A 72,089-nucleotide genomic window follows, 5' to 3' on the forward strand; every position below is an offset into this window, starting at 1 on the left:
GTTTTCGTTTTTACAGATTTTCCTTAAACCATAGTAAAGTTACGACTTCCTACGCTATTTCCTTTTCCTCCAATTCCTAATTACTTGTATAACATGCAGTACAAGTGGATAAGAAGAAAACATAAACACTTAAAGTGTGAAAATTAAAAGATGTACAACGCTGGAATTTCGGACGTCAGTCTTTCGTCGGAGTAATAGAATGTTTAAGTTTGAACTCTTCCTTATTCGCTTGTTGTATTCAACATCATCATTAGCATCATTAACGCCATCACCATCATCATCATCACAATTATCAACATCATTGTCGTCAATAACAACATCACCATCAACATCAACATCACCATCACCATCACCATTATCATCAACTTCACCATCATCATCAACATCAAAATCAACATCATCAACATCGACATCGATTTCTCCGAGGACGTTCAACTGTTACGCAATTGTTGAGCTTCTATCACAAAGTTGGACAGCACCTTGACAATGGTTTGCAGTCTGAAAGCATCTATCTTGACTTGGTAAAGGCGTTTGATAGTGTCTCTCATCAAAGGTTGCTCTTCAAACTCTCTCGGTACGGTGTCAATGGTAAGTTGCTGCAGTGGTTTGCTAGTTATGTCATGTGACGAGTTCAACGTTGCTTGGTCCAAGGATTTTCCTCGAGCCGTTCTCCTGTCCCATCAGGAGTCCCACAAGGTAGCATCCTTGGTCCGCTTTTGTTCCTGGTTTACGTCAACGACCTTCCATCAATAACTCAGAACCACCTGGCACTCTTCGCAGACGATTCCAAATGCTCCAGTGTCATCAGCAGTGAAAAGGACTGTGGATCTCTACAAGACGTCCTAGACAATCCAGCACTGGAGCACTGACTGGCGTCTGAAATTTAATACCTCTAAATGCGAATTACTTACTATTACACGGAAGCGCCAACCATTACATCGCGAGTATAGTTTAAATGGCCAGCCACTTAAGAGGCAGTCCGTGTAAGGATCGAGCAAAGTGGGAAATGGCCCAAAAATCGACCCACCTCAAACTTTGTCTGTAGAAACCCTACTATCTGACTAATACACTGGAGCAATTATTTCTCGAAAAAAAAATTTTTGAATTTTTTTATAAGCGTATAACGAATTTCGTCATTTTAGAGGGCACGAAAGCGAAAACTTAGCGAACTTCAAGATTCGCTCAAAGAAAAACCAAAAGATTGTTTCTGATGAAACTTTGAAGGAATATTTTCATGCCATTGGGCCGCAAGATAAAGTATAATGTTTTATATGTTGACTAAATTTACTGAGCGAAAATTATCTTATTGCTTCGGCTTTTTTTATTCCCTGAAGTACTCATTGCATCTAAATTGTCTGCTTCCCTCAAGGCAACATGAACATGAATTGCAGTTTTAAACACTAATATTCTGTATCTCCATGAATAACGGGATCACTTATGTATTATATTGTCAAAACAGTTCTTCTCAGCATTTCGTTTTGATTTCTGGTACGTTGACTGTGGAATTCAATGTGGTGTATAGAAAAGCAAGAAGATCCACGATTTAAAAAATGCTCATATTTAATGCAAATAGGATTTCCATCAATCCTCGATCTCAATTCTCTCAGTAATGTTTAGAAATAGTGATGTCGGTTTTCCATTCAAACAAGAGCCCAGTTGTTGAGAGTGAGACTGAAGCCTATCACAGATCACAATAACTGGTCTGCTGTGTTTGGTTGGCCTTGTAGCAGTCATTTAATCCCATGGTTGTCAGCTGGTGAGCTTGTTGTCCTTGATTCCTGCTCAAATTGTAACTGAACTTGGTTCTGTAACTCAAAATTGGGCCAAAAGTTGGAAACAACATCATATTTTTGACTATTATTTTGATTCTCGATATTTTATTAAAAATATTCCAAAAATCTGAAACCCCATTTGACCCTTTTTTTCCTTTTCATCCCTCTCCCTGCTCCACCTGCCTCCCCTCCCACCACCAACACCACCATGCATCATTACACTTCGACGATTTCTTTTAAATATCTATATGAATGGCTCGATATTACATATAAAAAATCTACAGCTCATACATAAGAACTTTCTTATGTGTGAATATCCCTCACTTGTAAACATACTCATGAAATGAAATTTGATATATATTTATTGTTACTTCTTACTGTAAACATATATTTAATATATTTCTTGTAATAATCTCTTAATAATGCTTTTTCTATTGAAAAGCTGTAAATCTATTTTTGTTTATACGTCATTGTGTAGATATTCGTGTAATTTGTTCAAACTAATGACAGGAATGCAAAGTCATTCCGATGGTCATGTCATGATTGCGTGACATGACAGTACTTTTTTTAATAAACATAGCAGCTCACTAAAGATAAATTCAAAAAAATATCAAAAAATTATGATAATATAGTGTGCTATAATGAAAAAAATGTTTTATTTTAATATTAATAACATAACATATATTGAGTAAAAATTGTATTTTTCAATAAATACATTTGTATTTGAACTTATGGCATATTTTACACTGAAACTAGTTTTTTTTCTATTTCATTTTTGGGGGGGGGGGGTAGGCATTTAAGAAAACAATAAATAGATGCGAACTTTTTGCAAAAAAGGCGATTGTGTTTGTTTTTTACACACAATTTATACACTGTTTTAATTACTTCCCCTTTACTTGAATGGTGCACGTGATGTCAACAATATTGAAAAAGTAGTATAGCTGTCTTTAATGCATATATATATAGATTACAATTGAAAAAAAAATTCCTATATTTGTATTTATAAATATGTCAATATAATACCATGACAATATTGAGAATTAGCATAACAAAACTATCGAGAACTGGTTTTGTTAGTGTAGGTATGTCAAAGCGTCATCATGCTTGAGGTCTTTTGTGAGAAGTCTTTTTAGAAAGAAAATGCAGTTTACTGAACGATGCATATGGGTATGACAACTCAAGGACTCAGATATCAAGTCAATGAAAACTCTAGACAGCAATTTGAATTGTAGTCAGAATTCCTGAAGAAGGCACGACGTGTAACTGTCGACGGGAAACATGCACTTAAAGACTGACGTCACAGATTGGTGCAAAGAGCCACTGAATAAATAGTTGCTTAGCTTTGCTTGGTAGGTATGTAAGGCTGAGGGCAAGAGGCCAGTTACAAAAGCGTCTGGTTGTAAAATTAAAGATTATATTACAACAACAGGTACGAAATATTTGCCAAATGTGTTCATAGTATCACTACTGCAGCTGACCGCCATGGGAAGAAAGGCACTTTGTTTGCAGTTTCTTTTGTTTTGGATAACCTTGCACACTGGTAAGTCTTTTTTTCTTCTTCTATTCTTAGTGTCTTATATAAGTCTTATCTTGAAAGAAAATCTTCTGAATTCGTTTTCCGTGAGAACAAAGGATTTTGGTGTTTACTTTAAGTAATCTTCCTTGCTTTAATCATACGATCGTAAGGAAAATAATCATTATAACTTATTATAACGCTCAAAAAAGTATCAAGCGGCAAAATTCAGTCTGGAAAGACGCAGCCCAAACTACTAGTTATCACTAAATATTTTATATACTTAAATGTTCTCAGATAATTGTACATCACTTCATGACTAACGTCCGAAATCCAAATGTCGAAAAAACATTCAGTTGCAGTCTCTTCATTTAGCAATAGCTGTATACTGTAGTGAATGGGCGGTGAATAGATTTGTCCAATGGTAATATAGAAAAGGTCTGATAATGCTAGCGAAACAGCACCTCACTATTGCTTCTAAAGGTGCACTTCAGGGGGGGGGGGGGGGGAGGAACAATCTTCATGTCACTCATATTACTCAAAATCTGCAAAAACCAGTCAAATTATTAGGAGAAAAATATACCTGAAGTACTTTGATGTCACCATGGTACAGTATACACAATATGCTACGAATGTTTTGTAAGAAAGAGTTGGAGTAAGGTATATGGAATTCAGATAACAATGCTGTAGCTCGCCTTCATCGTGCCAATTGTCATGTATTCTGGGACTACGTAAAATTCATAATTCAAATTCCTGGCAAGTAAATCGGCTAGGAATGCGTCGCTCTCGTTGTGCTATTATCCCGTTTCCTGAAAGACAAAAAACAAAAAACAAACAAACAAACAAACAAACATAAACAAAAAATCCTTTGTATCGCGAAAACTAGAAAACTACTAGTAATAAAACACCACGGGAAATATAAAACAAGATGAAGTACTTTGATATCACCCCCAAAACAGTGTCCAAACTAATTTTCTAAAGCTCTAGAGTACCAAAGAGCTAATGTCAAAGTTCAGATAACAATGCCGTAAAAAAAGAGACTAAATTAGTATTAGTCGTCTGAAATTTTGATTTGGCTATTCAAAGCATGTATTCTTTGCTGTAAGAGACGAAGGTTAGTAGTGCTAACCAATGGAAAATAGTGCTTCGATTATATTTAGTTCGTCAGAGACTATAGATATAGAGTGGACGACCTTGAATTCGCTGTATGTGCGAGACTTCAAGGAATCTATTCATTTCTACTTGCGTCATTTCAGTCGTGAATATTAATTAGCACGATAGGGAACAGAAATAAGTTTATATCGGGGAAGAATGTTTGAGTTTATATTATCTTTATTGTTTTGTCGTTATTATGTTTTTAGTAACATTCGAATGAAAATAATATTCTGCAAGGGCAATCGATGCCTCGTTTAGCATTGCTTCATGAAACAATCAATTATTCAATGATCAGAATAAAGACAAGCCGACTGATATTTCTAAGCGAATTTGTAGAAAAAGCTCGGCTTGGTTGCGCGAGTAAATGTATTCCTTTCTGAGTGAAATAATTTCCCTTCTTCAGCCGAGTTTGCCTAACATTGCAAACTTCTTCAGCTGTACTAAGTCCTTGCGCGATACAGCAACCCAGTGCACGTGAACACCTACAAGGCGTCTTGCTATTACTATTTTTTTTTTTTTAATAGCGGCCTGAACATCTGCATTGAAGCCGAGAAATATTGTTATGGATGGGACTTCAATACTAGCTTACCGGAATACATTTATTATTCTCTCAGCAAGTATATCAGTTATAAAATGTGCTAAATTTTGAAAATGAATTCAACTTCTTTTGCATGTGTCCAAAAGGTACTGCGTCCGTTACAGTACGTCTTAATGGTACCAACTCCTCATCTGAGGGGCGGGTGGAGGTGCAGTACCTTGGCGTATGGGGTACTATCTGTGATGACAACTGGTCTATAGACAACGCTCATGTAGTATGTAGGATGCTTGGTTTTGCAAGAGCATTTATAACCAAGAGATTTGGACCAGGAACCGGGCAGATTTGGCTGGATGACGTATCGTGTAAAGGAACAGAGACGTCTATTGACAAATGCCGTCATAGTGGATGGGGAAACCATGACTGCCATCACACAGAAGACGTTGGTGTTGTGTGCACTAACGGTGAGTAAGATATTGAAACTGAAACATTGGAAGTGTGAGAGAGAATGAAGATAAGACTTGAACTGAAAAATGGAGTTATTTTTAGACTTTTTTATGCAATTTGATGCACCACTAAGTCGTTTTTGGTAAAAAAGATTTAAAAAATAATTTATATACATTTGTAACTTATCATTTGTGTCACTTTATTTATTGGTTAGAGCATCGCAGCTGGGTTTCACTGACAAACGTACAAACGGAACGTTAACCATAGACTATTTCTATAGCTAGTACTTTAATTGTTTTAACCAATCGTTTTTACAGCCGCTTCGAAAGCCAAGACGCCCGAATGCCCCACGCTCGCATAGCTCTGTTCTAAGTACGCCGCAACCTCTCCCTTGGGATCTACACGGGTTCTAAGACAGACAACTCTAAATGGATTTTCGAAAAGAACGTTTATTAACCGGACTTTTAATAAAATGTATACTTTTATGCAAGATATTGTAAAGTCCGGGGAAAATTTGAGGTAGCGCGTATAGAGTCTATAGGAGACCAAATCCCCTTCCGATAGCAGTCAGTGCATGACCTTCCTTACGTCATTTCGTAGGCACCCCTAACATCACTGTTCGAATGGCTAATAGCAGTCTTCCACATGCTGCTCAAATAGAAATACGTTATCATGGAGTATGGAAACCGTTATGTGATGATTATTGGTCTTTACAAGATGCTCATGTCGTGTGTAGAATGTTCAATTACACCGATGGTGCTGCTTTTGCTGTTCGAGGATACCAGGGTACAACTGGTGATGCATGGGATACACAGATCAGCTGCAGTGGAACCGAAACGTCTATTGACAAGTGTAAAATTCAACATTGGGGTGAGAGTGGTTGTTCAAGTGATCACAGAGCTGGTGTTGTCTGCCTTAGTAAAGGTATAGCTTTCAAGCGTGCTATGAAAAATTAGTTTTAAGAACAAAAAATAAAATAGATAACGAAAACTGAAACAAACTGAAACAAATGTAAATATACGTTATTATTAATATAGTATATAACTACCATTATCGTCGAAGAAGTGCGACCCGCAAAGTTTGATGTGTCGCTTGCCGACCAGCATTCTGACAACCATAATCAAAGAACCGAAATAAAAAAATATGTTGAGGGACATATTTAACTGAATTAAAGATTTTAATCCTTTAAAATCTTTACATTTAATCCAGTCCTATACTTCCATACATTTTTTTCGTTTTAGCATGCAGTTATTCGATCGATGTTTGTTGAAATGCTAGTCGACGGCGAACGAGACATCAAATTTGGAAAGTCGCACTTGACGATAATGGTAGTAAGAAAAAAGGACGTTTTTTTAAGAAAGAGAGAAAGAAAGAGAGAAAAAAAAAAAAAGAAAGAAAGAAAGAAAGAAAGAAAGAAAGAAAGAAAGAATGAATGAATGAATGAATGAATGAATGAATGAATGAATGAATGAATGAGTCACTTTTATTTAAACACGGTAGTTCTATAAGTTAAAAAACCTTTTTAAATGAAAGCCGTATATAATATGAAAGTTACTTACATTGGAATAATTAAAATAACATCGAGATTTATAAGGGTTATTTTCCGAACATTTTGAGAAAAGATCGCTAATGTATGTAGGTACAACATGGTTAACTGAATTATGCATTAATAAACACAAGTGATTATCTCTTCGAGATGCCAAATCATCCCAATTTAGGAAATTCAATACATCCTTGGATTTAACATCATAACCTTGAAAAGTTATTATTCGGCCAGCACGGTTCTGCATTTTTTGTAATTCAATGACGAGACCTTTGTTTAAATTGCCCCACAACTCCCCACAACGCGTCACAGCAGTCAAAAACAGGCTGTATAAGAGTGTTATATAGCAATTTAAGAACGAGAATTAACTTAAGAATTAATGAAGGAAGGAAGGAAGGAAAGAAGGAAGAGATAGAAACGCTATATTTAGGATAAAATAGTTGCATTGCTATATTTAGAACAGTACAACGTGGCATATTGCATCGAAAGAAAGAAAGAAAAGAAGGAAGGAAGGAAGGAAGGAAGGAAGGAACAGAGAAAGAAAGTAAGAGGTAAAAACGTTATATTTAGGATAAAATAGTTGCATTGATATATTTAGAACAGTACAGCTTGGCATATTGCATCGTCAGTTCTCGCAACTAAAATACAATGTAAGCTCAAAAACACTACTGATCAAGAAACTTCTTCAAAGGACTTTGAGATCTATAGAAGAGACAATAAGGCCGTTGTCGATATAAATCAAAACCATCTGAAACAAGATAATACAAAGTAAATTAGATTCCTTACCATATAGCCCATTTGTTCAAAGCCAAATAATATATAAATAAATAATACCTGAAGAGTTGATCTTTGGCTTAGCACTAATAGGGCTTTGATGCCTGAGCAACTGGTCCCAGAGGCAGATAGGAACGTGGCTTGCCATAGCGAAAGCCTATTTTTTTAGTCAACATTTAACAACCTTTCAATGTTATTATTAGGAACATTTTCTGATGTAGCTGTTCGCCTCGCTAATGGAAGCACCCCAAACCAAGGCCGAGTAGAGGTTCGATATTACGGAGTCTGGGGCACAGTATGCGATGATTACTGGGGAATAAGTAATGCTCACGTGATCTGTCACATGCTGAATTACAGCAAAGCTTTGACAACAGGCACAGCAAGTAAACCATGGAGTGGTCCTATATTACTGGATAATGTCTTATGTAGTGGGTTTGAAGATTCAATTGAGAACTGCTGGAAACGAAGTGTAGGTCAACATGACTGTTACCATGGTGAAGATGTTGTAGTGGCATGTGAATACGGACCAAGAGGTAAGCATATCAGTCAGCAATGTTATAATCTATCAGCAATTGATTTGCAACTCTTCGGCCCTCGGTCTTGAAAAAAAAAGATAAATATATGCGATTTTCTCGCAAAAACATTTTCTTGTTGAAAACGAGACGCCCTCAAGAACAGATATGAGGTTTTACTTAAGTTTAAAAGCAAACTGAAGCCGCTGCAAAGGACCACAGAGCAGCGGAAGATATGTAGCTCGTAGTTAAATCCTATCAAGAAATCGAGGAAGTTTTTTTCCCCCAGCTCCTTCAAGAGCGATTAAGCGATATAATAAGTAAATAAATGAATAAAGAAAGAAAGAAAGATAGAAAGAAACAAAGAAAGAAAGAAACCAATAAACAAAGAAAGAAAGAAAGAATACATCCATCCATCCATCCACTCATCCATCCATTTATCCATTTATCCATTTATCCATCCATCCATCCATCCATCCATCCATCCATCCATCCATCCATCCATCCATCCATCCATCCGTCCGTCCGTCCGTCCATCCGTCCGTCCGTCCGTCCGTCCGTCCGTCCGTCCGTCCGTCCATCCATCCATCCATTTATATATATTAGTACATTTATTCATTTCTTTTTATTGGCATAGCCATATTATGTGGGGCTTGATGCTTAAACATTATAATTGCGTTACCTCAATTGCCCCTAATATCGATCGCCATAATCAAAGATTTGCAGTCATGACCTACATATTAAGAAAATTAAGAGGTAAACATGATTTGCTAAGTTTTAAAAGACCACGTTTTTTATTTATTTTGATTACCATTGTATCACATGACTTCAATTAAGATAGACTATAAGTTTTAGAGTATGTATTAATAATGCGATTGTACGTATAGCATGCAAATCTCAAATATTCCAAAAAGGCACAAAACAATTTCCCTGATTGCAATATCAATCTTGTATGACAAACATGTGATACTTTTACTGTTTTTCCCCAGCTTATCCAGATATCAATGTTCGATTGGTTAACGACAGCAGTTTTGCCCACGCTGGTCAGATACAAATGCGGTATTATGGCGTATGGAAGCCTGTTTGTGATGGGTATTGGACTAAAAGAGAAGCTAATGTTGCATGTAGAATGCTGGGATACAGTCAAGGTACTGCGCTTCCTGTTCGAGGATACCAAAATACAACTGGCGATGCATGGGGTACATTTATGATTTGCAATGGCACCGAGATGTCTATTGATAAATGTACACATATATATTGGGAACAGAATAACTGTCACAATGACCACAGAGCTGGTGTTGTTTGCCACACTTCAGGTACAAATACACGCCTGTAAACCCAAGATAGTCTAATTAGATTAATCTTAATAATAATAACCAATTATGTTTACTTTCCAAGGCCAAGATCCAAACGTAGCTGTTCGTCTGGTGGATGGAAACGCACCAAATCAAGGCCGAGTAGAGGTTCGATATTATGGATTCTGGGGCACAGTTTGCGATGATTTCTGGGGCATGAGTAATGCCCACGTGGTCTGTCGTATGTTGAACTACAGCAAAGCATTATGGACAGGAGGTGCTAAAGTCAAAGGGAGTGGTCCTATTTTACTGGACAACGTCTATTGTAGTGGATATGAAAATTCTCTTAAGAGCTGCTGGAATGTAGGTTGGGGTGAACACAACTGTGGTCATTATGAAGATGTCGGTGTTACTTGTGCAAACGAGACAAAAGGTAAGAAACAACTTTTCAACTTAACAACAAAGACTATCAAGGGAATGTGATTCGTATACAATACTTACCTCATTGTTTATTACAATTTATACTTACTTTGATAAAGTAAGCTAACTAAAAAACTAGAATGCAAAGACCGACAAAGCTACTAGATTATGGGTAAATAATTTCGACAAGTTTCGGTCGCTTGATTATGATGCACTTGGGATCATTTACCAGCCACAGTTGCATTTTTTCTGAGTATTATTAAACTGAATTGTATCAATAGCCTTTACTGGTTGGATATGAGATCGGTTATGTCGGAAATGCTTATCAAATTGTTGGCGACTAGCTTTATTGACCTATGTCATAGTGATTCGTGCAAAATATCACGCCACCAGCTTTTTTCACGTTCTGATCACGTGCACTGATTTATATTCCATTCTTGTCACATGCGACCTGTATTCTGAACGTGAAATAAATTACAAATTTTTCCTGTCAGAGTACCTTTATATTTAGCTACTGTCAGGCGAGAGAGTTCGTTATATCGGCAAAATCCGTAGATATAGAACAATATACTTTTAGACTTTAATATAGAGTTTCTCGCACGCTGTGATTGGTCGAGCGACCAGTCATTCTGAGACGATAATCACTGCTCGAGTGGCGATAATGACGTTTGCCAAAGTTTGCCAGAGCGGAAGTCTTTTCTCTGATATACAAGTCTAAAATTGTACTAAAACAATTATTCACCTCATGCTCAGTATATGGCCTTGGTAAATATTCCCCGAGAATCAACTTGGCAAATGATCATTTAACAAATAATTCATGTGTATTTACTACGCGATATCTCGGAATCAAACCGTCCTTTGACAAACTCGTGGATACTAATGGCAGTTTTCAGAGATTGGGTTTCCTGTGCTTTTCTTATTCTTGTTGACATTCCAAGGAATGAAAGTAGTTCTTTCGAAAGGTACTTATATTTGTCTATTAATTTCTACTTTGTTTAGTTCTTTTTGTTTTGTTGAGTTTTGATTCAAATCCTGTAACAAATTCAATTTTTGAGCAAGAGCCAGCCGAAGCGTTTACGAAGACTACAAAAGACGACTTGGATATTGATTGCTTTGCTTGTAGTTCTTTTAAGGAGAATCAGGCTTTTTGTAATGTTCCTGAAAAGCACTTTTTGCGATGAATCTTAAGATAAGATAAAATACAGTATATTTACTTATAAAATTCGCCTACTTCAAATGATCATTTTACTTATTGAAAGTCTTTTTTTCAAATTACGAGAAAAAAAAGTATTTCTTATTAAAGTCTTTCTTAATCATTTTTACTTCTTTTCGGTGAAATAATACACTGAATAAATTGATTACTCACAGTGGATAGAAATAGCTCTGTAGAAGCTAACTTTACCTGAATTTGAAACAAAAAGTTTAAGCTTAGTACATATATTATGATTTTAAATGAAATCTACCTTTATATACTGTTAAACTAAAAAGTGCCGTGTTTGTTATATGAAAATATATATTTTTATATTGACATTCAAGCCCAAGGTCCAAACATTGCTGTTCGCCTGGTAAATGGAAGCAGCACACACGAAGGGCGAGTAGAAATTCGATATTATGGAATTTGGGGTACAGTCTGTGATGATCGTTGGGGAAGAGCAGATGCTCACGTGGTCTGTCGTATGCTGAACTACAGCAAAGCATTATTGGCAGGAACAGCTAAGATCAGGGGGAGTGGTCCTATTGCACTAGACGAAGTACAGTGTCGAGGAAGTGAGAAGTCAATAGAACATTGCCCCAAAGATAAATGGGGATGGCACAATTGCCTTCATTCTGAAGATGCAGGAGTAAAGTGTGGAACGTTATCGAAAGGTTTGTTCCATAATCATAATCATAGTATTGCACAAACTCAAATTCAAGTAAAAGTGTTGATACCAGTTTCATGACATTTAATTGAAAGATATGCACAGTTGTTCCTAATTTCTCTAAAATCTAGACGATTAATTCCGAGTTTGAAATCGTCAGAATCCTGTGCAATCGATAAAAATCGATATCCGAACTAGTTTCAGCAATTAACATTACCGTTTACATCGATTGTAAAGATTAAACGATTATTTTTTAATTAAAAATTATTTTTTCGCTACAGAATAATATCGATTTCCGATAATCGATAACAGTCGGTAATAACTAACTAATTGTATCGATTTCCGATACAATTAGTTAGTTATTACCGACTGTTATCGATTGCTCTCGATTAACGGATTTATCAATTGCACAAACCGGGCAGTTTAGTAAGTTAATGGAAACGAATCTATTTTGTAGAGGAAAAAGAAGTTACTGCTCGTCTTATTGGAACCGACTATATGCACATGGGAATCGTAGAAGTAAACTACAACGGGACCTGGAGACCAGTATGTGATGATACCTGGGATATATTAGACGCTCACGTGGTCTGTAGAATGCTTGGTTACAAAGCTGCGCTTTTGGGAATTAAAGGATATCGTGTACGGAAGGAAACTGGACTATGGATGGGAAATGTGGAATGTAGTGGCGACGAAAAACTGATCAGCGAATGTTATCATCGCGGATGGAACAACACCTGGTGCCCAGGGGAACACTATGCTGGTGTGATGTGTAATGTTACAAATAGTAAGCATCTTGTCTTGTTTTAAAGAGAAAATACTGTCTCATTTCAGATTAACAGATATACACAAACGCCTATATTTTCAATGCATTTATTTATTTTACAGAGTTCTCTCCAGTACAAGTTCATTTGGAAGAAGGAAGCTCGCCCAACTCTGGTCGTGTTGCTGTTCGTTACGGCAACGTATGGGGTACCATGTGTATAGACGAAATAGATATCAACGCTGCTAGAGTTTTGTGCCGTATGCTCGGTTACCCCGGATCACATTATACATATAACTTTAAACCTGGTAGTGGTGCTATTTGGCTGATGAACCTGGAGTGTGATGGAACAGAAAAGTCTATTGCTGACTGTCGTCATGGTTGGGGGAATGCAACCACATGCAGTCATGACCGTGATGTAGCCATCATGTGTAAAAAAGGTAGTCTATATTGGTCATGTCTAGTATCGGCATCATGTGTAAAAAAGGCAGTATAGAGGCTTTGCACCATCACGTGATGGCAGTCATGACAGGAGGTATAACAATAGAGTCTTTTCCCCCTGAGAAACTGAAGCCTTTCTAATGTAAATCAGATTAGACCAGAATCAATTGTTCCTGCCCCCTGTCATGGCTACCATCAAGTGATGATGCAAAGCCTCTATTGTCTATATTAGTTAGGCCTACCGTCACTCCCTTCCCCCCTTCCCCTGCTCCAAGAGCTATCATGGGTAAAGAAAGCTAATCTTGCCTATATTGGTCAGGTCTACAAACATCTCCTTTCCACCTGCACTAAGAGCCAACATATGTAAAAAAGGTAGTTGCAGACCTGACCAGTACAAAGAAGCGTTGCTTGTCTTGATGACTAGTTGTGTATTCATATTCTTATATTCATATCAGATGAGTTACTCAAGATGCCTTTATATTAGCCTTTATTTACGGGGAAAAAAAATTGCAAAGATATAAGAAGGAAAAAAAAAAGGCTTACAAATATGGCCTCATATTGTGTGACCATGACGTCGATTTACCCTACATTTGAATAATAGTTTCTAGAACTCTAGTTACTTTTACCTTCAGCTGACACTCCTAGATTCCAGATCAATGGAACCAACGCCATCTCAGAATCAACGGTGGTGATCTTGCTTAAAGAAAACCCGCCATTGATTGGAACACAACTGAAAAGGTAAGCTAATGCAAGATAAAGTCATATTAATATACGGATAACGACTATAACTGTTCCATTATTACTAATACTAATAATTGATCATAACGGACAGCTGCAACAGTCAGCATGTCAATTAGGCGTCCTTATCACTCACTACCATAGATCAATTATATTTCTCTTTGCCCTATACATTTTGCCAATCACAGGTAAATATCATTTTTTCTGGAAGCTGAGTATTTGGTATTTTTGGTTTTTCCTCGATAATCAATAGCTTTAACCGTCTGCAGAATGACATTCATAAATTGAAGTGCATTCTCTTAAGAACTATCTTCTCATAAATTATTGGTACACAAATACTAGAACTTAAGAGTAGAATTCAATGGTGTTCAAAGGTCCTTGTCTAGTGCTTCTCTTAGATCAGCGGTTCTTGCGGCTCCATCGCGCGAACTGACAGGGGAGATTTTAGGATTTATTCGAATTTTTAGGATAACAACTTTTCAAGGTATATTTACATACAAGTGCAATGAGCAATGTATCCAAGATTATTTCAGCAAAGTTCCAGCTCGAATGAAAGAGTTTTAATTTTGGAGCGATTTTCGTCCAAGTGCCCCTTTAAAGCTTAAAAGTTTTGAATTTGTTGGTGTTATTTTTAGTGTTTATCAAGTTGCTGTTGAAAAAAGAAACGTGGAGATGAACTTCCAATCCGATGGTCAGACAGAACCGTCTGCCTTTATTGATGACGTAAACGTAACCATGGAGACTAGTAAATTGAATAATAGTTACATCGCAGCGGAAATACTTGGTAATAGCTCAAGCTTAACGATTGGTGACTGTCAGTATTACCATGGTTACTACAACGCACCGTTAGAACCCGGATGTCAGTATAGAGTCTACGTAAGAGCTGTGACCAAGGCGATGGAAAGGGTACTACATATCTGATATATTATCATAAAACAGTCACATAATCTAACGGCACTCTAGAGCGATCATTTTTTTCTACTTTTTGTTCACAGAAACCGATTTATAGCGGCACAGCTTTCGTGGCTTTTACGACCAAGCGGAAAGCTATCCCTAGCAAAGGTAACGTAAGCAATATTGTAACATTTTCGATGAATCTATTACAAGAGATTATGAAATTCAGTTCTCAGTATACTAGAAAGAAAATTCAAGCAACCATAATGCATTTATTATGGACCATGATTTTCTCACTCAATCCTGAAGTCCAAAGCCACACAAAAAAATGTACCTCTTTTCACGAAACAGGCACGTCTGGCAGTACCAGCCTTGAAGCTGTTGTGATTGTTTTATCAGTCATCGTATGCATTCTTATTCTTATCGGTATTGGGCATTATGGTTGGTGTTACCTGAGGAAGAAGAAAGCTTCTCAGAAAAATAGCAGAACAGCACTGTCAGGTATATATAGACTTTGGTTATTGTTCACACTGAGGAAAAAAAAGAAGGAATTGAATGTCAACTATTAAGAAAAGCCGGGGGATGGGGGGGGGGGGGGGGGGGGTAGGAAGTAACTAATGCATTTAAAAAATGGTGAACAAACAGATATTTTATTCACTGGAAAAATTACCAACAGGAAATGACCCTTCCCCCCCACATTATCAGCGTTTGTCTTACCCAGCAACACGAACAGAGAACAATCCTTCTACACCACATTATCAGACCGTGTCTCACTCAGCAACAAGAGGTATCACAGATGGAGTCCAAAGTCAAACTAACAGACTTCCTGACACAGAGAACAATCCTTCTACTTCGCATTATCAGCCCTTGTCTTACCCAGCAACACGAAGAGAGAACAATCCTTCTACACCAAATTATCAGACCGTGTCTCACTCAGCAACACGAGGTAACACAGATGGAGTCCAAAGTCCTGACACAGAGAACAACCCTTCTACACCAAATTATCAGCCCTTGTCTCACCCAACAACACAAGGAGAGAACAACCCTTCTGCACCACATTATCATGCATTGTCTCACTCAGCAACACGAGGAGAGAACAACCCTTCTGCACCACATTATCATGCATTGTCTCACTCAGCAACACGAGGAGAGAACAACCCTTCTGCACCACATTATCATGCATTGTCTCACCCAGCAACACAAGGAGAGAACAACCCTTCTGCACCACATTATCAGCCCTTGTCTCACTCAGCAACACAAGGAGAGAACAACCCTTCTGCACCACATTATCATGCATTGTCTCATCCAGCAACACAAGGAGAGAACAACCCTTCTGCACCACATTATCAGCCATTGTCTCACTCAGCAACACAAGGAGAGAACAACCCTTCTGCACCACATTATCAGCCATTGTCTCATCCAGCAACACAAGGAGAGAACAACCCTTCTACACCACATTATCAGCCTTTGTCTCACTCAGCAACACAAGGAGAGAACAACCCTTCTGCACCATATTATCAGCCCTTGTCTCACTCAGCAACACAAGGAGAGAACAACCCTTCTGCACCACATTATCAGCCATTGTCTCACTCAGCAACACAAGGAGAGAACAACCCTTCTGTACCACACATTCAGCCTCTGTCACACTCTGTGGATCAGAAACAACCTGGTGAAATATTGAAGAAGATGTACAGAAAAAAATTGCCAGGTATGAAAGAAATCAAAAATTCAATAAAGAATTTGGGAAGAGAGAGAGGAAATAATTAAATATAACAGGAGGAAAGGGGCGTCTCTAGGCAAATATCCGGAACAGTGTTGTTTCCATTTGTGACGTCACGTTCCAGCCTTCTGATTATCAAAATAATGCCAATTTTGAAGGCAGATATGACGTATAGAAAACTCAAAATATTCTTATTACGACGACTTTCTGTCTTGATTTAACAAGTGTGATAAATGGACTATGATATTAAACTTTACAGGGCATCGTGGCGCGCTTATTTTGCTAGCTGAAAAAGAAATGCTGGTAAAATTATATTTTAGCTCACTGGCATCAGCCAATCCGAAACAAGGAAAATAAAATATATCCAGTCAATAAGGTGAGAGAAACCACTCAAATGTTAATTAACTTGACAATGTTTTTCGCTGGATTGCGTTTTTGCATCTCTCTCGGGCGTTGCTCACCAAATTACTGAATCAAAATGACAGCAGAATCAATAGAAGAGCGTCTAGAAGAGCAAAATTTGCAGTTATCAGAGCTAGGGGAAGAAAGTCTTAAGAAACTCGAAGAGGAATCGGTTGATAGTAATAACAGAGAGTGATAGATAATAGTGGAAGCAACACAGTTCTCAGCCGTGCTATTTTTTCCCCAACCATCGTATGTTGCAATATTGTTTTTAATGCACCCAAACCTAGCATCCTATCCCCCCCCCTCCCCCCTTAAGTTCATACAAAATGATAGACTATACATAGGCTTTATTTAGCACGCGTACGGGCTCGACAAAATATTCGGCGGACTCGTAAAAGCATCCGGCCGTATTACATCGCTTTTTCCAATAATCTATGCTCTTAAAAAATGTATTGTGTTGTGTTTTGATAAATTATTTTATTAACTTTGCCCTCTCATTTGTAATTACATTCAAATGATAAGCGTTATTCAAAGTGATCTAATCAGAAGGCTTGGGATACATAAAAAACTAGGACTGCGCCAGACCAAAATGTTTACCAAGGCAAAAAAGCGGCGAAGGCCGAGCAACTAGAACTACTAACTAGGGGGGGGGGGGGGGGAATGCTACGTCACTTTTATTCAAAGTGATCTAATCAGAAGGCTTGGGATGCATAAAAAACTAGGACTGCGCCAGACCAAAATGTTTACCAAGGCAAAAAAGCGGCGAAGGACGAGCAACTAGAACTACTAACTAGGGGGGGGGGGGGGAATGCTACGTCACTTTTGGAAACAGCACTGTCCTGTAATGCAAGGACGAAAACAATAGAGACGTCCCCCTTCTGTTTATGAATAATATTATTGAACTATGAAAATAAAGGAACAAAGAAAGAAGAAAACAAGGGAACAAAAAAAGAAAGGAAAAGACATCGAAGAAGTGAATAGAAGAGAATAGGAAAAAAAAGGTGGTATATAACATGGGATATAAATAGTTGCATTAATATTGTTGTTCGCCAGATACATCAGGTGCAAGCGTCGTTACCGAAGGGAGTGAGCCTTCTCCTTCAAACTCTCAGTCATTGCACTTCCCATCCGACATCGGTGGTATAGAAAACCAAGGTTTCAGCTCGTCGGATATCAGACTGCAGGTGATATTAATATATAGATCTTATTAGACAGTTGAGAGCATCAAGCTTGATTCGAAAAAAAGTTTCAAAACAAAAATATCTAAATGAATGCACTTTCTTCTTATTCCGATAGGAGTTGGGTTTCAGAAATGACAGATCAACAAATCTAAGCATTTAATGGCTCACCATGCACGGCTTTGGATCGAACAAGATAAAAAAGATAAGCCCTTTCTTTAAACACGATGTAAATATTGTAGATGGCTCATAGGTCATCAGAAAAGTTTGTAGAATAAGATGTTTTCAGTGCTGCTTGCATAGTTATCAAAGTGTTATTAAAGATTTCATTTGTGTTTCTTCAAGCATATTTTTTTCTCGGAAAATATGCTTGAAGAAACATAAATAAAATCTTTCATTTGTAGAATAAGATGTGACAAAACAACAAAAGGAAATTGATCAAAAAGACAAACTCACTTTGTAATATGGCCCTAAATCACTTTGACATTTTTGATTTTGAATTTTGTTTTGTCCGCACCCGGGCCGGCCACCATATTTCTTTAATAAGCTGGCGTTTACACTGCTGTGGCTGTCGTTTAATTCAGTACAACTGAGAATTAAAAAGGGGTTATCCGAAATATAACAAACAAACAAAAAATATTTTCATATTTTATGTTTGTTATATTGCCAAGGGGCAGCTATGGTTGAAGATATTCAGTATTTGATATCATAGGACAAATGACGGATACAAAGTTTTATTAAATTTCCGGATACGTGTGGACGGGGCCTAATAAACTGAAATGAAAGATCAAATGAACATAAAGTGTGTTAAGGATCCCAACTGGTAAGGAGGCTATTAAAAAGCATGGTCAAGAAACTGAATCTGAACTAATCAGGAATCAGAACGAATACAGTCTCAGCTAGTGGCCACAGCGGGGCTCAAACCCGGCACCACCGGATTGCGAGACCGACTATGACCACTCGGCCATGCTGCCTCCCTCATTTAACGTATACTCCCTCTTATTACGGTCCTTTGGAGTCGTAAACAATGTCCGATAAGTGTTTGCATATTTAAGCGATCAATACAATAAAATCGTTAAATGCTTTGTCTTTTAATTTTGCTTCAAACTACAACGATGACGGTTGAAGACAATGATGACGCGATTCATCAATTACTTATACAATCTACTTTTTCCTCTCAAACTCTTTTCTAAATATACTAAATATTTATTCGAATATCCATACGCATTGAATTACTTAGTTAGTTAACCATCAAATGAGCCAAAAGATTCAGCTTGTTGTCACCACTGTAAGCAAAAACATGAAGTTTGACAACTGTACCAACTTCAATTTCTGCTGGAGCAGTCAGATGGACAGAGATGGGCCCTGGACGTTCATTTGTCACCAGTACGGAACTATCGACATATACCTCCACATTTGATGGAACTGCATGTGCCTCCACTAAGAACGTCTTGGATCCATCACTACCTGCATAGTCAATTTCAGCATGGAAAGACGATTCTGAACCTCGTTTGATGGACAGGAGACTCTGGTGGATCTGAAAGCGGATGGTGGCGGTTTGCGGTTTTACTTCTTCACGTGACAGTCTCTGGAATGAGTTGCCCTCGTATGTCTTACCCGACAGGCGGACCCTAAAGGTTTCATCAGAAGGAAGGTCGAAGGTAGCCGTGTCTCCTTTGATCACCAAATTCTTGATGCTTGCTCCGTGTTCGTTGACAAGATCAGCTTTCAATGACGCCATGTTAAGACGTGAAATATGTGGCAGAAGAAGCTTCAACGTTGCTTTTTCGCCTTTAAAAAGGGGGTAAGTATAGTTAGTATGATAATTTTGATTCGTTGTCAAAGTTAGTTTCTTTGCTGGCATTCTCTTTGACTCAACTAGCTTATTATCTATTTAATAATTTAGATAATTGACATTTGATACTTACCAATTAGTGGATTAGATATTGGAACAACCATTCCAGATGGATTCAAAGTCCTGACAAACATCTGGTCAAACTCAATGTTGGACAAATCACTGGCTTTGACCTGAGCAGAATACGGATAATAAAAAAAACATTAGCCTTTGCTTTTCATTAATATTTGTTCAGGCATGCCAGCTGTTACACCCGACCATTATATGCATGTATAAAACTGTATGATAGTTATAATACCTCGTACGACAGTCCTCGAACAACTTCTGAGACAGACAATCTCCAGGTCCCTTTTCTTGGACTCTTGATTAACCAAAGCTTTCCTTGGTTCATATCTAAAGTATGATCTACGTTTATACCACTGGAATCAACAAGGTTTACTAAATTCCAGAATGATTTTGCGGAGATGGAGACGATCAGATTTGCAACGCTTTCGTCGACTGGAAAAACAACATCACTTGATCCTCTTTTCCAAAAGTGAAAGAAATCCAGGTCGAGTTTTGTACTACTGCTTCTTCCAGATGAGATGATGGTAGAACCGTCCAGATCGGCTTTGACAAGGGCATCGGCACTACTGATAGCTGAAGCTTTCCGGAAAAATAGACCCAGACCTCCGGTATCTTCCATTATGGCACTGTAATCAGCACTATTTGCTGGATCACCACAACCCATGGTACTGAAGAAAAAGTTTACAGGCATCATGTAGTCCAGGGCATATCCAATGGCGTTATCTCTTGTGTAATCCCCCTTTTCCTTTGCAGGTGCATCAGTGAAGACATACATGGGAGAACTTGGTAGTGGACCTCCAACCGTGATAGCATCAATAATTCCATTGAATGTCAGCTCCTTGCAGTCACCTCCCCCATAAGCTCGAAGGTCATCGATAGCGGTCTCAAAGTGTGAACGACTTTCATATGTATATTTCGTGACAGGTCCAGAATCTATAATCAAATAAGGGCTTTATGTTCAAGATATTATATATCAGTTTATAGAATGACTGTTATAAATGTCGCGTTCTGATTGGTTTGGAGCGCGTGCTTTATTAGAGGACATAGCACGCGCGCACACTTTCCGTTGCGTCATTCCTACTTATTGTAATTTGTATTTTATAAAAGAAATAAAAAACTTGCTTGCTGTGCTGCGTGCAGGCATAAAGCCCTTGGGGATTGGCAGAACACTCGAGAATAGTCCAGAAGTACTCCGCTACGCGTCGTGCTTCTCCTAACATTTCTCTCGTGTTCTGCCAACCCCCGCGTGCTTTATGACAGCACACAGCACGCGCGCGCGTTTTCTATTTCTTCAGTACATGGCACATTTGAGAATCAACCAATCAATATCGTTTCGCTTAAGTTATTCTAAACAGATATTGCGCTTTTCTATCATGTTTACAGCTGGTTTGCATGTTGTTAAGAGTTTACTTCATGTTTTGATATTCAGTCTTGTACAAGGCTTCTATACGCAATTCCCTAGTACAAGTCACTTGCAATCAATAGAACAGCTCTCGTGTGAGTATGAAAAGCTCGGTGCTTTATCTAGAATGTTAGAAATTTATGTTATCTGTAATATTGATCGGCTGATTTTTTCTCGCACAATGTGGTTGTATGGTACTGCCGTTACCTTGGCATGACCCATGTCCGCCCTGTAATTGATTGGATGGAGTGTAACGCTCGTGCAACAAGCTTAGTTTTTTTTTTGTCAGTCATAAAAAAACTTCTAAAAGATATGTGCTCCTTTTATGAACACAACCACAGCATGGGCACCAGATCCTCGACTCCCCTCCCCAGGTTCTCCCCTGTATATTGAACACTGGTCTCTCTTTTCATTTATGCGAGGAGATGATGGTGATGATGATAATGATGATGATGATGATGATGATGATGATGATGATGATGATGATGATGATGATGATGATGAGCTACTGGAGACTATTTGGTTTGCAAGGGTACAATGGGTAAGACATATACGGACCACATCACGCAGTCACGTACAGTCAGATGCACAGTGGTTAGAGCATTCGACTAGTATCCGGTGGGTCATGGGTTTGATTCCCGTCTGTTTCTCTACTCTATTCCTTTAATGCAGATAATAATAATAATGATAATAATGATAATTACAATCACCAGCAAATGGTGATTTTCTCAAAGGTTGTGTTTGATCCAGTATATTTCGTAATGGACTGTGAACACTAGTTGATGAAGGCGCGTGATATAATTTCTCATCGTGTTATAATATTAAGACACGGTACCGTACCGCAACTATACTGTGAGGTTTTGAAAAAAAAATACCAAAAATTGCTCTAGTTTGAACTTTACCTGGATCATTGTATGGAGAAAGGATATAATTCACTTTTCCTTTTCTCTCGTAACTTGTGATGGCTCGTGCAATGGCTTTGGCTTGGTCGATTTCTTCCTTCATACTACCAGTGGTGTCAATGACAAACACGAGGGAAACATCTCCATCCACCGCTAGAAAATCCTAAATAAATAAAAAAGAGTTGCTTTGGAATTGGTTTTTCTTAGAGGGTAAGGAAGCATAGCCAAAATTCATCGTTTTAATCAAATCACCTTAAATTTATCTTGTCCAAGAGCATCCTTGATTTCTTTAATAATCTGATCAGCAGTACCATGACAATCGTCTTGCTTTTGCAAGATGAATCCCATCATTGTTCGTGCATAAGTGTATTCCTTGTGATTCATTGCTTTCTTTATCCTATCGATCATCTCATCTTCGTCAATTTCAACATCCTTTGGGATACCTTTAGCTGCTTCCATGCCTAACCAAAATGAACATATTTCAAGGTAAATTAATTTACCAACTGTATTCTAAAGAGACGGATACAAATTAAAATTAAGGTCCCACCTTTGACAACTTGGAAGAGAGCTCCCACCAAATGGTTATTAACCTCTACGCTTCCTTTAGGCAGAGCATCAAAGACATACTCTACAATATCATCAACGCTACAAGGTACTGCAGTAAATCAAATGTAAATTTGAGCGAATGAATAACAATAAACAATCCAATGGAATTAAACTGAAGATGGTCACTCACTTGGTTCACATTTGTTCACGTTGCATTTTTGTGTCTCTTCGGCAAGACCTGAACATGCTTTTCCACCATTAGCTGATGGTGGGTTGGTGCAAGTACGAGTTCTCTTCTGTTCTCCTTCACCGCACTCCTTGCTACATTCGGACCAGTCCGAGTAAGCACTCCATCCACCGTTAACTGTTATAGAAAATTGAAACTTATAATTGTTATATATCCTCTACTAAATACAGAGATTACTACATGGAAAATACGCGCGTACGATTTTTACTCACAAGTTGCTTGGCATCATAACACGAACAAGCTAGTCTTCTAGCGGGTGAGTTTTATGATACCAAACAACGAGTGAATAGAAATCAGCACTTTTCATGTTGTAATTTATTTATTTATTTAGGTACTGAGATTTTCATACTAAACTGAATTGCATTTTGGAAGGCATTTGGGTGTTCTGATGCATTAAAAAGTAGCATAAATTTGCAAAGAGAGTAAGAGAGAGAAAGAGAGAAAGAGAAGAAATAATATCATTACCTCTATATAACTGGTACAACGAAATTGATTTTTATTCAACTCCCCTCAAATTTATAAAACGTTTTTAGCAATGCTGTTCAAATATTTTCCATAATGGTTAAAGACGGAAAAAGTTTTTGTAACAAGCAGAGAGAAAAGTTAGAACCTTCAACAACTATTATATTTATCACTAAAAGTGATTGTTGGAAATATACAGCTATTTCAAAAATGGTTGAATACTGAATACTGCAAACTGAAGAGTACAACCCAAGACCGAAGTGCATTGTGTGTCATAGTAACATTTTCTAAGGTAGGATTAATAATAATTAGTTATTCTATTTTTAGTGTATTCCATCTTAAACAATATACTAACTACATATAGAGAGTTAATTGCTGTATATTAATTTTTTATTTCAAATAAGCGAGACCCACAATGCCCTTTGGTCTTGGAATGCACTATTCAGTGTGCAGTATTCATATTCAACCTTTTTTTTTGAAATAGCTGTATACTAATTGTAAATCTATAGTAAATAGAGATTACTTCGTAGGAATGCTTCGTGACAAAGTCGGTTCGTATTCAAGTCCAGCTTTTGTGCGAACGGATTTGAAAAAAACTCGCTCAAAATTGAATTCGCTCTTCAGGAGGTATTGCTTCAATATTCCTTTTATCGTTTTTAACGACTTGAAGAAAAATCTTTAGCAAACTGTCATCTCTTTCTTTTGTCGGGTGTTTTTGTTTTCTTGTTCGTCTATCAAACTATCAACGTTAGCTCAGTTATAGAAGAGAGCAAACCTAGGCAGTGAATCGTATATTTCTACAAAGCTACAACCGGAAAGATCCGAGTGACGAAGTTTCCCGTACCATTTCTTTTGCAATAGTGAAGATTCATTGTTCGCAATTCTGATTGGACGTATGATATTTTTTCACTAGTGGAATGTTATCATTCGCGCTTTTTAAAAATATTTGGTCAATTTTAATTTTGCGTATCGTCTTTACCAAGAGAATTTCCTAGGAAATAGTACCTATGAAATAAAGTGAGTTACGTTTATGAAAGAAGTCCATGGGCAATGTTCTCGGACATCCTTTGTACGCATGAATTTAGTGAGCGCGCGCTCGTGATGACGTCATTCCATTGTTTTGATAAGCAAAATATCAAAAAAACGTATTTTAATTCTTATAGCTCCAAAACGAAGCCGGGGACCTCCTTTTTTATTTTTATTTTTGAAACTACTCGGTAATACCGCACTTCATTTTATCGATGTGATCAAATCGAAATTATATATTTTTGTGTATAATTGGCATATAACTTCACGTAACGCGAAGGCTTCGAGTCCATACTTATAGCACAATAACATTTTATATTTCTCATTTTTAGCACAAATTTGAAAAGCTAACTAGATATTTGTTTGTTTTCTGGTCTTCTATTAAAAATGGGGACCACAAATTATTATTTCTTCAATAAAATTTGACTTATTTTTGACAGCTTTCCATGTTTACATTGTTCGCGGGATTTTACCGTAAAAATGGTAAACTTCCTCACATTCTGACGGCTAAACGAAGCCGGGGACCACACTTTTTACTTCCTTATTTTACTTCTAGTATAATATTATTTCATCGTGCAAAATTTAAAAAATCTGGGATCTTTTGCCCATGAACATCCTTAATAGATTTTCAAAAGTATATTATCAATCAAAATTGCTTTTTAATTTATTTCTTTCCATGATTGTAGCAAAGGTTTTTCTCAATATATATTCTCCGGTTTCCTTCTACAGGCAAAAATTCAATATTATGTTGAATTAAGTAATGTACATAGTGTAGCTGGGTAGTCCGGAAGGAACTGTGTGTGGAGCTCAGGGGACCCCGAATAGCCGCTACAAGAGAGAGAAGGTTATATAAAAAAAATATATATATATATTATAAGTATTTTACAAACCTGGACAGGGGTTAGCGTTACATGATTTTGCTACTTCTGCAGATCCTGAACATCGTTTTCCACCACGAGAAGGTGGTGGGTTGGTGCAAGTACGGGTTTTCTTCTGAATTCCTCCACCGCACTTCTTACTGCATGTTGACCAGGCCGAGAAGACACTCCATCCACCGTTAACTGTTGATGAATATTGATACAAATTGAAATTATTCTCCTACTATAGTAGTTTTGTTTTTATTAAGAGGAAATTGTTTTCAATAACGAGCAATAATGGCGAAAAGCGCCAAAAACTAGACTTTCGGGTTAACATTCAAAACCTTTTTTTAACAGTTAGAAACTGATGTACTATGATAAAATGCTTGTCATTGAAGCGGTATTTTTAATTGTACAAAGATATTTTGTGTTAGAATGTAGCTTTGAAAGGGTTATTTATAGAAAATGTTTGGGAAATAAGTAAATGAAGGTCTAAACCCCATTTTCGATTCGCATTTTTGCTTTGGGTTAACACTTTGATTCCACTTTCATCGGACATCTCCACTTCCAAACAAGTTAAACTTTCTGAATAACGATTTAACGAAATAAAGATTTTAGCTTTGTAAAACAGCCTTTCTTCAAGAAAATAGTTTTTGGCGCTCACCGCTTGAATACGAAAAGAATTCTCTCTTGATGTTTTGCGTAATTATTATAAAATAAAGTTTTTATTCCTTCTTTTTCCCCCACTGCAGATTGTTTACTCTCTCCAGATTCTCCGATGTTATTTCGTCCGTATTAATAATGTAATATAAGTAATTTGTATGAAACTGGCTTTGCCTTGTGGAGGTGTGTGTGCTGCACCTTAAGCTACTAAAGGGCTCTGACATCTTGACTTATCAAACAAAAGTATATTATCTTAATCGACAAAAAGAAGTTATTATGAGAACATTATAAGAAGAACCAAGTCTGCATTCGAGTGACGTGCGAAAAACATTTGCTTCAAAACAAAGGTAGAAGTAGCCGCTGTTTGCTTTATTGAGAGTAATTTGAAAAAAATATGCAGACAGAAGCATAATTGGAGATGGATGCAACAAGACATTATTCCACACTAATGACCACTAATGACTTATGGCTCGATTGCTAATTGTTCATTGAGTAATTTGTGGATCATAAAACAAGGTTAGAAGTCATGTACAAACCTGAGCATGGCTTTCTGTTGCATTTTCGTTTTCGTTCAGCTGGACCATAACATCGTTTTCCACCATGAGAAGGTGGTGGGTTGGTGCAAGTACGGGTTCTTTTCTGAGTTCCTCCACCGCACTTCTTACTGCATGTTGACCAGGCCGAGAAGACACTCCATCCACCGTTAACTGTTGTTCAATATTGATACAAATCCGAGATTGAAATTATTCTCCTATTATAATAGTTTTGTTTTTATTAATGTGTTGCATAATTATTATAAATTAAAGTTTTTGTTTCCTTCTTTTTTCCTCCCACTGGAGATTGTTTATTCCCTCTTTTATATTTTACAATTTTATATTTTTCTTATCGTATTTAATTTATCTTTTTATCCATATTTTTGTTTATTCATATTTCTTTAATTGTATTATTGTAATATTACTTGTCGCATATTCTTATTTAGGGCACTACTGAAAACCACGCTTAGTGTGTAGGTTTCCCTCATTAAAGATTATCAACACATAAGAATTCCGTATGTATAGAAGATGCAAGGCATTCGAGTGACTTGCGAAAAACGTTTGCTTCAAAACAAAGGTAGAGGAGGCCGCTGTTCGCTTTACTGGATGTAATTTGAAAAATATATATACAGACAACAGCATGATTGGAGACCTAGACGGATACAACAAGATATTGTTCCACACTAATGACCAGACTTAAGGCTCGAGGACCTATGGCTAATTGTTCATTGACTTATTTGTGGATCATAAAACAAGGTTAGAAGTCATGTACTAACCTGAGCATGGCTTTCTGTTGCATATTCGTTTTCGTTCAGCTGGACCATAACATCGTTTTCCACCATGAGAAGGTGGTGGGTTGGTGCAAGTACGGGTTCTCTTCTGAGTTCCTCCACCGCATTTCTTACTACATGTTGACCAGCGCGAATAGGCACTCCATCCACCATCAACTGATAATGATATAATTAGTATAGGAAATCGCACGGTTTTGGGTACAATCGGAATTGGGAACAAAAGGAACGAACGATGTTTTGGAATTTGAGAACTTTCAAAACATATCATAGATCAGTTTTCTAATCACGGCAGTTAAGGATCAAAGACCTATGAACTGCCTCAGGATTTTGGAATACAAAAGAGGCCCTGAATATATATTTTATCTATATATGAGCCAAGCTTTATTTTCTGTGTGCACCATGCTCAGTCTGGATGACTGAGTGCGTGTATAGATTCTAAAGATATGGACCAAAACCTAAAACATGTTTCCCATTTTCCTATAATGATTGCACCAGAAGTAATTTGATTTTGCACCGGATATATCAGACTATGAAAACAATAGATACAGCTTGTCATGGATGACGACAAGGATAAGGAGATTTGGAGCTTCATATACACACATGCATGTTTTAGCAATAATAGCAGTAGGTAATTAAATAATTAAAAAAATGTTTTTAAACGTCTAACATTAAAAAAGCTTAAGTAACGAACCTGGACACGGGCCCGAGGTGCATTTGCGGGATTCTCCAGCTAATCCAGAACATGGTTTTCCACCATGGGCAGGTTCAGGGTTGGTACATGTGCGAGTTCTCTTCTGCGTTCCCGATCCACCACAGGTCTTGCTGCACGTGGACCAGGCTGAGTAGGCACTCCATCGACCATTGACTAGATTATAAAGTAGAAAAGTATAACGATCATATCAGTTGAGTTATTACTAATATCATTATCAAAACCATCATCAATACACTTCATCATTATCGTCAACGTCATCATCATTATCTTCATAATATCACCATCATCATCATCATCATATGCATCATCTCATTATTATCATAACCAGGTTACCATCATGATCATCATCATCACCACCATCATTTTTTTTTTACCTCATCACACCACGTACCAGCCATTTTACAAACACAGGAAAATGGACGAACATTAAAAAAACAATATCAACCGTAGAGTTCTTCGCTAATTGACAAACATAAATAGCATTATGACGAACATATCACAATACCTGGACATGGCTTAGCAGCTGAGCAAGGCTGGGTTACTTTTGATGTTGTAATCTTTACGTTGTACGCTGGACATTTTGGACGAGTGTCTTTGGAAAGTATGAGTTTATATTTGACACCTTCGCCGCACTTTTTTGCACTACACCCGGTCCATTCTAAAACACAAGAAAACTTACTAATGTTCATAGTATATATCGGATTGAAATAAAGCGCAAATTAATTGATAAGCTAGTTCATTGTGCATATACGGTGCCCAATTATGTTTTAATATATTTAATTGCATGTCACTTACGCGCGCTAAAATTGCTTAATTATGATCGGTATTTGACTGGTGAGCTAGCCACCGGCTCTTCTACGTTCTCACACTGAGGCCAAGAATTTGCTGAGAATTATTACTTAAGTAGATATTTACCATTTTTAAGGTGGTACATGAAGTTAGACCATTTGGTTCCGATGCCATATTCGCCTTGAACTTTACAGTTGTCCTTGCAGCCATGCTTGTCGTACGTCGCATAAGCATCTTTGGATCCCCAGCATTCTTTAAAGTACTGAACACCAAAGTAATCATAACCTTGTTTTTCCGCTTCTTTTCTGCATTCTTCGAAGAGGTGTTTATAGTCACTGGATTTTACAGTTTTGAAGTAATGAGGCATTGCTCGATTGGGGTCATCTGCGTAGCAGCCAAGCGGTTCCCACTCTTTACAAGTGAAAAATGTGATATGTTAATCAAAGTATCTGTCTTGAATTGAAATAAAGTAGGACAAAGAAACGCAGCAAACAAATAAAGAATCACATATAAATGTAATGTATAAACTTCAATTTGAGACAAATTTTCATCTATTGTGCAATCCAGCCGAGACATAGAGAGAGAGAGAGAAAGAGAGAGAGAGAGAGAGAGAGAGAGAGAGAGAGAGAGAGAGAGAGAGAGAGAGAGAGAGAGAGAGAGAGAGAGAGAAATAGAGAAAGAGAGAGAGAGAATGAATGAATGCACCTTTATTTGAGGACGATAGTTTCATAAGTGTCATACACTTCTTTACATGAAAGTCGTACTTCATAAGAAAGAGATTTACATATAATATGTGATATATTTAAAAATGAATTAAATAATATGAACTATATATATAGCTATTAAAATGCGTATAAATGATAAATATAAAGTGACTAGGTACTATCCGACTGCCAATTAGACAAATTCTTATTAAAAACTAACCTAGAGGATGAAGTTCGGATATGTGAAGGAATAGAATTCCATAATTTAGCTCCTCTGTAAGAGAAACTTTTTTTAAGGAATTCAGTCCTTGGAATGGTTTGAATTTCTAATTTATCTTCGATATTTCTCAATTTAGATTTATAAGCATTTGAATCCTTACTTTTTGAGAAAAGATCCTGTAAATAAGATGGAGTATTTTCATGCAAAATATCATACATCATGAGAGAAAGGCGCTTTTCGCGTCTTATAGCCAAGCGGTCCCAATTCAATTGTTGCAAGATGTCTGCTGACCTTATGTCATAGCCCTGAAAGGTTATGATTCGGGCAGCTCTGTTCTGCAACTTTTGAAGTCGGTCTGCTTGGCCTTTGTTTAAATTACTCCAAACAAGATCACAGTAATCAAATAACGGTTGAATAAGAGCCTTATACATAAGTATTAAGGTATCAAGAGGGACAAAATCTCTGGCTTGTTTTAAACCATTAATGGAATAGCCAGTTTTCTTACATAAGTTTTCAATATGAACATCCCAAGTTAGGTTTTGATCTAAATACACACCAAGGTGTTTTGAAGAGGTTACCCTCTTTACCTCTTGATCCTTAATCATGATATGCGAAGAAATTCCCAAATTTGAAAGCTGAAAATTTGATCCAATTAACATATATTCAGATTTTACTACATTCAAACTCAGCTTATTAGCCAATAGCCAGTCACTGACACACAGTAAATCTAAATTCACTTTATCATAGAGTTCAGTAGTTGACTTTGATGCGTAACTAATTAGGGTGTCATCAGCATAAAGACGAGGCTGACTAATTTCGAGACAATGAGGCAAGTCATTAATATAAATTATAAACAGTAACGGACCTAAAATCGAGCCCTGTGGAACACCGCTCGTTACAGTTACTGGATTTGAGGTATAGGTTTCAATGGTACAGCATTGACTTCTATCAGTTAAGTAAGAACGAAAGAAATCTAATGCTACTCCACCAACCCCATAGTGCTTAAGTTTAGAAATTAGGATGTCATGTGAAACAGTATCAAAGGCTTTCGCTAAATCTAAGGAAACTACAAGGTTAGTTAAGCCACTATCCATGTTAGTATACCAATCATTTGTAGCCTCTAATAAAGCAGTAACAGTAGAATGTAAGGGTCGAAAGCCAGATTGATACTTAGTTAAGAGATTGAATTTATTAAAATAGGCATATAATTGGTCATAAGCTGCCCTCTCACAAATTTTAGATAAAATAGGGAGAATAGATATTGGCCTATAATTATTTGGATCATTACGATCCTTGGCCTTATGTAGAGGGATCACTTTAGCTCTTTTCCAAAGTGAAGGGAAAATTCCCTTAGCAAATGACGTATTTATGATATTAGCTATGATAGGAGCAATTATGGGAGCAGCTTCTTTTAAAAGCCGACAAGATATGTTGTCCAGTCCTGTGGCTTTATCTGTTGGCATATTGCTTAAAAACTTCAGAACTAAGTCACTAGAGATCTCCACAAAATTGAAATTAAATTCAACTGGTCTGAGGAAATCCTGGAAATCAATGATACCTCTCTCCATCTCTGCGACCAGTGTATTGCCAATTCTGGAAAAATGATTATTCATTAAGTCGGCAATTTCTGCTGGGTCATTAAAAGTGCAATTGTTAATTTTTAATTCATTGATGGAATTACTTGTAGAATTGCTTCTACCAGTAAGGTTATTTATTGTTTTCCACAGTGCTTTAGGATTTCCAGAGAGAGAAAGAGAGAAAGAGAGAAAGAGAGAAAGAGAGAAAGAGAGAAAGAGAGAGAGAGAGAGAGAGAGATGTCTTTTATTTAATCTCGGGAAATTTCATCAATGTACAAATTGGTTTTCATGAAAACCGAGTTCATAGGTAATATATATAAAAAATTAATAATAACGTTAAGAATATATAGACAGATTTATGAAATACATTCTCATCTACCCCCCAAAAATATTATAGTAATTAAAGTGTTAAGGACCAACAGACGAAAGATTCCTCTTAAAAGATTTTAAATTATTGGACAGTCTGACACTTTGGGGTAACGAGTTCCACACTTTTGCACCGTCATAAGAGAGAGCTCTTTTTAAAAACTCAGTGCTGGGTTTCGGTAACTTTAAGCACTTCTCTCTACCACGAAAATCGTAGGTATTTTCTTGAAAATAAAAGAGTTCCCTTACAGATTTTGGTGCAAGTGCATTTAAAGTCTTAAACATCATTATTGCTTTATGCTCCTTTCTTCTTCTTTGTAAGCTTTTCCAGCCTAAAGAAGTTAAAATATCACTAGATCTGACATCGTAGCTGCTTTTTGTTATTATTCTTGCAGCTCTATTTTGCATTTTTTGCAATCTTTCAGCAGACGTTACTGGTAAATTATCCCATACCACGTCACAATAGTCAAACCAAGGTAAAACGAGAGCCTCATATATGGTAATAGCTGTCTCCAAGGGGATGTAATCGCGGACTCGTCTTATGCCACTCAATCCAGAGGATATTTTTTACAAATGTAATCAATATGAGCAACCCAAGACACCCGTTCGTCAATCACGACACCCAGAGTTTTTGCTGTAGAGACTCTAGTAATTGGTTTGCTATTTAAATATATGTGTGGTTCGGAGGTAATTTTTTTCAATTTATCGTCAGAAGCAATAAACATGTGCTCTGTTTTAGCTGAATTTAAGCTAAGTTTGTTAGCTTTCAACCAGTTATGAATATTGGAAATATCAGCGTTCACCTCGTCAAATAGAGTCTTTTGTGATGTGCCACAAGTGGTGAGACTTGTGTCATCAGCATACATTCTAGCATTTGAAAATTTGACACTATTTGGCAGATCGTTTATGTAAATAATAAATAATAATGGCCCAAGGATTGAGCCTTGAGGGATGCCGCAATCGAGTGTTCTAGAGCTAGATAAGGTATGGTTTATGTAGCATCTCTGACTACGATCTGTGAGGTAAGATTTGAACCACTTTATCGACTCTTCTGCAATCCCATAATAGTATAATTTGTGGAGAAGTATGGAGTGATTTACTGTGTCAAAAGCTTTTTTAAAATCTAGGAAAGTGACACAGTTCAATTTACCTTCATCCATATTGGTAAGCCACTCCGTTGTGGCTTCTAGGAGTGCAGTAGTAGTCGAATGAAGCGGTCTAAATCCCGACTGCTTTTGAGAAAGTAAATTATTTGAGTTTAGATACTCATATAACTGGTTAAAAACTATTCTCTCGAAAATCTTAGCAATAGTAGGTAAGACCGAAAATGGGACGGTAATTATTCAAATCATCTTTGTCATTAGCTTTATGAATTGGCGTAACTTTCGCAAGTTTCAAGCCGTTAGGAAAAATCCCTTTATCAACTGATTGATTGAATAGCTTCACTAGTGATTGACTTATTACTGGTGAAGCAATCTTGATGAAATGAGATGGTATACCGTCAAGACCTGTCGCTTTTTTAACGTCAATAGAATTAATGATTTTCATAAGTTCATCAACTGATGTGTGTCGTAAGGTGAATGTTGAGCCAATTCTAATTAGATAATCATTATAAGCAGTCGGTCCATCGGGAATTAAACAAGCTAATTTAGTCCCAATTTCAGAAAAATGACAATTGAATACCTCAGCTATTTCCTTCGAGTCACACATCGATGTATCACCTGTTTTGATAGATGTTACATAAGAGCCAGATTTAGTCCTTCGTGAGAGGACTTCATTAATAGCTTTCCAGACCTCCTTTGAGTTTTTTGAATTTTGTGCAAAATGATTTTCATAATATGACTTCTTGGCTCTTTTTATCTCGTTGTTGACGCGATTTCTAATAGACTTATAATCACTCCAGTCGTCCCTCGAATTCGTTTGAGTAGCTTTTTGTTTCATTTTATCTCTATCGTACATAGCTTTCCTCAAATCAGTTGTCATCCAGGGAGACTTCTTGTTTCTTATTCGTTTTGTTTTGATCGGAGCGTGCGAGTCAAGAACAGAGAGAAATAACTCTTTCCATCTGTCCCACATGTCATCCGGGCTTTCCTTATTATCCAAACAATCCCAAGGGAGTGTTGCTAAATCCATAAGAAACTTGTCGGAGTCAAAGTTTTTAGCCGATCTAAATGAGATCTTACAGTAATTGTTGTTTGTCGGAATTGCTATTTTCCGTATTGTATAAACCAGACTATGGTCACTGATACCAATGTGAACCACTCCACTTCGGACTACCCTATCTGGGCTATTCGTTAAGATCACATCAATGAGGGTTTTACTTTTTTCAGTGACTCTAGTTGGTTCTGTGATTAACTGCGTAAGTTGAAACAATTCAGCAGTCGTATTCAAATAGCGGGTTTGCTGATTAATATTAGTAGATAATAAATCACAGTTTAAATCCCCTAGGATATAAATTTCCTTAAACTCAGAATCTATTTTTGTTAACACATTTTCAAATATATTGAAAAATGAGCGTGTATCATAGTTAGGAGGCCTATAACAGGCTAAAACGGCAAAAGACTTGCTATTTGGCTTCATGATTTCAAAACACAGGGACTCTACTTTATCATCAGTTAAGTCACTACGGTTTTTCCCATTTACGCCCTTTTTCAAGTATAAACGAACTCCCCCTCCATTGCGGTTTCTATCAGACCTATGGATGTCATAGCCTTCGATGCTCACCATTGAACTTGGGATTGATGGATCGAGCCTTGACTCATTTATGCAAAGAAGATCAAAATTTTGCTGAATGACCCATGATCTCAGTTCATCTATATGAGCTACAAGACTAGTTATATTTAAAGAGGCCATTTTAAAACCTCTAACATTAGGAATAGAATGAGGTCTATTATCACCGTCAGACTTATCAATATTAGTATTTGAGACAATACTAGAGGGATGAATAGAGGAATCCGTTTCGTCTAGTGGTTCCTTACCTTTTAATCATGCTTTAGATTTAAGATATTTATTGAAATCTTGCGCAAGGATTCCTATTCCTGCACGATTTAAATGCAGTCCTTTGGTGTTAAGTCCTTTCTCTGTTACATTATGAGAGAGAGAGAGAGAAATAGAGAAAGAGAGAGAGAGAAAGAAAGAGAGAAAGAGAGAGAGAGAGAAAGAGAGAGAGAGACTTGTAGTAGAGGTTTAATAGAGATATAAAACGAAACAAATGAGCATACCATCTGCGTTGGCGGCATGCACTGCTACAAAAACTATCAGTGCGACCCACATTTTATGTTGGACCATCATGACGGAGGACATCCAAAGTGGCTAAATGGAACAAAAAAATAATGGAATATCATTTGACCATAGAATAATATCAATTTTTAAGAAGAACAAATAAATTGCATTGCTAAATTCAACTGTTTTCTTTGTAGAAATCAAGGTGAAGGGGGAAAGTATTAACAAGTTTTTGAGATATATTTACTGAGTTAACGTGCATGGTATTATGCGGAGCTTACGTGAATGTGCACTCTCACACCGTCAACTGAAGTTAATTCTAAACGAGCTAGCGTCGATTCCAGTCCTGCCTTTTCCTGCCATTTTCCACCTTAAAAAATGTCCTTTTCCGCCTTTTTCATCCAGGATCAACGATTTTATTTACATTCTTATCTATATTTTTTTCATTATCTGCTCCGTCCATTTTTATCAGTTAAAAACTTGAGAATAATCTACTAAGTACCTCGATGATATAAAAATGATTGCGTCGCAAGTTTGTAAGATCTTGGTCTTAACAGCTTGCAGGTGTAGTTGTTGACTCAGAGTTTTCAATTATATTCCACGAAAGATGTTCTCGCAACAAAATAGTTCCACGATGATGGGTTAAAGTGTTGAACCGAAAACTTGGGTACGGGCTGTAGTTTTTTTTTCTTTTTAACTCGACGAGAAGAAATCCGGTAGATTAAAGTATAAAGATGAGACCTACGTTCAACTAAATCTTCGAAGGTGATCACAACTTACCTATATGCTCCGTCTGTTGCAAGGCGTTCTCGCTCCTTGTGCAACGGCTAATCCCGTATTTATAGCTAACATGAAAGAAATACTTGCGATGTGTCAGCCAAATGACATTGCGGGGTGCCTTTTTCTTCTTCTTTTTTTTTATTTTTTTATTTTTAGCTCGAGTTATGAACGCTATTTATTAATATGTTTTCAGTTGATACTGATGTTTAGTGTTTAGCGTGAAATACCCTAGCATTTTCGGATATTACGACGTACTCTAATGGATAGCATCGATCTTGTAATCTATAACTCGTTCTAATAGAAGTGAACATTTTCTATAACTTACACATTTACGAGTTTCATTCTTGTTTTTCACTTTTTGATTAGTGCAGTTAGAAGTGAAAACGATAAGGTAATTTTGTTAGTTAGGTTATTAGCCGCCAATAAACACAATTTTCATTCTTCGTAGATCCTACCGTTGCATGGATAGTGATAGTATCTCAGACTTTCCGTAGTATTTGCCGTCTAATTTAAAATTCATTTTAATTTAAAATCAATCAGTTGTTTTGCCGATCGTTCCGCATTGTCTAGTGGCTAATAAAAAAGTAGACGGAAAAAAAAAAAAAAAAAAAAGAAAAGAAATAATATCGCAAAGAAGAAGAAGATGTATTGAAGAAGAAGATCTGAGAAAAAGCCTAAAGAGCTAGGAAAAAAGAAAAAGAGAAAACTTGCTTTATAAGCTTTACTGGCTAAAGCCCAAACTTGAGGTGCATAAACGATAAAATATATAGTATCTAATATAGAAAACAACTAACGAAAGAAAAAAAAAATTAACAAAAAACAAAACAAAACAAAACAAAACAAAACAAAAACGAATAAAGAATCAACCAAAGAAATATCAAAATGAGAAAGTTTTCTTAGAAATAAATGTCTTCAACTGTTTTTTCTTGTAGTTTCTTGCGATGACTAATTTTATTTAGGAAGATGATTCGAAAGAGTTGGAGCTGCAACTTCATAATAAGATCTTCCGCCACACAGTTGGAAAGGACCAATTTGGCCCCATAGAGCCATTTTGGCTTTTTCAAAAAAGTGCTATTTTAGCCCAGGCTATAGGGACAAATTAGAACAAAATGACATTTTGGTCCAACAGAAGCAATATGGGTCTATCAGTGCTCTTTTGGCCCCCTCAACTAGGCCAAATCGAAATAGTCCTACTTTAAGGGGGCCACTATAGGGTCAAAATGTTGGCCCCATTTTTGTGGCCAAACCGCCCTATCCGATTTACTATGCATATGCATCAAGTTTGAGGCGAGGCTTCAGATTCTTGTATCCTGAAAGAAGAGGTCTACCAAGGTTATACTGCTTGACAGAACTTCGATAAGCTATGGTGTTATATTATTTGGTAAAATTTACATGCCAGGAAAATTATGGCGAATAACTAACAACAAGGCGTAATACCAGTTTTGTTTGTTTTTTTTTTTCTTTTTTTTTTTTTTTTTACCCGGGAATAAAATGGAGGTGGTGGAAGCGGATAAATAGATAAATAAGTAAATAAGAAAATTAATAATAATAATGCAAATAAGGAAAGAAATCGTAATCATAATATGATGATAACCAATAAATACTTTTTGTTTCTCAACAGAAGTCCGACAAAGGAACCAGCTAGAAAACGCCATAACGAGCGTTATAGGTACACAGTAAAAACCCATATCCACGAACTCTCAATCTAATGATAGATTGCTTAATCAATAACAAGAAGCTAAGACGGCAACACCAATTATAGCAATATCAATATCAATATATAATTAGTGCTACCTATAAATACAAGTCTGCAAAAAAAAAAAAAAAAAACCCTGTGCAATCACATTTTTTTGCCGACTAATAAAAGCAAAAGGAGAAAACAACGAAGAAAATAAGTATTTTAATCAAAATATATCCGTGCTTAAAAAATGCGTGGTGTTTGTCTGTGAAAACATGTTGGGCTTTCTTGGAGGTCAGGTGCTAGGGTGTGAGGAATAAGGGATGACAATTTTAGAGAAAAGGGATAACTGAAAAAAATAGTTTAAGTGTGAATAGGAAAAAAAGCATGCAAGATAACTAATGATTAAAACTTAATGAATTTGTACACTTAAGGAGCAAACTACTGATTAGATAGTGGCGAACATAGTTAATGCGGAGGGGAATCGTTAGGAAACCCTTTTGTTATAGGTCTTTGTTTACCTTTTTCAAGTGTGACCGTGCATAATCCTTTGTTTTACCATTGTTTTACCATGGTTGGCTATGGCTGAGTGAACAGACCAAATCTTTTTTTTCATGGCTTCTAGTTCAAAATACTTAAAGATTTATAATAGATATTTGAATATTTTTTACAACAATCCCATAGACAAAGTTTATGTTTATTTATTTTGCAATTTCGGATGAGCATAAATCAAACATTGTGCATGGTCAAAACCGGCTCAACAACAAAAGCGAACCTAGACCTGATAACACTAGGTTTCCTAACCATTCCCCTCTATTAACTATGGTGGCGAACGACCCGAAAGCAGATGAAAATAACGCTTGCAAGACGCTAACCGACCCACGATATTTTGTGATGACCTTGTTCAATAATTGTTTTATCATTCAAATTATTTTTACTTATTGCAATTTAGTAAAGGAATTGTGAAGTAATTGAAGGGGTTTCGACTCGACCAAAGATTATCACGTTATATATAGCTGATGATAAAGTTGTCAAAACTTTAGCAAATAGAACTAAACGTACAACAGCATTATATTTTATATTCTATAAAACCGTTATAGGAAACTGCAAGTGATAATAACTGACAACATTTTACCTACCATTGCTCGAAGTTGTCCGCGTTCCGCATCAGGAATTTGCTATGAATACATTAAACAGTTTTGCTCAGTGTGGCAACATTTCAGTCGCTATCCATGATCAAATGGCTCGTGATGAAAGGTTGAGACAAAATCCCTGTATACAATCCACCACAATAATCAGTTTCATAAGTTAGTGCAGTACCTTTTAGCTTGCAGACATTAGCCTGCGTGCAGACCGACTTTAACAACTCTCGTTACCGTCTTAACGAGAGTTAAATTCGGTCTGCACGCAGGCTAGCGGACATAGACACTCACAATAAATTAAAAGTCTTTGTTACCACCATAGCATGCGGTGGTTGATGGGATCGAATCATTTTCAATAACGGTAATCATGCTTTGCGCGCATTTATTGAAACCAGAAGCTGAAGGTTTCAAACCCCCAATCCCCACCTCCGTAATAGGGACTCCAAACATTATCCATCTGTAGCATTAATGACCAAAACAAACAGGAAATTAAGTATAATTAAAGAAAAAATAGGTTATTTAATTTGAAATATACGATAAATATACACGCATTCAAATAAAAATGTATTTATTTAAAAAAAAAATACAATTTAGTCTCATTAGGATATGTTATCGATATAAAACTTTTTTTTGCTCATGGTATTTTGCTAAATTATCTTTAGTGAGCTGTTATGTTTCATGCTAAAAAGTATTGTCATGTCACGCATTCATGACATAACCATATGAACGGCCTTTTTTTTACAAATTACACGAGTATCTACAAAGTTTGTAAATGTATCAACTATAAAAGATTTACAGCTTTTCAAATAAAAAAATAGCATTATTAATACAAGAAAATGTTAAATATATGTTTAAAGTAAGAAGTAACAATAAATATATATCAAATTTCATTTCATGGGTATGTTCATAACAAAGGAATATTCACACATAAGAAAGTTCTTATGTATGAGCTGTAGATTTTTGCGTATATTTTGAGCCATTCATATAGATATTTCAAAGAAATCGTTGAAGCGTAATGATGCATGGTGGTGGTGTTGGTGGGAGGGGGAGGCAGGTGGAGCAGGGAGAGGGATGAAAAGGAAAAAAAGGGTCAAATGGGGTTTCAGACTTTTGGAATACTTTTAACAAGATATTGAGAATCAAAATAATAGTCAAAAATATGATGTTGTTTCCAACTTTTGGCCCAATTTTGAGTTACAGAACCAAGTTCAGTTACAATTTGAGCAGGAATCAAGGACAACAAGCTCACCAGCTGACAACCATGGGATTAAATGACTGCTACAAGGCCAACCAAACACAGCAGACCAGTTATTGTGATCTGTGATAGGCTTCAGTCTCACTCTCAACAACTGGGCTCTTGTTTGAATGAAAAACCGACATCACTATTTCTAAACATTGCTGAGAGATTTAAAGAGATCGAGGATTGACGGAAATCCTATTTGCACTAAATATGAGCATTTTTTTACCGTCGATCTTCTTGTTTTTCTATATACCACATTGAATTCCACAGTCAACGTACCAGAAATCAAAACGAAATGCTGAGAACTTACAAACTGTTTTAAGAATATAATATACAAATGATCCCGTTATTCATGGAGATACAGAATATTCGTGTTTAAAACTGCAATTCATGTTCATGTTGTCTTGAGGGAAGCAGACCATCTAGATCCAATGAGTACTTCAGGGAATAAAAAAAGTCGAAACAGTAAGATATCTTCCAGAACGTCAAAAAAGAAAACAGGAGAGAAAATGCTTCATATATGAACTTAATTGGATGAAAATAAAATTAGAATCAATATGGTGATGTAAACAGAAAACATAAATGCATGTAACAGGACTTACTCTGACATCATAAATAATTGAAATGGGGGAAAAACGCAATTAATCGAGTGAAATTTAGGAGGAGAACTTGAAGAATATAGACAAAAATTCGGCATTTATAGAAAAAAGTACGATTTATTAGTAGTCATGAAATCCAAAACGAGAACTTTTTCAATACGGGCATTAAAATGTGAAAAACGTGTAACTGTTTATGACAAAAGAAAGAAAAAGAAAATGAAGGTCATTGTAAAACAATATTAAAGGTAAAACAAAGTAATATGTGAATCTACTGTATGTGAAGGACACCGAACGGGGATATGAATTATGTCTTTGGAATCTTGCTTGCATTAAAACTGCCTCTGGTAAAGTATCCTTATAAAGTCTCGCTGATTGGGTGACCATACTTAACGTCAGCCAATAAGGAGTAATGCTAATAGTCGACATTTGGAAAAAATAGTTTTACAGAAGACGTTCCCATTAACTGCCACAGGGTTCCCAACTGACGTATATTTTGCTTTATTTTATGTATCACATTTCTTCCTCAAAATATAAATGGTAGATCACGGCACAATGGTTGGTCTTTATACCAACTGCAGCAACTAGACACGTGATGCATATCTTAGCATCACGTGATCACGTGAGATCAGTTGGTGCAGTCAGTGTACGTGCAGAAAAACCATGGAGTCTTGAGTGGAATGCAGGATGGAAGCACGGGTGGCGTAGCGGCGATAGAGCTAGCTTATCATCAATGCGACCCTTGTACGATTTCCAGACACGTCAAATGTGAAATACAGGCTAGTATTGCCAAGCTAAAGTTGTCCTTGGGGACGCTTTGTTAGGATTGATAGGATTGGGAGAACACACGGGGAAATGATGATTATCCAAGCCTACCCCCTTGGATTCCTAGGAATCCCAAGGTTGGAATGAGCCCTTGGGAATGTGCTGCTAGAACTGCTAACTGATAAGTTGAGAAAGTGTAAACTAACAATGCTTGAAAGGGGAGGGACGTGTAAATACAGTACCATTTATCTAGATTCTACTTTGACTTTCACACATTAAACCAGTTGACTACAGGTGCTCTTAGCTGCAATGATATCTCAAGCAAATTAATTTGTGGAAAAATAAATATCATATTGCAGATAGATGTTGGGCGTGTAATGAGCTCGATAACTAGTGCGAGGTATATATGTTTTGTTTTGTTCTATCCTTTTCTATTCCACGACACATTGATCATCAGGAGGAACAAGTGATGTGTAGCTATTTGCTTGCTGTATCGCATCATTTGAAAATAAAGACCAAATTGACAGAACTAGAAATATAAACGAAATCGAAGAGGTATCAGAAATAACTCATTTATATCAATAATTTATCATATAAACACAAACATATAAACATTTTTTCTTAAACAAATGTTTCGACATTTGGACACTATTCTACCTTCAATTCCAGGTTGAATGAAGAAAAACTGGAATCAAAATAGTTTCAAAATAGGTCTGCAGTCTGCTCTTTGGAGTGTTTGTAATGACTTTTTGTTTTTGATTAATGGAAAAGAAAAACAAAACTATCTAAAACTATAGAACTATTTGCTGGATGATCTTTGAGTATTTGTCCAGGTTAATTTTTCTCACTAAGTATTGCCAAAGTCCTAATCCACGCTTTTCCTCTCTCGACAATTTCTGATTCTCTTTTTTCCTTTTTTTTTTTTAAATATATGATCTTTTTTGATGGCCTTGAATTTTAAAGCTACTGAAATAAAGCTATACAATAACTCAATACGCAAACTAAACAAAATGAGCATAATAAGAATATGATTGAGGGCAAATTTATCTTTAATTCCATCGTGAAATCTTTTCGTCATATAGTACCTCCACATGCAAAATCACAGGTCATTACTTCATGCCTACAAAGACTGGGTCACCAAAGACATAGAGTAATCACATGATGTCTGACATGACGTGCTGCTGCCCAAGAGAGAATCTCGGTTAATACTTAATGTTTTCATAAAGTGAGCTCCCAGAAATTAAACAGTAATCCCACCAAGTATCCCATGACGTCTTGTCCCATAGCACAACCCCAAACTGCAGCAGTGTTCTCAATAACAAGACCCCGAACACAGGAATTGTACCCTGGTGATTTGAGTCGGTGAGAGAATGAAAGTAAGGAAAGAGGAGTAAAGATGGAAGAACGGAGATGGTAGAGAATAAAAGATAGGTGGAAATGAGTAATTTATGAGAAACAGAAATGTAAGATTGAACGGAAAGAAGCATGTGTTAGAGTGTAGATGTCTTTGTGCAAGAAAAAGAGAATGAGAGAAAAAGTAAGGAATTGAAAGAGCATGGTAGGAAAGATGTATGAGTAAAGGTGTACGTGTGAGTGAAAGTGAATGTAATTTTGATAAATGTAAGGAAGAAAAAAAATGTAAAAACGCAAGTGAACAAGTCCTGTATTTCAGAACTTGTAAATGCAGTACATTTGCATGCTTGGTTACCATGGCTAACGAAGGTTGTAACCAAAAACCAAAGAAAACCACTTGAGAACGACTTTAGAAGCCATTGAAAGACAACAAAAGGACATTGAAAAGGTTGTTCAAGTAAGTAGACATGAGGATGAGAATTCTGCTGAACTGGAAATATTTCCAAACATCAACCTACATTCCTATTTGGTGTGTCTCTTATATTAAACATATATCAAACTGTGGTAACTCAAAAGTAAGTACACATTTTATAGAATTAGCCTGGATGTCCAGAAAGTAGAATACGATTTGCACGCAACGAATGCGCATTTTTTCTATTGATTCACTGTAGAAAAGAGAATCTATAAGTATTTTTCTAAGGAAGTTTTCTCGATTTTCCGACGATTGACAAATATTTTATGCTTGTTCTCTCCTGTGCATCGAAGGGACTTTTCTTTAGTTGTTTTCCGTTTTCCCAAAAATTAACAAGTTTAATCATCTCTACTTTTCAGTGTCCTCAGTAAATTTTATCTGTAAAGACTGAGCTGAGCTGTCATGTGAGTGTTTGATATAAGCACATGACGTCATCACCTCTTGTTCAGAAACAAGAGAACCCACGAGGGTGCAATTGGTGACGCATCAATAACATTTTCGTCTTTCACTGCTTTGGTACTCATGGATCGGGTCCCTGGTTCGATTCCTGCAGACACCACATGTAAGCTGAGATTAATATTTATTTTTTCAACGAAGGTTTTTTTGGGGCTTCCCCGGATTTAATACCTCGCCTGAAAATTCCCAACAATTAAATTGGTTGTTGGGTGTATATTGTGTACTAAGAAGCCACTATGGTCTTTCTTAACAAAAGGATATTTGGAATATCTAGTGTATAGTAGTAAGAACATCTTTAAGACTATTGTGAATATTCTCCATATCTCGTAATAGTACTCGCGTAAAACCGACTTTGAACTGACTTTTTTTCAAGTAACTGAAACATGGTAATGTCTAGAAAAAGTAAGAAGGATAGACCTGTTGTAAATGTGAGGTTGTCGAGGACAACAAGAGCAATCAAGTCCTCATACGCAGATTTGATCTCTGTAGAAAAGATAAACTGCCATCTTTATTATATTCTGACATTTCATAAACACACTGTCTTCAAGACCTTTGACATGAGTTTTTTTATCCAAGATTCAACACAACTGCAAGCCAAAGTAAAATCACCCAATATAGTATTATAAAATCACCTTCACCTGTAGATTTGATCTCTGTAAAAGTGATGATTCACCATCTTTGTTACCTTTTCACAAAATTATGTCTTGAAATGCTTTCAGATGAGTTGGTTTGATTCCAACTTGTTTCTGATCATCAAAGTGACACATCATATAATATAGTCTTGTAAACAATTCCAACAATATCACCTTCAGTTCCAGATTTGATCTCTGCAAACTGATGAGGGAAAGTTGTCAGGTACAAATTACAAGACTGACATATCTCACTAAGTAAGGTCAACTTAGAAAAGATATTATTATATAATGAAGCCTTATCAATATGCACAATGACCGAAAGACAAATATACTTGACTATTATCAGACTATTATCAGTTTGAAAGATTGAGAATAAATATGTAGCTACGTTACCACTCTTGATAATGATATCGGTGAGTGTTGAAACGTCGAGAAAGCTAATCCTCATGCATAAGTTATTTGCAAAGGCTTCAAAACAAAACGTTTAGAAACTTAAATTTCGTCATCAATAAAAGTGTTTTTGAATGTCAGCAGAATTCCTTCTCCATTTCTAGTATACAGTATCTTGACACTATTTTATTCACTTTCAGTGTCCTACTGTTATCTGCCAATGACTACCAAAGTAACTTATCAAGTGTTTACCTTTTGTTTTTGCTTACAATCCCCGGGAAAAACCATGCGAAACCAAGTATGAAATGTACTAAGAACACGTCTACAGTTGTGGATTGTGCTATGGGATGAAACGTCATGGGATACTTGATGGGATTACCGTTCTTTCCTGGTAACTCACCTTGTGACTACATGGAGTACTAACCGTAATTCTCGCTCGTGCAGTGGTACGTCATGTGAGACACCTTGCAAATATTTTATGTCTTGAGGAATTGTTGTTCTGCGTCCATGAAGTACTGTACTGACCTGTTATTCTGCAAATGAAACCACTCAGTATTAACGCGAAGATTTTATGATGCAAATTCAAGATTAATTTGAGCTCAATCATATTCTACTGTTATACAAACTGTGGCTAACTAATAAATAATTTCCAAATAAACACTAATAGATACTACTATAATACTATATACCTACTGCTAATAAGAATTAAACATATATTCTGTACGTCGCTGATAATATTCGTTGATAAAAGGCAATATGTTGTATCATTTCTATTTTCTTCAGAAGTTCATCAAATCAAACCTGGTCGAACAAATGACTTGTCTTATGACAGACCAACAACTAGTGTCCAATATTCAACCGGCCAAGTACATTCAAACATTTATGACATGTGGTCTGACATGTTTATCGAACCTTATTTTCTCAAAATTAGTCGAAACCCAAACTGGTCGACATTCTGCTTCGGTAAATTCGGGTAATGAGACATGATCCATCTTATCTTTTGTTTATAAAATCGGTTCTAGAAAAAGACATTGGCCCTGAGTGCATATTTACCGTCCTATATATGTATGCTATACATGTTTTGGTATGCAAGAGTAGAATCAAACAATCAATACTATCATTGATTCGATATTTATATAAAGGGCAATATGGGCCACAATAGGATCCATGACTCTATTTTAAAAGAATATATAGAGTAACACTTTACCATGTCAGTTGATCAACATCGATTATTTTTTGAATAACACTTCGTGAGAAAGATATAGACTTGATTAGAAAAAGTGAGTTGAATGAAAAATTGGTGTCAAACGCCCTGCGCGCATTTCCATTTTTAGAAAAGGTCTTTCTATGTATGTTGGTATGTTCGTTACAATAAAACTTGAAAGAGTTATTTTTGTTAACTCTCTGAATATACTCCTAGCTCTGTCAGTTATATCTAAATCATCAAAACAATCGTGAAACTACATCAGCTAGTCACACATTACGAATTCCTCCTGAACAGTAGTGTTTCATGGAATAGATGACGTGTGCCTCTCACTAGGCGCTGCTGCACACAACCATTTCTAGTTACATGAGAAAACATTGCAGATAAGAGCAACTGTAGTCAACGGCTTAATAAAGGTCAAAGTAGGATATGCATTCATTAACACATCAGAAAATCAGAGAACTTGAAGATTAAAAAATATTTTTAAAAAAAGCTTTAAAACAAATGCCTCGTATTTTCTAGACATACTAATGGTCACTCCATCCCTCCCCTCCAAGATACCCAAGAGCCAGCCAACTAGCTTCATACATACAGCTTTACTAGTCCCCAGGGCCTTTATCGCTACTGTTATGTTTTCTTCGTGGTAAAGGAAAATCATAGTTCAGTAACTTACTATTGAATCACTGTACCTGCACCCATAAAAGACATTACACCCAGGGATAGGAAAAGGGGAGCAGAAACATCAATGTACGCATTTGCAGTTTTTCCGGTTTTGCAATTGCTGACTAAAATTACGCATGCGCACATGGTTATATATGGGTCTCTCTCCCCTTTAGTACCTAGTCTTTTTAAAGGGTTCAAGCACACAATGTTTCCAGTAAAGAAACATCAATCGTCATTCATAGTATAATAAAAATATATATAATAATAAACTTCTATTTAAAGTTTTGGAAAAATAGAGGTTTTTTAATGCCTTTGTGGCGTTTATTAAATAGGAGTAAGTTCAAAACATTTGGAAACATTTAACATGAAAATGCGTTACTTAAACAAAACAGATTGAAAATAAGGTTGAAAATAAAGATAGTTGTTGACTTGTAATGAAGCACAATGTTTTGTATGAACTCGTAAATGAAAAAAGAAGGAAAAAAGAAGAAGAAGAAGAAGAAAAAAAAAAAACGATTTTGAATGAAATTCGAATAAAAGAAAATTAAACCGAAACAAAATTGAATAAAGCTAAATTTTGATGACCTTCATTTCTTTCTCTGTCTTTTCTTAAAACAAGCACAGCTTCACATAATAGGTAAACAGGTGTGTTTATAAACAATGTCAGAAATAAGTCCATAAGACAAAACAGCCCAAAAATAATTGTAAAGAAATGATAAGTTAGCTAAAAGTTTCGATATCCATCTGGCGAGAATCTAAAGGATCTAAATGTCATCCCTAAAGGTACAGCAAAAAACATTGTTGTTTTATGAATTGATGAAGCACGAGTATGCTGCTCCATGAAGGAATGTTGATCACGTGATTCTTATTCCAACAATCTGTGAACTCAGAGTCTTTGCTTTTGATTACTGGTTGAATTGGATTCAAATTGGTGCACTGATCAATAAATCATCGAATAAAAATACTGCAATACCGTGAACGGAATTCCCATTTCTCGCAAAATCTTTTTTCTCTCTCAATAAAACATGTTATAGTGATGTTGGTTTGATGCTCGCACGTAAAGAGAGACCAATTGTTAAGTGATGGTCAAGCCTTCTAGACACAACCACTGGGATGCACATGTTTTGTTTACCTTGTAAGAGTCGTTTAATCCCCTGATTATCAGCCTATAAACGTGTTGTTATCGATTCCTGGACGAATCGGAGCTAAAGGTGGCTTTGTCGCTTAAAATTAGACCAAACATTGAAAACAAAGAGGTAAAATGGGTAAAAAAGGGGTGTAAAAGTAAAAAAGCTACTCCTTACGAAACACCTGCCTTACTCTCCTTCCAAGTCTCCGGATGACAGACTTCTTCTTAGGCATGGTCTGTATTTCCACGGAGACCTACAACATAAAACAAATGATTACAACAAATGAGTTACAATCACGGGTCTAGTGACCCTTCTCATTTTCAACGAAAAGAAGGAATTGAAAAAGGAAATGTCTACTTTAAGTCTTGGTTTTCGTTATTTTTAACGACATTTACGCATTTACGATGAGCTGGCTCTATTAAAAATAGTGACGTAAAAATAGACTTGAATGGGGTTATTTATAGCTTAGATTTTTAACAAATAAAACACAACCCCCCTTCCCTCCATCCTTCTCGCACAAGCTTTGCACTATTAGTAAAGAAAAAAAGGTTATACACACTTTTTCGATGTTCTTGATAGCATCCAGCTCTTTCTTTGCGTCTTTTAATATCCTTTAAGAAATCAATCGTTACACGATTAGCATTGATGTAATAGAATCTCAAAATTAAAGAACTAATTATAAGTTATATTAATTAATTATAAATTATTTATAAATTACAAATGCTAATCTTACACCAAAACACTGGTGATTTACAAACAATCTATGTAGGATGCTATACTCACATTTCTTCATCTTGCATTTTCATGTTCTTTATCTGTAGACACAAAAATGATACTATTAAACCTAGTTAACTCAGTATTATTATTAGCACATTATGTCCGACAAAATAGTTTATTCCTCATTTTTCTTGATAACAGATTTCTTCTCACCTTTTCTTTGTCCAGCTCTTTCTTCATTCTAGAATTGCAAATTAAATAATAAAAGTAGTGTGATTAAAAAGTAAACGATAATTAACAGGTATCTTTTTTCGTCTGCCATTTAAAACATTTTGAAAATTGTGCGTTATTGACAATAATTAACACATTACAATTCTGAGTTATTGACAGACTTAGTGATTTGAGAGATGAAAATATCATAAACATCAAGTACGAAAAGACATACTGAATTGAAATCGGAGTTTGTCCATTTTCAAGGTAAAAACAACGAGATTTTGGGACTTTTTTTGGGGACGTAGTTGTGCTGTGTGTGTAGCTTTGTCAGCATGATTATTTGGTTCAAACATATATTCCATTTCAGTTTTTACGACGTATTTTTTATAACTAATTTTGGGCTTCTTTATTATATTTTTTCTTCTAATTTAGTTGTGATATTGATATTTTTGCTCTTATTTATTTTGTCTGTCGTCGTCAAAAACGGGAAAACTTGTGTATCGCAGTGTACTCTGCAGTGTACTCAGTGGACCAACTACTTTATTCCTTCCTGTTATCGATCATGGTGAACCACCCTATCTAAACAAGTGATTCAGCAAACTACAGTATTAACAAATACTTACGCATCCATCTCCATTTTCATTTCCTCCATCTTTTTCTGTAGGAAATGAAAATGTTATTGTTAGCTTTTCTAAGAATTCTTAAGGTTTGTTTTGAGAATTTACCAACACTTTAGATTGTTTTGCTGGAGTCCTTTTTCTTTTGCTGAAAACAGATTTCTTCTTACCTTCATTTCATCGTTCCTGTTCTTCTCGCTGTGCATGGAAATAAAAATAGAAAGATAGCTCAAAGGTTAATAACTGAAAACAATGTTCACAAGTAATAAAAGATCGCCTCTTTTGGGACACTTGCTCTAGATGACCCACAGTGGATGAAGCATCTAACCCCTTGATATAGATGATGCAAAGTATGCACCAACTATTAAATCCCTTTCTCTAGATAACCCACATTGGACCAAGCATCTAACCCCTGCTATAGATGATGCAAAGTATGCACCAACTAATAAATCTCTTTCTATAGATAGCCCACATTGGACCAAGCATCTAACCCCTTGCTATAGATGATGCAAAGCGTGCACCAACTATTAAATCCCTTTCTCTAGATAATCCACATTGGACCAAGCATCTAACCCCTTGCTATAGATGATGCAAAGCGTGCACCAACTAATAAATCTCTTTCTCTAGATAACCCACATTAGACCAAGCATCTAACCCCTTGCTATAGATGATGCAAAGCGTGCACCAACTAATAAATCTCTTTCTCTAGATAACCCACATTAGACCAAGCATCTAGCCCCTTGCTATAGATGATGCAAAGCGTGCACCAACTAATAAATCTCTTTCTCTAGATAACCCACATTTGACCAAGCATCTAGCCCCTTGCTATAGATGATGCAAAGCGTGCACCAACTAATAAATCTCTTTCTCTAGATAACCCACATTAGACCAAGCATCTAGCCCCTTGCTATAGATGATGCAAAGCGTGCACCAACTAATAAATCTCTTTCTCTAGATAACCCACATTGGACCAAGCATCTAACCCCTTGCTATAGATGATGCAAAGCGTGCACCAACTATTAAATCCCTTTCTCTAGATAATCCACATTGGACCAAGCATCTAACCCCTTGCTATAGATGATGCGCAGCGTGCACCAACTAATAAATCTCTTTCTCTAGATAACCCACATTGGACCATGTATCAAACCTCTAGCTATAGATGACGTCATTCCCTTGGTTTATGACTCACAGTACATCACCCCGTTTAAACCTGTGAATCATCACATTCCTTTAGTAGGATTAACTTACGCCTCATGCTCCTTCTTCACAGCTTCTGTCTTGGTCTGAATAAAGAAATATAGTTTTTAGCTCATAAGATATTATTTACACTTGGTAATTATCAAGAAGGGAGTTAATTCCGTATCATTTATTATCATTATTATTATTATTATTATTATTATTATTATTATTACCATTATTATTATTATTGCTTTATACTTGATAAAAACGAATTACCTTTTCTTCGTTCAATTCCTCCTTCATCCTGGAATTGAAAATGGCATAATAAAATGATTACAAGATTCCGTGATAATAACTGATATTACTTCCCCTTCACCCCTTGCTCTTAATGACCCACATTATACCACCCTCTCTGAACCTGTTATTCATCACAGTGCGATGGTAATATTTACTTACGCTTCAAGCTCCTTAATCTTTTCTGCCATCTGTGTCTGTAGACGCAAATATCGTTATTAGTTTTTCGATGCCATGTTGTCTTGGTTTGAGAATTTTTCAAGAAAGAAAATTAGTCTGTCCTATTTCCCGTTGTTTATTCGACGACATATTTACTCTCACCTTATCTTGTTCTTTCTCTTTCTTCACTCTGGAATTGCAAAGTAAATCAAAATACGCGTTCAAATGTTATTTAGGTGTATCAAGTATGAAAAGTGACAATAGATTACCGCCCCCAGATACCTTCCTCTACGTCATCTACAGTAATAAAGACCTCTCGAACCAAAGGAGCCCTGTGACATGTACAGTGAGATATATACTTACGCCTGCAGCTCGTTCTTAACTGCTTCTAACTCGATCTGAAGAAACAATAAAATAAACGTTATTAGTATTTTTACAAATCTAAATATAATAAATCCGGTGCCCTCATTGGTCACCATTTACGTCTTATCCTGTTATACTCACCTACAGGTGAATACAGGGCGCGCGTGCGCACGCTCGTTTGGGGATTTGTGCCGCTTGCATATAAATAAAACTTGGAAAGACAAAAAAAAAACTCTCTCTTCGTTGTTTATTAAGTTAACTAGTCGAGCAGCGAGGTAAATATTTCCTAATATTCACTGAGCCTGAGGCGAATAATTGTTATTTCTTAGCTTATTATATGCTTTGCACAAGGCTCATTATATTTCTGTTACACATCACATCATTTTACCAAGTATATATTTCTAAAGCACTTTTTATAGATTTTCAACACCTACCTTTCTTTTCTCGTTGAGAGTAGCAAATCTGAAAATATGAAATAACGAAAAACAATGACAGAAATAGTTAAGTCCAAGGTCAATCAAGATCCACTAGTATTGATAATTAACCAATAAATCAAGCAAAAAGTAATAGGAATGTTTGTTCCTTAATTACCCATCCCACACTTGTCTGACATACTAGAACACTAAGAATACTCACGCTTGCAGCTTCTTAAAGTTGTTTCTCTGCAAATACATATACATACAATTATTTATATGATATTTTAAAATGTATTTCAAAATTCGTACTCGTGAAAGCAAATTAAGATTCCGAAATTCAAAGATCCCCCATCGTTACATATATAGTTTTAAAGTTTTTAATCCAGAGGATATGATAATCCGTGCTTTTCCTACAACACTACATTTGAAGAATGCAGCAAGTCGTCAAAGATAAAGTCTTACTAGAGCTTTGAAAAAGTTTATATAGTTTGTAAACTTTTACTGTAACGAGATGCATAAAACAACTTTTAACTAGAACTAATTTTTTTAACAGTAACCTTGAATAATACGAAGATAAAAACAAAAATCATCTTACCTTAATAATGTCAATTTGTTTCTTGAACCTGAAACCGCGTAGAAAATCGCTGTTACCATCTAGTTTTGATTTTGTGCAAGACGACAGGCAGGAAGACAACCAACTATCCCCCCCCCCCCCCCCCCTGACTACCCCTCAAAACACCTTTTATCGTGATGAACCAACGTCATACAGTTTCCATACTTACATCGTGATGTCATCAGTGAGATTTTTTAATAAAACCTGCAACCAAAATTTTAAGAATCAAGAATCAGTCACTTAAAAAATAAATATAATCAATAATACTAAATGATAAAACTTAAATCTGTTGATTAATGGAAGTTTGCCAAGTAATTGAGTAACACGGCGGTGCTTTTAGGTCGTCAGCAGCGTTTAACGCTAGTTTTCTTGTGCTCAGTGAATACTGTTTTATTACCTTGTTAAGATATTGCTTCCATCCAAGGCTGAAACATCGGAGTAAATAGAAAAGATATTATTGGCAACACAAGGAGCATTGACTAGACTAGCAAGGGACTGGTACCAAGTTTCTCAAAATTAATTGAAAAACGAAACCCCACGACAAGAAAGATCATATAACAATCAGTTAGAATTAAAAATTTGAACAACTTTTCGAACACATTAACAAAATTAGTATATTTTTAATATTTCCTAAATTACAGAAAATAATGTATGTGTGGCTGGACGGTTTGTTAAATTGGACCCAGTCCCTTGCTCGTTTTGGGTAATGCTAATGTAAAGTATCCTCTTGTTATAATTATTCCAGTTACATGACATGTTGGATATTTAAACCAGGATGAGCACGCTAAGCATTGTGGGTCAAAATCTGGTATCTGTTCGTGTTCGTGTGGCTTGAGAACCTCTTCCCCTAATATTCAAGTCATACTGGTGGGGGGGGGGGGGGGGGAGTGGGGGGGGGGGGATGTTTCAGTAGTAATAGTACATGTTGGTCTATCAAAGGAATCATCTACTGATCACAACCCATTCAAAGTAATAAATTAATTAATATTAAATAGCTCTCTACATAAATTAAATAAATACATGAATAATACTCACGACTTGATTGTGTTGTTTTTTGTGTTAACCATCTCCTGATGATGAGTAAAACATCATTGTTAATACTATTAGAGTGCATAACACATGTCTATGATAACGTTAACTAACAAAACTGTAAAAAATTAATGCAAAGTTTGATTTTGTATAAGAAATGTTTTTTAGTTGTGTAAAAGTAAATCACTCGATTCCACTCGTTTTCTCGCCTGTATCGCTGTTGCACTGTTTATACAACTCAATACGGTTTACTGGACTTTATTACTAATATATGTGAAATGTTCAGTCTTTTTAGAAAAAAAGTTTTTCATGGATATATGGTATGCATGCACTCTTCAATTATTTCAATATTTTAGTGTTCAAGGAGGAATTTAGCACTTCAATATTTCTACAGTGTATTACCTTTAAATCTTCGTTCTCTGCTGCCAACCTGAAAAGAACAATGCAAATAAAAGATCGGAGTAAATAAAGGTTTGAAGTTTAGAACGTGTTAAGCATTCGAATTAAAAACGAGCTATCAGAAACCATTTATATCGATCAGCAATAGACGACAGGTGCGCAATGATTGCCAGGAGGAGATACAGGTGATTCAAGAAAGAAGGGGAAGGACAAAAAATATTGTTATTTATTGAAGGAACTGACTTACTCGTTACACAATTCCTCCTTTACTCCTAAGTCTTGCCTTATGCTCTAGAGAACAGAAAAAACATTTAATTAGCAAATTAACATTACTAGTCAAAATGGTTCCCTACGGTTCAGTTATAAAGTGGGACGCGCATAACCGTGGCCAGACAACTTTTTTTTTCCTTTCCCGCCAAGTATTTCCATCAATTGAAACATTTTTATACGAAATTGCACAATGTTAGCCCGCAAAATGGACCAAACTAGGTATCATCAGGACAATTTCTAATTATTTATATAAGTTTTCGTTGCAAAGAGTACGAAATAAATTTAAATATTTGCGGCCACGCTTAGTGAGTTCATGTGCAGAAGCACAAATTCTCGATATCTGATTAGGCAACTAGCAAGAAAAATAATAAGTTGGGTGGCCACGTGTAGGCGCGTCGCACAGCAATCAGGAAGAATTTAGTATCAAACCAAATAGCAGCTAAGAAACTAACTGGATGAAAGACCAATACCATGGATATTTTATAGATAATAGTTTTACACCGTGATTGCAAGCAAGCACTCGACTAATCTATATAACTACGAACGTCAAGACAACCAGTTATTCCTTCAAAAGATACACTTGGACATATATTATTTAGTGAATAAAATATGCTGTATGTTTTTTTATTTGTGAATGTCTGTTACCTCATTTTCTTGTCTCAATGCATCGATTTCGTCCTGCAAATAATACATTAAATATTAGCAAGAAAGCAAGTAAGCGACTATAGTAAAAAAAAAAAAAATGGAATAGGAAATAAGAATGATACAAAAGAATTAATTAGAAATGAAGAAAGAAGAAAGAAATAGCTGGCAATAACAACAGCAAATAATACACAAAGGAACAAAAAAGAAAGAGGAAAGGAAGGAAGGAAGAAAGGAGAAAGCTAAAAAAGCAAGAACTTAATTAAAGAAAGAAAGAAGGAGGGAAGGAAAGAAAGTACTCGGAGGTAAGGAAAGAGGGGAGTAAGAACGAAAGAAAAAGAGAAAATAGAAAGTAAAGAAAGAAAATAAGGAAGAAAATAAGAAAAAAGAGAAGGAAGACAAGAAAAAGAAACAAAAATAAAGAAAAAAAGAAAGAAAAAGTAAGGTAAGTCAGTATTCATTGAACATAGCAAGCAAAAACAAAAAACAAACTAAACAATATAAAATAAAGAAACTAACAAAACAATGAGTAAAACAAAACAAAACAAAACAATGTTAATGTTAAATTATCAAAATTGAAATTGATTTAGCATATACCTTTTTCAATCTTAACTCAATGCTGCTTTCCTTGACGGCGTTCTTTAGTGTCTTTAGAGAAACAAATAATTCTAACGTGAATACCACATTCTAATGTATTGATTATGATGACCTAATCCAAAACAAACAAGTTTGCTGTTCTCCTTATTTCCCTCTTTTATTTTACCTTTCTCTTCCCCTGTTGGTTGGTTGGTAATTTTTTTGCCGTTCGGATTTTTATTACACTAATACAACTTCATATACCCTGATTAATTGTTCTGTCATCTGTTATCTTTCCTTTCTTAATTTCTTTCTTTCTTTCTTTCAGTTTGTATTTAATCTTTTTTTTTTTTTTTTTTTTTTTCAAGTGTTCATATTCTTTCTTCACTAGTGCATTTCTGTCCTTTACTATCTGTTTTCATTATTTCATTCGTGCCTGCTGTTAATATTCCTATTTGTTTGCGCGTTGCATAGTCATTTCTGTCTGTGGGTGTTTTCTGCTTAATACAATTGCTTACTTACAATACGTATACATTATTGAATATTCAAATGCTACCCTTACCTTTACTTTGCTGATCAATCGTTTTTTGCTTAAATCTGAAATAATAATAACAAAAATAAAACATTCAAAATGTAAGAAGTAGTTCAATTAATGTGTTTGACAAAGCTTTCAGCTTTTACCCCGCTTGCAGCTCGGGGTTTGATACATGAGAAGAAAAAAGACTTACAATACTGCTCTTCGTTTTCCGACTCCATGTCGATTGTTCAAATGAATCAATTTTGCGCTGCAACGTCATTTTATTCTATCATTAGAATTAATGACGTCAGTGGTGACGTATAATTAGCAGAGCGCGCGCTCATGAGCCCTCTTTGATTTGTTTCCTGAACCGCTGATGCCACAGGGCGTCCAGTTTAGAAAAAAAGTCAACTGGTCTGATAATAAAACGGGGAAAGAAGGTATCCATTTTCTTACTATCAGTTTCAGGCTAAGACAGTGCGCCCACATAGCACAACTGAATAAATGACGCAGCTCCATGTGGCTTTTTAATCATGAGTGAATGATGTTCTTTAACCACTAGTTTCTGTTTGTTTGTTTGTTTGTTTGTTCGTTTGTTTGTTTTACACGTCCGTACGGGCTTTAGCAAACTTTTTTAATCCGTCTTTTGTACGCGACGTTAAGTTTGTCAATTATAAAGACGGGCAAATTGTGCATTGTGCGGTCAGGTGCATTATATTTGCAGATTTAGTGCGTCTTGAAGTAAGACGAAATATTAAAAGAAGTTAGCCTGAAAGTACGATGGCGTGACCCGTATTGATAGTTTTCATGTCGGCCATGTTGGAGGAACTTAACAAAAGAATTGTCAATGAATTCTTTTGCTATGTCCTCCAACATGGCCGCCGTGTCTTTTGTTATTTAATTCTCTTGGGAATGGTTGAAAATCATCAATAGGATAACATTACATAATAACACTGTCTAGGAGGATACTCTTTTTCCACAAACGTTTTTACGTCGTCCTTAGTGTAATTATTAACGAAAAGATTGTTTTTTAATATTTTAATATTTTCCTTGTTGAGAGTGATAGCTGTCTACAACACAACTTACGGAAGCCACGTTAGTGTTTATTGCCTGTGTTGACATTTTCGCGAAAAATATTTTTCATGAAAACTAGTTTCTATATTTTCAACTAAGTCAAAAGGTCATGCCATTTTATCTCATAAAAGCTATTAATTAATTTTTCTTACCTTTAAACGTGGAAACACACCAGTTTGTCGTTTTTTTGGTCTTGACAGACTGCTTATCAGCGAGGATATCTTGCAACTCGTTTTCGTTGAGGTTAGCAAATCTTCGTGAATTTGTTTCTGGTTTTTTTTGTTTATTAAGTGGGGGTTCAATGTTTTGCTCAAACTCAAAATCAAAATTAGGAAGCTCATAATCTTTGTTAGATGGAAAAGAAGCCATATTTCTAGTTTTAAGTCACGAAACACTTTGCTATTTGCTACAGCTAGCGAACCAACGGTGAATATTTCGCCGCTTCACCGTAAAAAAAATTTCTATGGGATATCTCTATATGGGATATCCACTTTTTTCGCATAGCACATTAGCCAATCAGAGCACGTGTTATATCTTGCCTATGTTATAACAAATAATAAACATACAAATGAGTTTAAACTGACTGTGGATAACAATATTCTTTATTTTAAAGACGTTTAGGAGCAGATGGCAGGCATAATGATCAGTACTGGTGCAAAGGTTCCTGTCATTTCATCTTTGAAGAGAAATTGGAAAAAAAAGTATGATCATGAAAACGTCGTAATAACCATCATCCTGTTTCAATATTAATAGGTTCGACTGAATTAAGTTCATGGTTAGTTCGGCGTTTGTCTTTAAATATTCTTTATTGATGTACAATACAACCATTGCAATTCCTATTGAAATATATCACACCGACGAAGTAAGGTAGCTGCTAATGCGGTTATAAATGATCCAAAATTCAAACACTTTTATTCTTTTCAGGAATGACTATTCTATTACAAGAGGAGCACAAAATATCCCCAGTCTTAATGGACATCAAATAATCAGTCAATATTTCTTGGTACAGACTAGCCAGATACCAGAATGGAAAATACTGCAATGTAATGAGTCCACATAGATTCCATCTCATATGACTGTAATCCCATGGACAGGCATTAAACTTCCTCAACACGAAACCACAGCAGAATTCCCACGTATACACCCACAGCACGTACATTACTCCACGTATTGCCATGGGAACGTTCGTCTTGGTTTTCAGATGAAGATACATACATTCAACTGTGTAGCTGCATAGCCCATAAATAAAAAAAGACCAGATTGATGAATGACCTTTCATGGTCCAGTCTGTGAAGCCAGACGCGATGAAATCTACGGTGGAAGTAAAGACAATTTCATCAAAGAACCCATGAATTCCATAGAAGAACAACCGAAGCCAGAGATTTAGTGCCATCTTTGCAAAGAAAATAAATGGAACAGCAGATAAAAAACGTCCAGTACGAAACAGTGTTTCTTTCTCTTCTTCCAATAGCCAATAATATACTTTAAAAGTCTCCGTTGTGCTTGAAAAGCGCCCTAAAACAAACTCGAGTTCAAATTTGATTGCTTTTGGTCTGCCATCTTGAATCAAGCCCCAAAGGACTGCTGGGAAGGTTGTTTTAATGCAATACCGCTGTAATATTGGACCGCGTGCTCACTTCGCGTTAGATGAACCTTTTTTTCTGAAATTAAAAGGAAAAGCGCACAAAAAAGGAAAAAAAGGAAAAAAAAAAAGAAAAAAATTAATTGTCTCAGTCAGAACGTCCATTGTGGTTAATGGTGAGCTTATTATACTTTATACCTAATATTGAAGTCCATATATTGTTCTTGTGATTGTTTGATCTTACCCATTTCATTCGTATATTTCCTTCCTTTTGCATTTTATTTTATTCTAACTCTTTACCCTTTGTAATCATCCTTTGCCAGTAGAATGAGGGTTTAGCTTAAATGCAAACCGTCTTTTGTTCATAATGCTTCATAAAAACAAGTTTATTAATTTCTCTCCATTTAATATGGACCAGCCACTCTCATGAATTTTGATATTATTTGCCTATGACTTACTAGTTTGTTCATGATTTAAAAACAAAGATATATTTCAATATGAAAAGATGAAAAAGCATGATTCTCTTACCTTATTCATGTACTGAAACACACAATCATTGCCATGAAAACATTTTATTGCTCTTTATCACTGTAGCCCTAACTAATGGCAAAGGATAATAATTTGCAAAAAGACTAATTAAATTTAAATTTTCATGTAAAACAGCTTTTCTGTGGATTCTGTTTAGTAGTAAAATACATAGGAAGTGATGAGTTGTAGGCAAGTGTATCTCACACTATTTCCAAGTGTTTTTTCACTAGCAAAGGGTTTTATTACTGAACAGAACACATATAAATTGGTGTTTTACTCATCTAATAAATGGAAAGGAAAAAAATCTTGTATTCTTAATGCTAATTGGTTTCTTCAATGCTACTTTCTTTCTTCAATGCAGTTTCTTTGCCAAGTTGGCTGCATACATTGATCATATTGTCAATATTCCAACTCTTCAGTAGTTCACAAGTTCTTGACCAATCAAAGCCTACATAATCTAAGCCATATAATACGAAAAAAATTATACTAATTTAAAATCAATTAAAATTTGTATCTTTTTTCATCTTCTATTGCAGCCCCCTTGATCTACAAGTCTTTCCACGCAAAAATCACAGACCCTTTTGTAGTTCAAATTTTATTTTTGTTTTGCAAGGGTTACAAAGTATTTGAAATAGATTTTGTTGCATCTGATCTCTGCATTTTCATTTTGTTGTTTTAATCCCTTACTCTATATAACCCCTTTGTTATATCTATCACTCTACTTGTTTTATTTCATATTCTCACAGAAAAGGAAGATCACACTTTCTAAAATTAGACTTAGACCATAGAGAATTAGACCATATGAACTACCTAATTTAGTTTAAAACCAATCAATTTTATTTTTATTTATTCATGATAACATCATATTTTGGTTTCCTTCTGATATACTCCAGGCTGGAAACCCAATTAAGAAAATGAAACATTGGTCAACATGCAGATACACACAGGATGTTGAGCAAACACTGAACCTAAGCTCTACAAGTAAATAAAACCAGTACATAGATGTGATTGTTTCTAAACTACTACTCCCCGGCCCCCTCCCCCCTCTCCCCCCCCCCCCTCACGTATGCCCTTGCATTTTGTTTGATTATTACTTGTGAATATTCAGCTATTTCAATAAAGGTTGAATACTGAATACTGCATACTGAATAGTGCATTCCAATACCAAAGTGCATTGTGGGTCATAGTGACATTGTCTAAAATAGGATTAATAATAATTATTTATTCTATTGTTAGTGTATTCCATCTTAAACAATATACTAACTACATTTAGAGAGTTAATTGCTGTATATTTACTTTTTATTTCAAATTAACTAGACCCACAATGTCCTTTTCAGTAATAACGCAGTATTCATTCAGTATTCAACCTTTTTTGAAATAGCTGTAAACACATGAAACACTATACTATGAAACCTCTGAAAATTAATGAGGTATTAGATTATATGGAGGATTATGTTTGAGGATATATTTTTATAGTTATTTTTATTTTTGATAGAGGGGGTAGTCATTTGAAAATTTTAGTTTTCAAAAATTATCATCTATAATATATATTTATTATATAATTACCAATGAAATATCTATTTTTCTCTATTTCGAAAAATTGATATCTTCACACGTGAAAATAACATGTTATTTTCACGTGTGAAAATAACACCATTGCGATGGCTATTCAAAAATACACGAAAAGAATTGCCTGAAAAAGCCAAAACATACTTTCATTGATAATTATATAATAAACAGAATATTACATGGGCGCTTGGAGATACGAAATTTATCTTCTTGTGTTGAAAATCTCTCACTCGTTCGCTGCACTCACTTGTGAGAGATCTTTTCAACACTCGAAGATAAATTTCGTATCTCCGCGCGCCCATGTAATATCCTCTATTTCTTTCTATTTGAACCTCATCATTAAAATATCTCTTTAAACTAATAAAAGATTACATTTTTATACTGAAAAATGTGCTTCATATTTGTAATGCCTTGAATATATCTTTTTTTAGACTTCAATATTTAATTAGAAGTGTGTTTTAGTGGGGCTAGGATCAATTTGGGGGGTGGAAGGACTTGTTTTCAGAGGCTGAATTAAGGTTTAAAAAAATTAATGTGAGCCTTCGTTCTTTGGAATATAGAGTCCCGGGCATTAGATAAAAACCCATGGTGGCAGAGCCTAGACATACCTGGCTATCAGGTGAGTTGGACCAATACCCGCCCCATCGACCCCTCCCCTAATCAGGGCTTCTGACAGAATGCCAAGAAACAGTTCAAATTATGCAGGACAATGCGGATTAGTATAACTTAAGTGTTCAAGAAATGGCTTACAATTTCGTCCTTTTTTCACAAATCTACCATTTATGACCATTTCTTATAGTTAAGTATCTTGATCTTGAATAAAATATGAACGTTATTTACCGCCACCACTTAGAACAAAGAAGGAAAAAATTATGCTAAATAACAAGGAGCTGGGGTCTTATAAATTTCTAGTTACCAGACCCTTTCACAATTTCTAACTAAAGCCACCTTGTTGTTTTCACAATAACAAGATGGCATATGGTTAAATCAAGTTTTAATATTGCTTCAAAATTCAGACAAGTAACTTTTAAAAAATTTCTGTTTCGCCAATCGCAGGATTTATGAAAAAATTTTATTTTTGATCATTGAGTTTTCTTTAGATTTTGGAGGAATTATACAGGATTATACTTCTACGATTATGCTTAAAGTGCTACTACGACGAAAATCGCTCAAACTTGGATTCAGCTGAAACTTCCTAAATATACTCTTTAAAGGTCCAATAATCACTATATGAAGTGTTTTCTCGATATTCAGTACGAAAGTATGATATTTTTACGATTATTTTTTGGAGTCTGTGACGTCATACACTCAACATCGAACATCGCTCCATACATTTTTTTGTAGTTTATGATCAAAATATCAGTAGTAAAGGGAGAAAGAAATACCCAAACTCCCCAAAATATAAATTATAGTCACAAGTAATGTAAAATAAGCACATTAGCCACCCTTTGGGCTTCATAGGAATAAAATAAATTAAGGATTTATATACAAAGAAATGTATGGAGCGATGTTCGATGTTGAGTGTATGACGTCACAGACTCCAAAAAAATAATCGTAAAAATATCATACTTTCGTCCTGAATATCGAGAAAACACTTCATACAGTGATTATTGAACCTTTAAAGAGTATTTTTAGGAAGTTTCAGCTGAATCCAAGTTTGAGCGATTTTCGTCGTAGTAGCACTTTAACAAGGCGAGAAGACTTGCATAAGCTGTGAAGAACACACCCCTCCCCCTGTAGATATGAAGGCATATGTTGAATATTAACTTTAAGAAAAAATGGAGAACGAGGCATATGTTAGAGTGGATACGCGGATACGCGGATACGCGGATACGCAGTAAAGAAGACTACCCCTTCCCCCTATAGATATGAAGGTATATGTTGAAGTGGATACGCGGATACGCAGTGAAGAAGACCACCCCTTCCCCTATAGATATGAAGGTATCAGTGTTGAAGTGGATACGCGGATACGCAGTGAGGAAGACCACCCCTCCCCCTATAGATATGAAGGTATATGTTGAAGTGGATACGCGGATACGCAGTGAAGAAGACCACCCCTTCCCCTATAGATATGAAGGTATATGTTGAAGTGGATACGTTGATACGCAGTAAAGAAGACCACCCCTTCCCCTATAGATATGAAGGTATATGTTGAAGTGGATACGCGGATACGCAGTGAAGAAGACCACCCCTTCCCCTATAGATATAAAGGTATATGTTGAAGTGGATACGCGGATACGCAGTGAAGAAGACCACCCCTTCCCCTATAGATATGAAGGTATATGTTGAAGTGGATACGCGGATACGCAGTGAAGAAGACCACCCCTCCCCTTCACACCGAAAACGAATTTTTTGGAATACGGTCTCCAGGAGGAACAATTGAAAACGCCGGCTAGCCGTATTAGTGTGGACGATGAACATTTCGTATCCGAAATTTTTCGAATACGATGACGTCATGATTGTCATGTGAACATGGCGGGAAGGCTAAGAATTCACTGCAGGTTCAATTTCAGCTTCGATGCACATGCTCAGATGTGCAATGAAGCGTTTTTGCCGCCTCTGATCGGACTAGCGTAGACGCGAAACATTTTATTCGTGTGGACGGAAAACTTCTTTTTTCGGTTTCGGTGTGAAAGTTGCGGATTCAAATTTATCCGGCATAGTGTGGACGGGACCTTAGTATAGTGATTATATATCACTTCTTACGCCTGGTTCCAAATTTTGCAAATTTTGCAAGTTTAACTGTCTTGGGAATGCGGCTTGCAACCATCAATAGTTAGTAAAGGGGAACCGGCCTCTACAAAGTATGCTCAGTAGGAAAATTGATTTAACTTAATACACCGTATGGTTTGTGATGTTTAGAAACTGACGTTTCGGACGTTAGTCCTTCGTCGGAGTAAATGTGGAGTAAATACTCCGACGAAGGACTAACGTCCGAAACGTCAGTTTCTAAACATCGCAAACCATACGGTGTATTAAGTTAAATCAATTCTCCTACTGTTCGATTCCAAACACCGACGCGGTTAACTAGTTTATCTAGTCTCTACCATAAAGTATGCTCAGTTTGACCTCTATTCTCACTGAATAAATTAGCGCGGAGCAGTATAAATTAACCCGAAACACGTGCTTCGTCGCATTACCTCGCAAGACATCGGAAGGGCAAGTTCGCCCACCCCCCTCCCCTGGTGACGGTGGCGTACCTCTTTCCCCTTGCTGTTTACCTCATCACGTCGCGGATCTTGCCCCATAACTTAATTACTGCGACGTGACAATGGTATTCAGTGAGGATATAGTGCAATAAAAACACAAAACGATTCTCGTACGTGCCTATGAACTGAAGGAGTAAGTTACAATTTTCTAAGTGATTTTCTAATTTTATTTCTCTGAAAGCTTTATTTGAAACATTTTACTGGCTAAGACTAGTTGCCTATGAGTTGGAGAAGTAAGTTACGATATCGTAAGAGTGAGCCTTTGAAACATTTTACTGGCTTCAACGTCACTCACAGCCTAATTTATTCATCAATTATTTTTGAACCAACTTTGTGAGCTTCAAATCAAAAATACCAAAACGCGCGTTTTCTTTCTCAAGATAGTTCAAAAACAGATCAGATAATTAGAAATTAGTTTTCCAAGACTAGTTGCATACGAATTGGAGAAGTAAATTACGATTTTCTAAGATAAAAAATCCATTTATCTGGAAGAGAGCTTTTGAAACATTTTACTGGCTTCAACGTCACTCATGAGATAATTTATTCATCGCGAATGAGCTTTGAACCAACTTGGTGAGCTTCAAGTCAGTACCAAAACGTGTGTTTTCTTTCTCAAGATAGTTCAAATATGGCTCAGAAAATTAGAATTTAGTTTTTCAAAATAAGTTGCATACGAATTGGAGAAGTAAATTACGATTTTCTTAGAGAAAAAAATCTATTTATCTCTTCAACTTTTGAAAGATTTTACTGGCTTCAACGTCACTCAAAGAGATACCGTAAGTTATAGGGCTTTTAAGCTGTGACGTATTTCCGGGTCTAATCACACAAAAGATCGCTAAAATCTTGCTACAACTTATTCCCAGGATTTATTCTCTACCTTCAACAATTAGACACACAATCCTGCTATGACGAAAAAGCACAGAAAAATGTCTGTAGGCTCTATTCTTGAACAATTTTGAAGTGGCTTAGTAACGGCTTCAAGGCAAAAGTGGCAAAACGTGTGTTTTCTTTCTCCTAGGAAGCATATTATTCCTTAGGAAATTATAATATAATTTAGGATTCTAAAACTTGTTGCTCATGCTCTGAAGTGGTAAAATATTATTTATTATTTTCTATATGAAAGACATTTATTTATCTAAAGTGACTTCTTGAAACCATATTTGACCATGTTGAAACATTTCAGTTGCTTCTACCTCACTGAGATAAAATTTATTCATCCACATGAATTTTCGGAACTAACACGGATATTGAGAAGTAATTGTAAACCGAAATATCGTTTAAGTAAATAAATTACTGACTACTGCTCACTGTATTTTGTTATCTTTTAATACTGAGGTTGGAAAGCCGCTTGTGCAAGTTTACCAAGCATCACGATTACTCGATTGCACGTTACGTCATCAAAGCTTCTCGTGGGAGCGTTGGTGGCCGTCATGCTTTTGCCTTATTACTCTCTGGGGAATTCTCGCAATCAATCAATAGCCTGCGTAGTGGCTCCAAGGGGGAGTTGCTCATTTTCTGAATGAGTAAAATATTCTTTTCTAAGAGAAAAAATATTATGATGGAGACTCTCCTTTCTCCCTTCTACCCTCCCTTTTTCCCTCCTTCCAAATCCCCCAAAAGCCGCCAAGCAGCCTAGCATTATGGGGATACCAAATATTTACAGTAACATTGAGGAAATGCGAGTATGAATAGCTCCCCTTATGGGACCTCAAAGATGAATGACGTTAGCTTATTTTCCGATCATAGAATCACGGAAATCCAAGAAAACTATCCATATAATCAAAAGCCCTAAGCACGGCACGGAATATTGCTCGGACACGGTCACGGCAAGGCCATGACAACGTCACGGCACTGCCAAACAAATCCCATTGCGCGAGAAAAATATCAGCCAATCAAAATTCTAGAAAAAAAACACGGTCGCGGTAAAGGTACGCATTTCGGCACTGACTTTTTTATAGTCATACGAAAACTGCTCTATTGAGTATCAAGATATGAAGGTAAGATAGGAGCAAATCAACTAACCAACCAACCAACAAATGAAATAAAAATGGTTAGGGTTAATTTAACTGTTAGCGTTAGGGTTAGGGTTAAGAGTTTGGAAGGGTTAGGGTTAGGGTTAGGGTTGGCCGGCTTCATTAATAGCGTTAGGGTTAGGGTTAGGGTTTTCTTAGGTAAAATTTATTGTTAGGGTTAGGGTTGGCCAGAGCGAAAACAGTAGTATAGGGAATGGGGGTTCCAGCGCAATCTCAACACGGGCAAGACCCGTGTCAAAAATCCACCTACGGAAACAACCCACTCCAAGTGTGGTTGGGGGCAACAGCGCAAATATGTTAGTCTATATATGGAGTGCGAAGAATGTAAGAGAACTTTTAAGAAAGAAGCGGATTTGAAAAAGCATTTGAAAATGAAGACGAAGTGTATGAGCAGTTATGATTGTGGATGTGGTAAGAAGTTTGAGACTAAGGTTAAATTGTTTTGGCATTGTCAGGACTGTGAGTACGACTACGACGACCTAAAAAGTGCTTGGTAATAGGTATAAAATATTTCCTATTATATAGATGGAATCCCAAAGCAACTTCAGCACGGTGTCAATACCCGGTAACGGTGAGATTGACGTTAGACAGTTTTGGCGTCAGTCAGAAAGGAAGGTTAAAAGGACTCTCCGAAAAGGTATAGAAGAATTAGGAGCCCTGAAAGCGAGCATAATGGTAGAAGTAAGTTTGTCAAAAGACGAGGTAATGACGACAGCAATGTTGCGATCAAAGTCGTTAGTGATATTAGAATCCACGAATCTGGATAGGTCACTCAGTGAAGCCTTAGAAGCAATAATGGAGTCGCTGTCTAACTACACGAAAGAAGGATCGGGTTGGACAGTAGAGGAGGTTGAAGGAATAGAGATAAGTATAGCCAGGTACGTACCCATACGAGGGGGGAGTTACGTACCGCTACCAACGTGGGTAGAAAGGAAGAAGGCTATTGTAAACGTGAAGAATGAAGACAATCGATGCTTTATGTGGGCAATCAGGTCTGCACTGTATCCAGCAGAGAAGGATCCCTGTAGGACAAGTAAGTATCCCACAGATGATTTAGAGTGGGATGGTGTGGAATTTCCCATGCAGTTGATAGACATCCCCATATTTGAGGAAATAAACGATCTAGCAATTAACGTTTACGGAGTCAGAGAGCAGACGATAGTACCGTTAGTTCTGTCAAAAAGTAAAGGAGAGCGCGTACATTTATTCTACCACGGCGGACACTACTCATGGGTTAAACACATTAGCAGACTATTCTACAGACATACTAAGCACAAAGGCAAAAAGTACTTCTGTGACTGCTGCTTGCTGTCATTTACATCCTTAAATACCCTAAAGAAACACGATGAGATCTGCCGCGGAGTCGAAGAAGTGGCGCAACGGATCCAGATGCCCACCAACAAAGAGCTTTCATACGCAGACCATCAAAAGCAGATGCAAGTGCCTTACGTGATATATGCAGACTTCGAAGCGTTGATAACTAAGGAAGAGCAGAAACGTGGTGCCACGAATAAGGTAGGATTACACGAGATCTGCTCCTTTGGTTACATAGTAGTCAGATCAGACGGTAAAGCAAACCCTCCTGTGATTTACCGAGGTAAGAACGCAGCTAATGAGTTTCTAGAAGCATTGCGAGAAGAGGAGGGGGAGATTAGAGAACAATTAAGACGTCCAAAGAAGATGGAATTTACCAAAGAGAACCAGGAGGCTTTTAACAAGGCAAAAAAATGCCACATTTGCCAACATACGCTTCTTCAGTTTGGAAGACGAGCCAAGAAAGCGTGGGATGAAGATGGAAAGTATTTAGGAGAAGCTCATTTTAAATGCGGGAAGTATGCTAAGAAGGGTGAGAAGCCGGGAAAGCCCTCCACGCATTGCATTCACTGCCACAAAGCATTTGTTGAGGATTTCTATGTGGATAAGGTTAGGGATCACTGCCACATCACGGGTAAATACAGAGGAGCGGCTCATTGGAAATGTAATATAAACTTCAAAGTAAATCCAGACATGGAGATTCCGGTGTTCTTTCACAACCTCCGCGGTTACGACTCCCATTTGCTACTACAAGGAACAGACGGCTCCGACGTCAAATGCATACCCAACAACAAAGAGCGCTACATGTCCGTAACTGTGGGTAAGCTAAAGTTCTTAGATTCGCAGCAGTTTATGGCGGACTCCTTAGCAAACCTCGTAAAGTATAACACCAACTTTCCCATTTCCAGTCAATATGGTGCGGAAAGGAAAGGAGTCTACCCATATGAATACATGGATTCCTGGGATCGATTCAAAGAGTCCCTACCACCCAAAGATCGCTTCTACAGCACCCTAAACGAGTCCGGTATAAAGGATGAGGAGTACCAGCATGCGTTGGACGTGTGGGAAAAATACTCCTGTGAGAACATGGGGGACTACCACGACATCTACCTAAGGTCTGACGTAGTGCTGCTTGCAGATGTTTTCCAAAGCTTCAGAAAGATGGCTATGGAATATTACGGATTGGATCCCGCTAATTTCTACACGGCTCCTGGGCTCAGCTGGAGTGCTTTGTTAAAGAAGACAAATGCGCAGTTGGATCTCCTAACGGAGTACGACATGTATCGGTTTATGGAAGACGGTATTCGTGGCGGCGTATGCGGACCCAGCCGACGTTACGCCCGCGCAAACAACCCCTTAGTAGAGCACGACCCAGAGAAACCAACCACATACATTTACTACCTGGATGCGAATAACCTTTATGGCTGGGCAATGTCACAGTACCTACCTGTGAGAGACTTCGAATGGGATCCAGTGAAGCCGATAGACTTCTACATGCAGGTAGGAAAGGAGGAAGACAAGGGTTACGTCTTAGAAGTGGATCTGGAGTACCCAGAGCGCCTGCACGACGAACACAATGAGTTCCCCTTAGCACCAGAAGCGATAGAGATACCATTTAAGCAGCTAAGTCCGCTGCAAAAGCAAATGTGCCCTGGTTACAAACCGTACAGGAAACTAACTATGAACCTGATGGATAAGAAGAAGTATGTGGTACATTACCGCAACCTGCAGTTCTACGTGCGACACGGAATGCGCGTAGAGAAGATCCACAGAGTCCTAAAATTCACGCAGGAACCCTGGATGCGCCCCTACATTGACTTTAACACGCAAAAGCGTACCGCAGCGAAAAATGACTTCGAGAAAAACCTCTTCAAACTGATGAACAACAGCGTGTTCGGAAAGACAATGGAGAACATCCGCAAGCGCGTAAGCGTAAAAATAGTCAGCACCAAAGAGGAAGCAGAAGCATACGTGTCACAGCCAGGCTTCGTTAGATACGTAGAAATGCTGAACTTCTACGTGATTCACATGAAAAGGGCAAACCTCTTACTAAACAAGCCCGTTTACACAGGCTTTACGGTGCTGGATCTATCGAAGCTGCTTATGTATGAGTTCTACTACGATAAGCTTAAGCCAAAGTACGGAGACCGCTGTCGCCTCCTATACACAGACACCGACTCCCTAATTCTAGAAGTGCAAACGGAAGACGTTTACAAAGACTGCCTCCCCGACATAGACGAGTACGACACCAGCGGTTACCCGAAGGAGCACTTCCTTTACTCTGCGAAGAATAAGAAGGTAATTGGGAAGATGAAAGACGAAATGTTAGGAAAACCCATAGTAGAGTACGTGGGTCTGAAACCAAAGATGTACAGCGTGCTAAAGTTAGACGGCGTAGAAAAGAAAGCTAAAGGCGTAAAAAAGTACGTGGTTAAGAAGGACATTACGCACGAGTCCTACCTCAACGTATTACGAACACGTAAGGAACAGCGGCATAAGATGAACAGCCTGCGCAGCTATGGTCATCAGATACATAACGTCACGCAGGAGAAGGTGTCACTGTCTGCATTTGACGGTAAGCGATGGATGTGTGATGACGGAGTGCATACGATAGCATTCGGACATCACACGATAAGCAGTTCTTCTTTGACGAACCCACGCGTGGGACCATCGTGAAGATAATACAAGATGGGCTGACCCTTCTTAGCTATTACGCTTCGGATCTGGTAAGTTTCCAAAGACCAATTAGGATCCGTAGCTCTTTTGGATCCTCCTTCTAATTCACCCGGCTCATAGAGATATCGAACCGTGACATTACCTAATTTCTTTTCATGGGGGAAGACCGCCCTCGAACTTCTGATGAAGGACTTGTGTTCCACGTGTTTCTTTTTTATGGCATCCTTGGGTTTCATTCCCGTAGCCCTGGCCGCCTCGTTGTTCGAAGCTGCGACGACCTGGGGGAGCCTCTGAGTCCATTCCCTGTTGCGTTTGGAGGGATCTTCCAGCTCTTTCCAATACTGGTATCCAAAGAGACGCTCGGCCAAGGTCTTATTGAATCTTTCGACGATGCTCTGACCCCTGTGGTACTCTGCTTTAGCTCTTCTAATCTTAGTGTCGTGGTCTTTCAGGGTCTTGGTAACCACGCCCATAAACTCCGTCCCCGCATCCACTTGCAGCAGCTGAGGCCATTTCAAGACGCGCTTATAAATCCTACCTAGGGCTTCTGCGACTTCCCCAGAATCCTTGCTGGTTATAGGTTCGGCGTCCTTGTATCTGCTTGCGATATCGACTACGGTCAAAGCGTACCTATAGGTCTTCTTTCTCACCTTATCGTGCGGCAAGAAAAGCAAATCCGCTTGATGAACTTCATTGGGGGCATTTACGGTGAAGCTGGGCCTGGGAATGTACTTAGGCACGGGAAGATAAACCTGCCAGAGGGTTTGTTTTCTTAACCAGTTCTTAGCCGTTTCGTCTGATACCCTGGCCGCGGTCGCGAGTTTCTTGATAGCTGACGCTCCTCTCCAATAGCCCTCAGGTCCATAGTAAATCCTTTTGAGTTTGTCCTCTACGCGGCCCATTATATGAATTCCAGGACGAGATTGATATTGCGTCCGTTGAAATCCACCGTCTTTCCGTCCACTTTAATGGTGATGTTTATGCTTTCTACCAAATTAGACAAGTCATAGCTCAAAGAAATGGGAGTGTATTCTACCAGATCGAATGGATTACCTTTGGGCAGGAACTTAGACATAAGAGAAGACTTTTCTCCATTGTTGTAACTATGGACCAAGTCGCAATAGACTTCATAAGAGGATGCGACTTTCCATTTCACAGGTACGGCTGTGTCGGTAATTGTCTTGCCCGAGGCACATAATAAAGATCCCAATGGGTCAGACTTTCCAAAAGTCATTGAATAATTTGACATATTATGTTTGAGGGTCATTTCGTGCGGCAATCCTGTGGTGAGAGTATAACCGTGTTTTGCTAATTCCTTGGCCAGTGTGATTGGTGTGTAATGTCCATCGGGCAGCAATACGGCTTGATAGTTAGATCCTCCTGTATGTTCAGTGACTATGCCCCTAATCAGGTTATACCAAGAATTGTACAAAGAGCAACTTATGAGCCTAACCTTATGGGCTTTGATGGGAGGATTCAAATAAGTGGTAAAGTTATTCTTGTCGCTTTCCAAAAAGACGATCATATATTACAGGGGACAAGTCCCCTTCGTTAGAGCAGATACGCCAAAGCTACGCCTCCCGCCAGCCCTGCGACTCCTACGAAGACCAGCTCATTGTCTTTTTGTTTCTTAGAAGGCTGGTAGTAATTCTTGAACTGAGGCTTTCTTAACCCCGTTAATGCCGCGGGGTGCGCCTGCGCATAGAGCTTAAAGGCGTAGTCGGTGTTTTCGAAGTTCTTATCCGCCTGCATTTTGTCTTGGTAGTTCTTGTCCAACCAATCCCTGTAAGCTTGTCTTTTTTCATTCCAAGCTGCCACGTCCCTTTGATATTTCTCCAGCGCTAAGTCGTGTCTCTTCCTCTCAGCGGCCAAATCTCCGCTGCGATCACCTCTAACTAATCTATCCAAATACTGACCACCATAATTAGCTCCAGTGAATGCTAAAGCTGCAATAACTCCACCTGCGACCACGCTAGCCATATATATTAGAAAATCAAACCGTAGGCAGGTACTTTTCCTTCCGTAGGTAATCCTTTACCATGATAGCCCCGCCTACGGCAGCGGTCATTTTAGCAAAATTAGCGAAGCTCTTGCTTGGGTCTTCAGTAAAGTCTTCTTTGAGCACTTTCTTACCTACCCAACCAATACCCGCAACGATGGAAGTAATAATAGCTGCTTCTTCAACAGTTTTCAATAACGCGGTCGACATTATATTACAGAGCGAGAAGGTTATTACTCCATTTCAGGGATCTTACTTTTTCTAACAGCTGGTTCCACAGGTGCGTGCACGGGCGCGTGATATGTTGGTGGTCCTACCTTTTTCGTAGCCCGCCATTGTAAGTAAAGGCTGCCTGCTGCTATAGCAACTCCTAACGCGCCAATGACGTACCCAGGATTAATGAAGGATTCCTCTTCTTTTTCCTCCACCCTTTCTTCTTTTTTGGCTTTGTTCTTTTTATTCATCTCCGCGAGCTTCTTTCCCGCGGCGACTCTGCCCGGAGATTTAACCTTGGTAATCTTTTGCTCCTCTAGGGGCTGCTCTACCTTCGACTCTGGTTCCATTTATATCTAAGGACTTGAAGGACTTGATAAGTAACTTAATAGGACCTGAGCAAGTACTTAAGGACGACTTGACTAAGTACTTGAGGACGACTTGACTAAGTACTTAAGGACGACTTGACTAAGTACTTGAGGCGAC

At 37.0% G+C, this 72,089-nt stretch overlaps 2 protein-coding genes and 1 long non-coding RNA gene across 5 annotated transcripts; 2 read left to right on the forward strand and 1 right to left on the reverse strand.

The window, feature by feature from the left end:
- The first annotated feature begins 3,134 nt into the window (after positions 1-3,134).
- LOC116287750 (scavenger receptor cysteine-rich type 1 protein M130) lies at positions 3,135-19,046 on the forward strand. 2 transcript variants are annotated; one of them, XM_089034359.1, is made up of 16 exons: positions 3,135-3,312; positions 5,125-5,439; positions 6,023-6,346; positions 7,943-8,272; positions 9,241-9,567; positions 9,650-9,979; positions 11,503-11,832; positions 12,283-12,609; positions 12,711-13,025; positions 13,659-13,764; positions 14,400-14,670; positions 14,760-14,826; positions 15,010-15,159; positions 15,335-16,366; positions 17,837-17,967; positions 18,080-19,046. In XM_089034359.1, exons 1-16 carry the CDS (start codon positions 3,255-3,257, stop codon positions 18,122-18,124), a joined length of 4,458 nt encoding a protein of 1,485 aa, XP_088890485.1. In that variant the 5' UTR covers positions 3,135-3,254; the 3' UTR covers positions 18,125-19,046. The 2 variants fall into 2 exon arrangements, with proteins under 2 accessions (XP_088890485.1, XP_088890486.1); XM_089034360.1 differs by having other exon boundaries at positions 9,241-9,399.
- Positions 19,034-38,742, reverse strand: LOC116287748 (uncharacterized). 2 transcript variants are annotated; one of them, XM_089034361.1, is made up of 15 exons: positions 38,499-38,742; positions 34,901-34,991; positions 28,939-29,223; positions 28,529-28,681; positions 28,003-28,176; positions 27,297-27,467; positions 26,524-26,694; positions 25,358-25,528; positions 22,923-23,096; positions 22,734-22,841; positions 22,439-22,647; positions 22,187-22,349; positions 20,115-20,815; positions 19,890-19,989; positions 19,034-19,752 (listed from the first exon to the last, which is right to left on the reverse strand). In XM_089034361.1, the coding sequence occupies exons 1-15, from the start codon at positions 38,499-38,501 to the stop codon at positions 19,202-19,204; spliced, it is 3,225 nt and encodes a 1,074-aa protein (XP_088890487.1). In that variant the 5' UTR covers positions 38,502-38,742; the 3' UTR covers positions 19,034-19,201. The 2 variants fall into 2 exon arrangements, with proteins under 2 accessions (XP_088890487.1, XP_088890488.1); XM_089034362.1 differs by lacking the exon at positions 38,499-38,742 and adding an exon at positions 35,682-35,741.
- Positions 38,743-58,116: 19,374 nt separating this feature from the next.
- Positions 58,117-60,840, forward strand: LOC116287133 (uncharacterized). Its single transcript, XR_004196034.2, has 3 exons — positions 58,117-58,238; positions 59,484-59,571; positions 60,720-60,840. It is a non-coding gene; the product is annotated as an uncharacterized LOC116287133 (long non-coding RNA).
- Positions 60,841-72,089: the final 11,249 nt, after the last annotated feature.

Source organism: Actinia tenebrosa, unplaced genomic scaffold (assembly GCF_029948245.1).
Source record: "Actinia tenebrosa isolate PJP-AT-01 unplaced genomic scaffold, QUT_ActTen_1.0 PGA_scaffold2__45_contigs__length_23673736, whole genome shotgun sequence".
Lineage (NCBI taxonomy): Eukaryota > Metazoa > Cnidaria > Anthozoa > Actiniaria > Actiniidae > Actinia > Actinia tenebrosa.

Excerpts from the sequence above, each read along its gene's own strand:
- LOC116287750 (XM_089034359.1), top strand. The coding sequence starts at position 3,255 with ATGGGAAGAAAGGCACTTTGTTTGCAGTTTCTTTTGTTTTGGATAACC. Across the intron at positions 14,827-15,009 it reads GAAAGCTATCCCTAGCAAAG|GCACGTCTGGCAGTACCAGC; the intron begins GTAACGTAAGCA and ends TTCACGAAACAG. Across the intron at positions 15,160-15,334 it reads TAGCAGAACAGCACTGTCAG|GAAATGACCCTTCCCCCCCA; the intron begins GTATATATAGAC and ends AATTACCAACAG.
- LOC116287748 (XM_089034361.1), bottom strand. Across the intron at positions 28,682-28,938 it reads CATGTACCACCTTAAAAATG|AATGGACCGGGTGTAGTGCA; the intron begins GTAAATATCTAC and ends CTTGTGTTTTAG. Across the intron at positions 26,695-27,296 it reads CAACAGAAAGCCATGCTCAG|TTAACGGTGGATGGAGTGTC; the intron begins GTTAGTACATGA and ends ATTGAACAACAG.